The sequence below is a fragment of the Oncorhynchus keta genome, chromosome 31 (assembly GCF_023373465.1).
Source record: "Oncorhynchus keta strain PuntledgeMale-10-30-2019 chromosome 31, Oket_V2, whole genome shotgun sequence".
NCBI classification, from domain to species: domain Eukaryota; kingdom Metazoa; phylum Chordata; class Actinopteri; order Salmoniformes; family Salmonidae; genus Oncorhynchus; species Oncorhynchus keta.
The window spans coordinates 7,630,865-7,702,622 of record NC_068451.1 but is presented as its reverse complement, the minus strand read 5'-3'; the positions used below and the strand labels follow the sequence as shown (position 1 = coordinate 7,702,622).

The 71,758-nt window shown below is 43.2% G+C and overlaps 4 protein-coding genes across 5 annotated transcripts; 3 read left to right on the top strand and 1 right to left on the bottom strand.

The window, feature by feature from the left end:
* The first annotated feature begins 2,094 nt into the window (after positions 1-2,094).
* LOC118364297 (serine/arginine-rich splicing factor 10-like) lies at positions 2,095-6,596 on the top strand. Of its 2 annotated transcripts, none has more exons than XM_052489387.1 (6): positions 2,095-2,310; positions 3,799-3,905; positions 4,844-4,945; positions 5,226-5,415; positions 5,537-5,587; positions 5,782-6,596. In XM_052489387.1, exons 1-6 carry the CDS (start codon positions 2,246-2,248, stop codon positions 6,008-6,010), a joined length of 744 nt encoding a protein of 247 aa, XP_052345347.1. In that variant the 5' UTR covers positions 2,095-2,245; the 3' UTR covers positions 6,011-6,596. The 2 variants fall into 2 exon arrangements, with proteins under 2 accessions (XP_052345347.1, XP_052345348.1); XM_052489388.1 differs by lacking the exon at positions 2,095-2,310 and adding an exon at positions 2,317-2,460.
* Positions 6,597-11,443: 4,847 nt separating this feature from the next.
* Positions 11,444-15,832, bottom strand: LOC118364296 (proline-rich nuclear receptor coactivator 2-like). The gene is made up of 3 exons (XM_035745720.2): positions 15,666-15,832; positions 14,818-15,036; positions 11,444-14,405 (listed from the first exon to the last, which is right to left on the bottom strand). The coding sequence occupies exon 3, from the start codon at positions 14,377-14,379 to the stop codon at positions 13,909-13,911; it is 471 nt and encodes a 156-aa protein (XP_035601613.1). The 5' UTR covers positions 14,380-14,405; positions 14,818-15,036; positions 15,666-15,832; the 3' UTR covers positions 11,444-13,908.
* Positions 15,833-27,304: 11,472 nt separating this feature from the next.
* On the top strand, positions 27,305-41,451 carry LOC118364034 (cannabinoid receptor 2-like). The gene is made up of 3 exons (XM_052489385.1): positions 27,305-27,421; positions 35,057-35,171; positions 35,336-41,451. The coding sequence occupies exons 2-3, from the start codon at positions 35,087-35,089 to the stop codon at positions 36,433-36,435; spliced, it is 1,185 nt and encodes a 394-aa protein (XP_052345345.1). The 5' UTR covers positions 27,305-27,421; positions 35,057-35,086; the 3' UTR covers positions 36,436-41,451.
* A 1,830-nt stretch (positions 41,452-43,281) lies between these two features.
* On the top strand, positions 43,282-64,533 carry LOC118364295 (akirin-1-like). The gene is made up of 5 exons (XM_035745719.2): positions 43,282-43,638; positions 61,513-61,656; positions 63,166-63,294; positions 63,879-63,950; positions 64,122-64,533. Exons 1-5 carry the CDS (start codon positions 43,434-43,436, stop codon positions 64,130-64,132), a joined length of 561 nt encoding a protein of 186 aa, XP_035601612.1. The 5' UTR covers positions 43,282-43,433; the 3' UTR covers positions 64,133-64,533.
* Positions 64,534-71,758: the final 7,225 nt, after the last annotated feature.

The window sequence follows — 71,758 nt, the reverse complement described above, 5'->3', positions numbered from 1 at the left end:
GTCAAATTTAGTCAAGATGAACATTAATTGTATTGAGGCTTATTTAATCTAATAGAAGTTTCGTAATCCTTAGGTTGTTATAAGTGTACTGTTGTGTGTTGCACGTGACATCCTGGCAACTTTGAGGAAAAAATACCATCTCGAAATTTGAGGCTAGCATAGCATCTCACTCTCCATTGCATACAGGCAGTTGACATCAATATTTTTTTTAATTCTTCAAATAACAAGGTGTATCCACCAATCCACATTTTGTTACGTTACAGCCTTTTAGTGTTTAGCAAATGGTAGGCTTATCACATACAGTACCTATTTTTCAACATCCAGAAAAGATGCCTTTTCAAAGTCCTGTGGGGAAAAAAATATTTTAAACATGTGGAAAATACTTTTCATCCATTTGTTGGTCTCACTTAGAGCGACAGAACGGCAATCACCAGCCCTGCGAGTAACCAGTTATGTTCAGCACATTGGAATACATCAGGGTGTATATCTCAAGCACACAGGTAAAACACTGGTGTTGCAGTAATGAACATTTACCAACAGATGGCAACAATGTGCCCTTGTACACACATAACAAGGACTGGTCAATTAAAAAAAAATGTATTGCCTGTTGAAGTTGCATTATTTGGCTAATATTAGGTAGTGTCATATGAGTCATCCTGATCTTGCGAGCTTACATTCTGTTTGACTACACGGATATCAGTATAGCGAAACAGACCGTAAGCTCTCGCAAGATCAGAATGGTTTGTACAATGCTAAATAAAATGGTCTGGTGGCTTCAAGGAAATAAATTGTACTGTGTGTTAGAAATGCTAGGGTCGATTTCTAGTCCATCTGCCCCTGCTGCATACCTCCCCAGGCCACTGGATACCAGGGGCCATCACTAGTTAACAGTCACAAAGACAAAAATAACACCTATTTCTACATTTTCTCTTCTTAAAATCTGATTTTAAACCTAACCCTAATCTTGTCCCTCAAAAGCATATTTCTGTTTTCATAAATTTTTTTGGCTGTGTTATCTAGTGGAAACCTATCACCTTTGTGCCAAAAAATATATATTGGATTTTTCCAGTAATTGTCTTCAAAGCTGATTCGTTCCATCACTCACAGCTGAAGATATGAACATTTTAATATTAATCCAATGTCTGCCATGCTTCTGGATGACGTGATGGCATTGTTGATGCTTGCGCTTGCTCCAGTGTGCACTGAGAAGGTGTTACTGACTCTGTAAAGCAGATTGCAGCTACCCCGAAACGGAGTATGCGAATGTGAGTAGATTACGTTGAAAACAACGTTCCAACATGGTCGACTGTCTCCTCAGTGCTCGAGACCCTTCCACACAACTTTCTAAAACTAGGCCTACACCAAACATGCAAAACTCAATTTTTATTTTAAAAAAACCTCCTGGATGTTTTTTATATAAATTATTTCAGCGGTGACCCTAGCTCTCGAGAACCCAAGGGTGCCCAAGGGGAATCTACAGTCGTGCCAGTCTTGGGTTCTCAGTTGATGGTATGGAGGACAACTGGATACGTGAACTATTGACGCTCTGTTTTAACATGTATAAACATTTGTCATTCTCCCTAGCAATATGGTTTTGGAAACTTCAGGAACTTAACTTTCATATGCAGTCTATTCGGAAAGTATTCAGACCCCTTGACTTTTTCACATTTTGTTACGTTACAGCCTTATTCTAAAATGATTTAAATGGTTTTTTCCACTCATCAATCTACACACAATACCCCATAATGACAAAGCAAAAACAGGGTGAGTGGTCAGAACGCTCCGATCAATGTGTGCCTCAGAGTGAAATGCTCTACATTTATTAATGGCCAATCTGACTCTCAGTACTTTGAATTTACAAATGCCCAGAGCACACTCTGAGCGCCTCTGGCACTCCAGATTGAATTTACGAGGTTATGTGAGGTTTTATGTGTGTGTTGGAGGTGCGTCTTGGTCAGTTTAGCTCAGAAAATGCCGCACCCCTCAATGGCCCCCTAATCGTACATAATTAGCGGGCCGGCCGTGGTTACTCATCATTTAACATCTAAATAGCCATTGCCCAAATTGCCAGATGGCCAGGCCACCCCTGGTGGGCAGGGCTAAAATAATGGTATCTGAGCCTGCGCGCTGGCCTCTGTTCGCGGATAGATGAGGCCACCTCGCTGCTTTTTGCTACAGCTAGAACAAGTCGTATAATTTACTGGTATTATATCAGAAATTTCAACCGTAACAACAATATTTTACAATGGCTAGGTACATGAGGCCCCCTAACCCATCACTCTTCATTAGAAACATCTCCGACGAATCCAGGTAGCTATGATTGAATCATTCGGACGTGCGAGGTAGTACGGTAGCTAGCTAACGCTAGCTAACGTATGCTAGCGAGCAACGTTAGCTAGGTGGCTAAACTGTGTTTACTGATTTTTTTTTAAAACTCTCATTTACAATGAAAACTTGTAGGTAAGTGTTGTCGGTTACTAGTTGTTTTTAAGTTTGTATGATGGGAAACGTTAACGTTAGTTGGATAGCTAAGCTGGTTACCTGAACGTTAACTCGCCAAGCTTTGTATCAAAGCTAACGTTAGCATGTCTGTTTGGCTGCACATGAGTTTGCACCAAATATAATGGTTTGCACAAAAACAGGAGAGTTGTTTGAACCAACTGTGAATAACTTAATTATGCTGGCCATCTTTCTACCTGCCAGGTTGGCAGCAGTGGTGGAAAAAGTACCCAATTGTCATACTAGAGTAAAAGTCAAGATACCTTAATAGAAAATGGCTCACGTAAAAGTCACCCAGTATAATCCTACTTGAGTTTACAAGCATTTGGTTTTCAATATACTATTAAGTATCAATGGTAAAAAAAAAAACATTTATATTAAGGAAACCAGAGGACGCGATGTTCTTGTTTATTAAATTGTATTTACTGATAGCAAGGGGCACACTCCAACTCTAAGGCATAATTTACAAACAAAGCATTTCTGTTTAGTGAGTCCACCAGATCCGATGCAGATGAACAGGGATTTTCTCTTTCGGTCGGCGAATTAGACCATTTTCCTGTCCTGATAAGCATTCCAAATGTAACGAGTACTTTTGGGTGTCAGGGAAAATGTATGGAGTAAAAAGTGCATTTTCTTCAGGAATGTAGTGAAGTGAAAGTCGTCAAAAACATATGAAATTAAAGTACAGATGCCTCCAAAAAGTACTTAAGTGGTACTTTAAATTATTTTTACTTAAGTACATTACACCACTGGTTGACTGTTTCTTGCCTTTTGCCAACTCTATTTAATTGGAACTGGCTGAACCAGTACCTGGGCTTAGCTGGCATGTATGGCAAACATGACAATAAGTGACAGGAGTTGGCATGATGGCACAAACAGACTGGCACTTTTTTTTTTTTTTTTACCTTTATTTAACTTGGCAAGTCAGTTAAGAACAAATTCTTATTTTCAATGACGGCCTAGGAACAGTGGGTTGACTGCCTGTTCAGGAGCAGAACGACAGATTTGTACCTTGTCAGCTCGGGGGTTTGAACTTGCAACCTTCCGGTTACTAGTACAACGCTCTAACCACTAGGCTACCCTGCCGCCCCGCAATGCAATATGAAATATCTCTTGTCCAATGTCACATTTTATACCTCCATTTCTATGGTAAGTATTAAGCCAATTTAGTTGAATCTGAAGGTTATTGGCAACAGTTGCAGGTTTGAACTTTGAATCACACTGGTTTAATATTAGCCCAAAAAGGTTGTACTTCGCTGGCCATTAGATTAAATGTCCTGTCATTTCGCAACACTTTAGGCCAGAGGAACTACGCCGTGAATTTGGTCGTTATGGGCCTATTGTAGATGTCTACATTCCACTTGACTTCTCTACACGGCGACCAAGAGGATTTGCTTACATTCAATATCCTTTATACTCATGTAATGTATTAATGAACATTTCTTTCATTCGGTGCATTATTATTATTATTCACAGGTGGGGTATTGACTGTCGCACGTCTTGAGTTAGCCTGCTGTTATTATATATTTATTGTATATTTGTCATAAAAAGTAGGCTATACTGGATTATGGGAGGGGAACATTGAATGTTGTTAAACGCAGTAAAAAAATGTGTACAGACATAAATCAACATCTCTCCTAACTAAAATTGCTTCTGTTACCCTAGAAATGTTAAAGACGTACAGTTCTGGAGAAACCCCAACAAAGAATGTAAAGACTGGTGTAGAGTAGTTTCAAGCCAAAGGGACCATAATGATTTCAGGCGACAGGAAATAGTGGGAGAAGAACACAAAGAGCAAAGTTAAAGCATGAAGATACAAGGAGGAGAAAAGAGGGCACGAAAGGCAGCTGTTTGACTACCAAAGAGAGGAAAATTAAAGGATGTATTGGGCGAAGACAAGCCGGAAATCTCAAGTTCTTCTGCCGAGCAGTTAAAGAGCATAAAGGTCAAGCTGAAGCTTAAAGGTAACAAGCTTAATGTTTTGTATCCTACCAAATAGAACCCTTGCTCTTCACCTCCAAATATTTTGCTCTGTGTGTTCTCTGTACAAAAGGGCAAGACAGTTATAACTTTAATTGTAAGCAAGTTTGCTGAAATACGACTTCAATGTTGCATTTGTGTGGCCTTTGTTCTTGTTTCCTCCGGAAATTTGAACAGAAGTTTCAGCTTCATGTTTTTATTATTTTAGCTTACTATTATTCCATGTTGGCACACAATTGACTTACCAATTTGAAGCTTCCAGCCTCTTTACTGAATTTAAAAAATACTTTCGTAGTTGTATGTGTGCATATGTCTCCCCATTTCCACAAGTGAAAGTAAAGAGCCCTAACAGTCTGTAGCACATTCGAGGACGTGCGAGATGCAGAGGATGCCCTCCACAACCTGGACCACAAGTGGGTGTGTGGTCGACAGATCGAGATCCAGTTTGCACAGGGTGACCGAAAAAGTAAGGATGGGTTTTATTTAGGTGCCCTGTATGAATGCACTATTTACTACCTACCAATCAATTCATTGTGAAAAATTAAGTTTCACCGTCAAGTTTACCCAAGAATCTAAGTAGGAAAAGTCTAACTAGGCCTACAGCTTCACTTTTATTGGTAATATCTTGACTCGGGTCTCTGACTAGTGAAATCATTGCCAACCTGCATGCCAAATTATTTTTTTTAACCCTTCTTGCTCAACTATCCTTGTGCCCAGTATTTCATTTTAATGACTTGTCCCTCCAGCTCCCAACCAGATGAAGACTAAGGAGAGCTCTCCCCGCAGAGGGTCCCGCAGCAGCTCCTTCTCCCGCTACGACGACTACGAACGCGGCGATGGCCGACGCAGACGCTCTCGCAGTCGCAGCTACGAAAGGCGCCGGTCGCGTAGCCCTTCGTGCGACCGCCGTCCTCGGAGGTCAGAGAGCCCTAGAGAGTGAGTTCCTCGGTGACACTGAAACTAAACCACTGTTTCGCTTGTCAAGTAATCCTCCCAATTGCAGACCGAAATGCCTTTGTATACACACTGGTTCTTACTTTCACTTTTCTCTCTACAGCTCTCGATCATATGGCAGGCACAGGCGAAGCAGAAGCCATGAAAATGACAGGTGTATATGTGTATATATATATATACACACACACGACTCATTATTCTGACTTGTCTAACACGACACAGTGGATGAGATTGCATTTATAATGCATAAGCCTATGTGGTTTCAAAACACTACACAGTTGTCAAGTCCGTGTATTTATTAGTGTGTTGACTGATTGTTCTGTTCATATGCCATCCTTTTTTCTACAGGTACAGAGGCCCTCCACGTGAACACCACAGGATGCACCAAGCACCCCCGTCTCGTAACCGCTCTGCATCCCGCTCCCCCTCTCCTCCCAGATCCAGGCCCAAAGACACAAAGTCTCAGTCCAAATCCCCCAGCCCTGTTAAGGACTTCCACCCCTCTACTGGCTCCCAGAAACAGGCCTGTCGACGCTCCTACTCCAGATCTGTGTCCCGATCTCGCTCCAGATCCTAGGACCCCACCACCCTCAAACCCTGTTATTCTGTAGCTAAAGATATTTTTGTTCAACACTACAACATATGAATATGGTATCTAGGGAGTGGTTATTCCACACCCCACCTCGGTTCATTAGTTGAGTTATGATATCTCTGGGCTGATGCCATACAACAGGAGAGCTGGTTGTCCCTACAGATGGATAGTACTTTTTATGTTAGTTCAGTTTCATTCACCTCTGAAAAACATTGTCTGTTTTTAATTTACATTCATATCAGTTTAATTCTATTAATTGAGAACCCAATGGATTTAAGTTCAGCACATAAGAATTGGTCAACTATGAAATGCAAAGGTACAGTTTTGGGCTAATGGGTATTAACCTCTGGCTACAGAAGAGGTTGGGAGTACAAAAACCCATTTATAAGACAAAACAAGTTAAATCTGGAGTTTGCAGTGATATCGAGCCATCAAGTTAACTGATATTATTTTTGTACGTTTGATGTTGCTAAAATCTCCTGCATTTATTTTATTTGATATCAATTGTTATTTTGTGTTCAAATCGAGCAGCAGTGTTTTCTTTTTGTGGATTAAAAATGTTACGTTTTAACTTTTGTTAATCATCTGAGTTGTACAAAGATATCTTTCTCTTGAAGGTACGAGACACCGGACAGTTTGTTATGTTCACCTATCCCTAACAAACTGTCCAGTGTCTCTTACCCCACCCCCCCTAGAACAGCCAGGACCATTCTGCAAGGTGTCAGGTGTGTTCCACAGGGATGTTGGACCATGCTAGTGCAATGGTATCTCGCAGATTGGAGACAACACGCATACATTCATGCTGCGAACAGCCAGTTTGATCTCATTCCAGAGATGCTCTAAGTAAAATGAACTCGCTGTCATGTTCCATGTGTTGTTTTTCCACTCAGTTGTCCAGTGTTGGTGATCGTGTGCCCACTGGAGCTGCTTCAACTTGTTTTTAACTTATAGGAGTGTAACCCGGTGTGGTTGTGTGCTGTAATAGCCCATCAGTGACAAGCATCAACAAGTTGTGCGTTCTGAGATGCTGTTCTGCATCACTTAGGTTACTCGTTTTGTCCATCCTAAGCCACGGTTATGTTACTCACGGTTTGTAGGAGTGATCCATTTTTTTAGTGAGTGGGCCAGTGAGTATTGTTGGGTAGGTTTAATTCTTTCTATATCTGACTTCTTACCTGTAAAGTTTAAAAATGTACCCTATTGATAATTTTTTTGTGTGCTATACACTACATGAACAAAAGTATGTGGCCATCTGCTTGTCGAACATCTCATTCATGGTCATTAATATGGAGTTGGTCACCCCCCCTCGCTGCTAATAACAGCCTCCACTCTTCAGAGAAGACTTTCCACTAGATTTTGGAGGATTGCTGCAGGGACTTCCGTTCAGCTATATGCATTAGTGATGTTGGGCGATTAGGCCTGGCTTGCAGTCGGCGTTCCAATTCATCTCAACTGTTTTTGATGGGGTTGAGGCCAGGGCTCTGCAGGCCAGTCAAATTCTTCCACGCCGATCTCGACAAACCGTTTCTGTATGGATCTTGCTTTGTGCACGGGGCATTGTCATGCTGAAACAAGAAGGGGCCTTCACCAAACTGTTGCCACAGAATCATCTAGAATGTCATTGTATGCTGTAGCGTTAATCTTCCCCTTCACTGGAGTTAAGGGGGCCTAGCCGGAACCATTTATTCCTCCACCAAACCTTACAGTTGGCATTATGCATTCGGGCCGTTAGCATCTGGCATCCGACAAACCCAGATTTGTCCGTCAGACTGCCAGATGGTGAAGTGTGATTCATCACTCCAGAGAACGTGTTTCCACTGCGCCAGAGTCCAATGGTGGCGAGCTTTACACCACTTAAGCAGATACTTTTCATTGTGCATGGTGATCTTATGCTTGTGTGCGGCTGCTCGGCCATGGAAACCCATTTAATGATGCTCCCAACAAACAGTTATTGTGCTGTGGTTGCTTCCAGAGATATTGGAACCGGGGACAGATTTTTACGTGCTTCAGCACACCTAGACGTTTCCACTTCACAATAGCAGCACTTACAGTTGCCCGGGGCAGCTATAGCAGGGCAGAAATTTGATGAGTTGGAATCCTATGATGGTGCCACATTGAAAGTAACTGAGCTTTTCAGTAAGGCAAATATACTGCCAATGTTTGTGTATGGAGATTGCATGGATGTGTACTAGATTTTTATACACCTGTTAAACACTGGGGTGGCTTAAATGGCCAAATCCACTCATTTGAAGGGGTGTCCACATACTTCTCTATATATAGTGTATTTACTGAGAATATTGTTACTAGTGATTGGCACCATTATCAGTTGCATTTTTCCATTTATCGGTTTGTTTAAATACATGGCAAATTTGCAACTGAGCGAACATTAATATTTTCACTTCCACAGCTCTGTGAAGTCCAGACAACTGCTTGTGGATTGCCTTTTGGTGCCAGGTGTGAATGTTCTAGCATACACCTACGTAACCAGTTTAAATACAATGGGAAATCACATCCAGTTGATGGCCCGTCAGCAGGCTGCTAAGAGAAAGTCTGAGGGTTTTGTGCCTGCAGGAACAGTCGTGTGCTTTTTTTGACATAATCGTGAAGAATAACCCGATATTAAAAGGCCTTGCTGGTATCGATAAACAATATAAATATAATTCCAAATGATTAATGATGGTCCAGGCCCATTACTAATTGTTCGGCTGGGACGTCTAAAACACTATCCATGTTAAATTGTTACTAATTATTTAGGTCGAGGACAGACTGATCCGTGGAGAACGGACGCCAAATTAGAATGGATGTTGGTCAATGCACGTGGGTGGGTGCTTAAATGAGTCCTATTTCACACATGTACAAGTCTATATTAATACGCATGTGTAAATTGGAAATGTGTTTTTTGCATATTCCAACTCCCCCCGAAACACCCATGGAGTGTGATTTATAAAATACCCTATTTTCTAATTGGCCGTCGGCCCGTCAAAAGTACATCTCATTTGCATTTTTTGGGCTACGGACTGACTACCAGTGCTATTCTACACATTTTTCCATGAGACAGAACATTTATTTTTAAAGCAAATCATCAGCTTTTCTACACATTTTGCAATGACATGCTTTTGGGGTCTTTCCCGCCTGCCACCGAAAATACTAACAATATGGGTCGTGCTCCCCCTGGTCAGTAATAAGGCCCTGACTACCACTGCTAATACAGACAGGCAAGTGCAAAGGCTATCTGTATATTGATGGAAAATTACTGTCAACCACGTTTCCATGCAGTTTTTATGCGAGTATAGTTTCATTGTAATTTTCTAAACGACGGGAGGCGTATTATTATTATTATTTTTAAATAACTCCGATTGAAGTAAATTTGGAGTCACGCGATGATATGGCGTGTGGTCCTCCCATTATGACTTGGGGAAACCATCCAGTTTATTAGGCTACAGATGAAATAAATGATATACTTCACAGGATGGTGAAGGTTGTTGCTGCTTTCCAATAAATATCGAGGGTCTTATTCTGTGGACATGATCGGTACTTGAATGCCATTTGACAGATAACATTATTCTCGCTCTCATCCATAAACTCATGTAGACCAGGCAACTCCCGCTGTATCTGCAAACCATGCCAAGCCCAGTGTAGGCACATTTGCTATTTAACGCAACAGTTTTTATGACAAAACTATCAGTTGAGTTGAAAATACAATGGGAACACATTGAACTTTAGATGTGTATTCGGTGCATGAAAATTGAAGTGAAAAGTATATTTTGTGCGCACTAGGTCATCACGCACTGATTTTATACGGAACAAGTCCATTTGGTGGAAACATACTACTGGTGGGAAAATTATAGAATAATAGAATGTAGAATAATAATAGTGAAGACATCAAAACTATGAAATAACATGTGGAATCATGTAGTAACCAAAAAAAATACATTTGAGATTCTTCAAAGTAGCCACCCTTTGCCTTTATGACGGCTTTGCAGTAACTAGGTATCCATCCAATTGGTGAAATATTTTAATGCGAATATTTGCTTTATGCCGATTCTATAATATTCGCATTAAAATATTTCACCAATTGGATGGAGTTACTGCAAAGCCGTCAGTCAGCAAGGCAAAGGGTGGCTACTTTGAAGAATCTCAAATGTATTTTTTTGGTTACTACATGATTCCACATGTTATTTCATAGTTTTGATGTCTTCACTATTATTATTCTACATTCTATTATTCTATAATGTAGATAATAGTAAAAATGGAGAATGAAAAACCCTTGAATGAGTAGGTGTCCAAACTTCTGACTGGTACTGTGTGTGTGTGTGTACAGTGCATTCAGAAAGTAATCATACCCCTTGACTTTTCACATTACAGCCTTATTCTAAAGTGGATTAAATAACAAATCCTCATCAATCTACACACAATACCCCATAATGACAAAGTGAAAACAGGTTTTTAGAAATACCTTATTTACGTTAGTATTCAGACCCTTTGCTATTAGACTCAAAATTGAGCTCAGGTGCATCCTGTTTTCATTGATCATCCTTGAGCTGTTTCTACAAGTTGGAGTCCACCTGTGGTAAATTCAATTGATTGGACATGATTTGGAAAGCCACACACCTGTCTATATATGGTTCTACAGTTGACAGTGCATGTCAGAGCAAAAACCAAGCTATGAGGTCGAAGGAATTGTCCGTAGAGCTCCGAGACAACATTGTGTCGAGGCACAGATCTGGGGAAGGGTACCAAAACATTTCTGTAGCATTGAAGGTCCCCAAGAACACAGTGGCCTGCATAATTCTTAAATGGAAGACGTTTGGAACCACCAAGACTCTTCCCGAGAGCTGGCTGCCCGGCCAAACTGAGCAATCGTTGGAGAAGGGCCTTGGTCTTAGAGGTGACCAACAACCCAATGGTCACACTGACACAAGTTCCTTTGTGGAGAAGGACAACCATCTCTGCAGCACTCCACCAATCAGGCCTTTATGGTAGTCTCTTGGTCATAGTTTTGCTTGTTGCATACTGTCACCACCTGGGGATAGCCCATCAGGAAGTCCAGGACCCAGTAGCACAGGGTGGGGTGCAGAACCAGGGCTTAATGATGAGCTTGGAGGGTACCATGGCATTGAAGGATGAGCTGTAGTAAAAAATACATTTACATAGGTGTTCCTCTTGTCCAGATGAATCCATTGGGGCGGTACGCAAATTGTAGTGGGTCTAGGGTGACGTGATCCTTAACTAGCCTGAAAGCACTTCACTATGACAGGAGTGCTAGTTACCTTCACTTACTGAGGATACGAATATTCTATGAGAATGTGTAATCATCAATATAACCATGGGTAACTTTCAAATAAATACAGTAAGCTGTACTAAACATGGGAAATGGTTTGGAATAATGAGCGCATTCAGGAAAAGCCAGACACAAAGTAGGGGGGAAAGGGAAGGGATTTTATTTTTTGGGGGGGTTACTTTGATTAGACCAATTAAAGCAGTGCTTGAGTTTTTTGTTGTTGTCAAATTCAAATCAAGTCTGGACATGTGGCATAATTTCATAAGCATTGGTGACAGTGAACAAATGGGACAAATTAAGAGCCAATTTGTTGAGAAACCCTTCAGTTTCAAATTTAGGATGAAGAGCCTTATACATGTATGAATCATTAGCAGAAACCAACAGGACATCTTTGTTTTAAAAATAAACAGCAATGCATTAAAAACACAGATATCAAAACAAAAGCAGTTGAAAAACAGTTTCACAATAACATAGGGCCAAATTCAATTATCTTCTAGCAGAAGAACAGCAGATAATTGAAGGTGGTTTTTAGATATACATTTTTGGTCAATGAATAACATTACCTAATCAAAAAATATAAGTCCATGTTGGGTTAAAATGTAGGCACAATCAAGTTGACGAACTCAATTCAGGGCACATTTTCCAGACAAATCATAAGTAGTCCTGGATAAAAAAATATATATATTTCAATGGAGACTATCCACTGAAATAGTTGTTTTAATCCAGGTTTGGGGTTAATCTGTCTGGGAAACCAGCCCCCAGTGGCTGTAGCACACCTGGAAACTAAAATAATTTAACAATTCATACATATCGAAGTCAACTCAAAAGGTCAAATGTAAGTTACGTTTTTTTGCACACTGCATTTTTTACCCTACACTGTGCATAATACAAAATAAAAAACATGTGCAAGATTACTGGCAATAATTACACAGTGCAGGGGTATTGACAAATGCTATAGGCAGATTTCTTTTTTACAAAAATATTCAGTATTTGAAGTCAAGACATGTCCTAAGCATGACTTATACATTCAGTGTTATTACTAAAAATACTTTATCAAGCAGGTTTAAAAACACCCTGCTAAATGTACATATGCTACAAGTATTTTTTATACATTTCATTATTTACATGGCTCTTTAACTTATTTCAAGCTCGTGAGCTCTGTTTTGTCGTCTCTAAGATGGCCATTACACAGTTCCCATTCTGCAAAGAAAATAAAAGACTGCCTCCCCTCAAACTAGAACCTAGAGGGAGATAGTCAATTAACCATCCATCAATAAAAAGGGCCTCTCAGCCTGTAACTTCTGAAAACAAATTTGATTGCAGTGCAAGAATAGGGTGCAGGAGGCAGTGAGTATCTGGAGATTGCTGCTGGATACTTTAAATGTAAACAGATCCACACTGGCCTTGCGCCTAACGTCCTCTGTGCCACGTTACGCACTTCTCTCAACTTTGCACTTCCTCGTAAGAAACTGCCACACAGCAAACAGGGCCATGACACAGGAGATCGAGGTTGCGAAACTCACAGTCCCACATCCCTGTTGAATCTGGCCCTCTTCCGCATTGTTTACCGGGTGGGGTTTCAGTAGGGAAGGAGATAGTTTGAAAGTGGCTAATAGCAGTACTGATTGCATTGAAAAAGTGACCCAGAGGACCAATTCCCTGCGCCACTCAAGCCAACGTGGTTGATATGGCACTGGTAACCACGTCAGACATACAAAGGAGAGATGGCGAGAGAGAGAAAAAAAAAAAACACAGCAAAAGACATTGCTTTGGTTAAGACAAAACTAACTCATTAACTACATCACAAATAGACAAAATAATTGTAGGATAGAGCTGCAGGCCTTGGACCAGCACAACTGCCATAGTGCAGTGCGCACAGCGCAATAAAAAAGTACAGGAGTTGAACGTCCAAGGCCTGTGTGCCATGGCCTCTACACTTCAGTTTGAGGTTATTCTTGTGACCTGTACTCACTACTACAGCTGATTCTCGCCTGAAAGAAAGCTCTGGTTTCCCTGCAGAACAGTGGCTTTTACATCCCCCAAAAACAAGATGGAAAATAATAAGTCAAACTAAAAAGAAATGCTACTATTGTAGATTGTGCTTCAGGCAGCACCAGGTTATCAGAGGTGAAATCCTTAATGATTAACAGAACTTAACGTGCCAAAGTAAGAATTACCTGTCCACAGAAATGGACTGTAAATGAGACCGCATGAACATGTGTATACTAATATCCAACCCTACCGTTTGGGAAGAGAAGCCCACAGACTTGCTATAACGGCCAACAAAAAAACAACAAAACAAAAAGAGCAGAGCACGACGGATATCCAGTTCATCGTTAGTGACAGAAACAGACTCCAATGAGAACATTCTCCCTCACCGACAAGGCTGCAGCGCTGTAATATCTGTGGTTTCTCAACAAAAAGGGTGCTAAACATTTGCAGAGAGATGTTCCAGCAAAATGCCTCCCACCCTGCGAAGACCTCAAATCTAAAATAGCTAAAAGTGTATTACAACGCTGGGGCATTCTAGGCAGGCAGGAGTCTTCAGAGGAGCATTCGTTCACACGTTGGCTTTGAAAGACCAGGTCATGGGAGTCCATCTCTAGGCATGCACCTTGAGGAGGCTCTTCAGTTGGAAGGCCATCATCTCCCTGCTGTCACGGGTACCCATGGGGACCCAGTGGCTGGGGGGCTTGGGTAGCACGCTGGGGGAGGGTGGCTCGCTGAACTTGGCCCCTGCATAGCTCGGGCCACCACACTGGGCAGCCAGAAGTGTGTTCAGGTGGGACACAGCGCCCTCCCAATTCTGATCATAGGTGTTGGCAAAACGGACAGGAGCATTTTTCTTCTCAGCCGACGCGGCCAGCCGCGCCTCTGGAAACCAGGGGTAGGCTGCTCCCTTGCGGTGGCCATGTTGGTGAGGACCTCCCGCAGCCCCTGAGGATGCTACTGTTGTCATTCCATTCTGATCGCGGACAACTCTCTGCTTGGCCCGGCCCAACTGATGGTTCTTCTTGGGCAATGGGCGCTCTGGGTGGGACACTGGAATGTTGTACCTCTCTCCACCTCCCATGCTGTACTTTTCACACAGTGTGTCACCTGAAGGAGGAAATCAAAGTTACAAACATTTCTAACATTTACAATTTAGTCATTTTGCAGAAACACTTAGCCAGAACTTCCAAGTGCCTTGCTCAATGGCATACAGATGTTCCACATTGTCAGCTCAGGGATTCGAACCAGCGACCTTTCAGTTACTGGCCCAACACTCTTAATGCTAGGCTACTGTTACATGCTGCCCAAAAATAAATTTAAAAAATGACAATTGTCCCCGGTTGACAAACCCCGTTTTAACAATCAGGTCGAAAATATATATACTTGAAAATAGAAGTAACAGAACTTCTGGAACAAATGTGCATACCTGAATCTACTTCAAAGAGCTCAATTGGCTACGTGCAAAAACTCAGCCCTTCCCCCACCCAACTGGGAAAACAGTGTCGCATCCATTGCCTACCTCTTTGTTGTTAGAAAGTTGAATGTGCAGAGATGTTTCCTTAATTTCTCCTTTCCAATTGGGCTCCAGGTCCTCGAAGTAGTCTTCGATCTACTTCTCGCTGCACTTTTAGGTCCAGCAAGAACTGGAGTTGTCATGTGCCAATGAGCGTCGTTTTCCCGTGAAGCCGAGTAGAACATCAATTCACTTCAGCGCACGAAAATGCTCCAAGGCGGCGAGCTAAACAATAAAATGTTTTACATTAATAATTCGGGTAAAATAGCACGATACTGCTCGCGCAGCGTTCGATAACAAGCCAAGTGTGTAAACTGTTGATGTTACAAACTGAGAATGGGGACAGCTTTCGTGTGCCAAACATGCATCGTCACAAAGCCAACTAATAAGGTTAGCCAGTGAGCTAACTACATTCTACAAGTAGCAACTGTCATATACATTTCATTTAAACTGGTACTGTAGTAAAATAATGGATATTCGTTGGAATACTGGAAAATAAACAAGGTAGTTAACTAACGTCCATGTTTAGCTATGTAAAGCCACCACGTAAACAGCTAATAATCCTCTTTCACTGGCTTCGAAGAATGCGAACGTCTTCGTCAGCTAGCTTGGTGAACGTTGGCTGCATACATTATTTAAATAGATTTTTAAATACGCATAGATTAACCGTAATGTGGGCTTGTTAACATTACTATACTAAAGTTATGTATTCAGGGTTATCATCATTGTAAGTAAATAGCGAATCATCCAGGTCACAAATCTGGCAACAAAACAAAGAACACCACTCGTATGGCGTCACACATTCTAGCTAAATGAACTTAATCAATTTAGCTAAACACAACACCGGCTCTTACCGACTTCCTCAGGCTTGGTTGGTAAAAGCCGTTTGTCAGATATTTTTTTTATTGAAGTCTGAAATCTCTGGATGGAGAATCTAGAACTGTGTGGAGTTTACACGGTGTAAAAGATATGTATACTTATATTCCCTCTCGACTGTCTGATTTGCAACAAAATGGAAGCTCGAGCAGGTATATGTAACTGCGCTGGCTGAGCTCCCACCAATCACAACAGCTATGTGACATGAAGGACCAATCAGAGAGGCGATACACACGCATTCATGTCTGTTGCCAGACTGTTGACGTCAAAAGACAAACCTCCCGCCCTAAGCTTCCTTTGTTGAGGTTATTTCCATGAAGAACTGGTAAAAACAATGAAACCCACCCTTTACATTCAAATCAAAGTAAACAAATCGACATTTGTCCTTCAAACTTGACATTCAATAGCTGCTGTGTCGGCAAAAACTAATACTGGGGTTCAGAATAAACGATTGACAAAATATTTCATGATACGAGTAATCTACACTAACCAGGTTTCCATCCAACCGTTTTATGCTAGCTGTTGGCTAGAGTGCACGTGCCACGACCAGAGTGGCCACATTCGCTATATAACGGGAAATGTGTTGTGACAAAACCATCAGTAAAGTGGGAATTGAACAGCAAAAGTAATTAATAATTAGTAATTAGTCATTGATATGTACTAGGTCATCACGCACAGCCTTTTATCAACAACAACAAGTCCATCTGATGGAAATAGAACTCGTGGGAAAATCTGAATTTTGTTTATATGTTTTTTTTAAAGAATATTCGTTTGACAATCTGTTGCCAATTGGATGGAAACCTAGTTTGTGAAAGAAAATCTGTCAGAGATAAATTCCTGCTGAGATTATGATATGATTGGCGACTCAATAGTTCAGTAGTTTAGTTTAACTGAGCTAAAGGGTAGAGCTGCACTTTCAGGGAGCAGGACTCTAACAAGGAAGCTTATAAGAAATCCCGCTATGCCCTCCATCAAACAGGCAAAGCGTCAACACAGGACTAAGATCGAATTGTACGACACCGGCACTGATGCTCGTCGGATGTGGTAGGGCTTGCAAACCATTACAGACTACAAAGGGAAGCACAGCCGAGAGCTGCCCAGTGACACGAGCCTACCAGACAGCTAAACTACTTCTATGCTTGCTTCGAGGCAAATAACACTGAAACATGCATGAGAGCACCAACTGTTCCGGAAGACTGATCACACTCTCTGCAGCCGATGTGAGTAAGACCTTTAAATAGGGCACTATTTACAAGGCCGCAGGGCCAAACGGTTTACCAGGACGTGTACTGCGAGCATGCGCTGCCGATTGGTAAGTGTCTTCACTGATATTTTCAACCTCTCCCTGTCCGAGTCTGTAATACCAATATGTTTTAAGCAGACCTCATAGGGCCTGTTCCCACACCTGCCTAAATGACTACCAACCCGTAGCACTCACATCTGTAGCCATGAAGTGCTTTGAAAGGCTGGCTGTGACTCACATCAACACCATTATCCTAGAAACCCTAGACCCACTCCAAATTGCATACCGTCCCAACTGATCCACAGATGATGCAATCTCTATTGCACTCCACACTGCCCTTTCCCACCTGGACAAAAGGAACACCTGTGAGAATGCTATTCATTGACAACAGCTCAGCGTTCAACACCATAGTGCCCTCAAAGCTCATCACAAAGCTAAGGACCCTGGGACTAAACACCTCCCTCTGCAACTGGATCCTGAACATCCTGATGGGCCGCCCCCAGGTGTTAAGGGTAGGTAACAACACATCCCCCATGATGATCCTCAACACGGGCCCCTCAGGGGTGCTTGCTCAGTCCAATTCCTGTACTCCCTGTTCACTCATGACTGCACGGCGTGTGGTGCCAGGTCAGAGACCTGGTCGTGTGGTGCCAGGACAACAGCCTCTCCCTCAACGTGATCAAGACAAAGGAGATGATTGTGGACTACAGGAAAAAGAGGACAGAGCACACCCCCATTCTTATCGACGGGGCTGCAGTGGAGCAGGTTGAGAGCTTCAGGTTCCTTGGTGTCCATATCACCAACAAACTAACATGGTCCAAGCACACCACGACAGTCGTGAAGAGGGCACGACAAAACCTATTCAAGTATTTATTTATTTTCCACCTTTATTTAATCAGGTAAGCTAGTTGAAAACAAGTTTTCATTTGCAACTGCGACCTGGCCAAGATAAAGCATAGCAGTTTGACACATACAACAACACAGAGTTACACATGGAATGAACAAAACATACAGTCAATAATACAGTAGAAAAAAAAGTCTATATACAGTGAGTGCAAATTAGGTCAAATAAGGGAGTCAAGGCAATAAATAGGCCATGGTGGCAAAGTAATTACAATATGGCAATTAAACACTGGAATGATAGATGTGCAAAAGATGGATGTGCAAGTAGAGATACTGTGGTGCAAAAGGAGCAAAATAAATAAATACAGTATGGGGATGAGGTAGATAGATGGGCTGTATACAGATGGACTATGAACAGGTGCAGTGATCTGTGAGCTGCTCTGACAGCTGGTTCTTCAAGATAGTGAGGGAGATGGGAATCTCCAGCTTCAGTGATTTTTGCAGTTCGTTCCAGTCATGGGCAGCAGAGAACTGGAAGGAAAGACGACCAAATGAGGAATTGGCTTTGGGGGTGACCAGTGAGACATACCTGCTGGAGTGCGTGCTACTAGTGGGTGCTGCTATGGTGACCAGCGAGCTGAGATAGGGTGGGGCTTTACCTAGCAGAAACTTGTAGATAACCTGTAGCCAGTGGGTTCGGCGACGAGTATGAAGCGAGGGCCAGCCAACGAGAGCATATAGGTCGCAGTGGTGAGTAGTGTATGGGGCTTTGGTGGCAAAACGGATGGCACTGTGATAGACTACATCCAGTTTGCTGAGTAGAGTGTTGGAGGCTATTTTATAGATGACATCGCCAAAGTCAAGGATCGGTAGGATGGTCAGTTTTACAAGGGTATGTTTGGCAGCATGAGTGAAGGAAGCTTTGTTTTGCGAAATAGGAAGCCAATTCTAGATTTAATTTTTGATTGGAGATGCTTAATGTGAGGTCTGGAAGGAGAGTTTACAGTCTAGCCAGACATCTAGGTATTTGTAGTTATCCACGTATTCTAAGTATTGGTCCAAGAGGATTCTAAAGAGCTTCTACCCCCAAGCCGTAAGACTCCTGAACACCTAATCAAATGGCTACCCAGACTATTTGCATTGCCCCGCTCTTTTACAACGCTGCTACTCTCTGTTGTTATAATCTATGCATAGTCACTTTAATAACTCTACCTTCATGTACATATTACCTCAACTAACCTGTGCCCCCCACACATTGACTCTGTACCGGTACCCCCCTGTATATAGTCTCGCTATTGTTATTTTACTGCTGCTCTTTAATTACTTTTATTTCTCATTCTTATCCATATTCTTATTCTTATCCAACTGCATTGTTGGTTAGGGGCTCGTAAGTAAGCATTTCACTCTAAGGTCGGCACCTGTTCTATTTGGCGCATATGACTAATTTGATTTGATTTGAAAAAGTATTATGTAATCTCAGATGTCATCACAAAACCAACTCAGTAGCAGCCATGATTTGTACATAGTCTATTTCTGAATATAACAGTAAATCTTAAGATATTTATAGTGGCTTGAATTTATTTTTTATTACGGATTTAACATGGTTTCTCGTATTTGAAAAAAGAAACAACATTTAACCGGATTTCCTGTAGCGGTGGGTGGTGATTCATGTGAAAGGAAGAGAGCAGCTGCAACAGGCTTTCTCAAGTCTGGGCAAATGACTATCAGCAGTTACTTGCTAACAAAGGGCCCACGTATCACCATCCCCCTCTGCCCTCCCAAATCCTCAGGTTTCACGCTGTGTGACAATACATAGATCAAAACCTGCAGGCCGAGTTGTTGAAATTGGGGTCAATCTTGAGAACAGCAGGAAGGGTGTCCATTCCTTACCCACCCATGAAACTATGATTGGGGACGGAGCCTGATTGGCCATCACCACATACACGTTGTTGTTTTGGCCATTAGTTTCTCTCTCTGGTCAAAGAGAGTCGCCAGTCTGGGCTTCTTGATTGCTGGCTTGGTTCCTTATGCCTGCGGGGTAATTCACTCCACAGGTGGTTGGGGGAGAAAGGGAAGGCTGTAGTTTGGACAGCTGTTACGTGTTACAATCAACAACTCACACAGTTACAGTGCATGGCTGAAAGGGCCTCTATTCCTAACCCAGGGCTGTAAATTCTCCCGAGTGGCACAGTGGTCTAAGGCACTGCATCTCAGTGCAAGAGGCATCACTACAGTCCCTGGTTCGTATCCAGGCTGTATCACATCCGACTGTGATTGGGAGTCCCATAAGGCGGCGCACAATTGGCCCAGTGTTGGCCAGGGTAGGCCGTCATTGTAAATAAGAACTTGTTCTTAACTGACTTGCCCAGTTAAATAAAATATTACTTTTTTTTTAAAACTTTTTTTTTTGTGAAAAATGTAATTTTTCATCCTACTCACTGGGTTCATTAGAGAGTATTTAGTTTATTGTATGTGCATAGCAGGCCTCTCCAGCCAGTGTCGTTATATGAATAAATTGTGTGCTGTAGATATTTCTCAGGTATTTGCTCAAGATGGTAATAGCTTATTCCCTTTATATGTTTTTTTTGTGGTGTATTTAGGGTTCAGGATTATTGACCATAGATCACAAGTGAAAGACCTTTTACTTGATTGTGTTACATAACCTTGCGCTCTCAATAAATCCCACACCTAACTGGGTCACTGGTGGCCCATATTTAGATAAACATAGCAAAAAAAGAAAGATCCCTTTTTCAGGCCCCGGTCTTTCAAAGATAATTAGTAAAAATCCAAATAACTTCACAGATCTTCATTGTAAATGGTTTAAACACTGTTTCCCATGCGTGTTCAATGAACCATAAACAAGTAATGAACATGCACCTGTGGAACTGTCGTTAAGACACTAACAGATTATAGACGGTAGGTAATTAAGGTCACAGTTATGAAAACTTAGGACACCAAAGAGGCCTTTCTACTGACTCTTAAAAACCAAAAGAAAAATGCCCAGGGTTCCTGCTCATCTGCGTGAACGTGCCTTAGGCATACTGCAAGGAGGCATGAGGACTGCAGATGTGGCCAGGGTAATAAATTGCAATGTCCGTACTGTGAGACGCCTAAGACAGTGCTACAGGGAGACAGGACGGACAGCTGATCATCCTCGCAGTGGCAGATCACGTGTAACAACACCTGCACAGGATCGGTACATCTGAACATCACACCTGCGGGACAGGTACAGAATGGCAACAACAACTGCCCGAGTTACATCAGGAATTCATAAACCCTCCATCAGTGCTCAGACTGTCCGTAATAGGCTGAGAGATGCTGGACTGAGGGCTTGTAGGCCTGTTGTTAGGCAGGTCCTCACCAGACATCACCGGCAACAACGTCACCTATGGGCACAACTGTTGCTGGACCAGACAGGACTGGCAAAAAGTGCTCTTCACTGACGAGTCACGGTTTTGTCTCACCAGGGGGGATGGTCGGATTCACGTTTATCGTCGAAGGAATGAGCATCACACCGAGGCCTGTACTCTGGAACGGGATTGATTTGGAGGAGGAGGGTCCGTCATGGTCTGGGGCAGTGTGTCACAGCATCCTTGGACTGAGCTTGTTGTCATTGCAGGCAATCTCAACGCTGTGTGTTACAAGGAAGACATCCTCCTCCCTCATGTGGTACCCTTCCTGCAGGCTCATCCTGACATGACCCTCCAGCATGACAATGCCACCAGCCATACTGCTCGTTCTGTGCATGATTTCCTGCAAGACAGGAATGTCAGTGTTCTGCCATGACCAGCGAAGAGCCCAGATCTCAATCCCATTGAGCATGTCTGGGTCCTGTTGGATCGGAGGGTGAGGGCTAGGGCCATTCCCCCCAGAAATGTCCGGGAACTTGCAGGTGCCTTGGTGGAAGAGTGGGGTAACATCTCACAGCAAGAACTGGCAAATCTGGTGCAGTCCATGAGGAGGAGATGCACTGCAGTACTTAATGCAGCTGATGGCCACACCAGATACCGACTGTTACTTTTGATTTTGACCATTCCATTTTTGTTAGTCACATGTCTGTGGAACTTTTTCAGTTTATGTCTCAGTTGTTGAATCTTATGTTCATACAAATATTTACACAACTTTGCTGAAAATAAACGCAGTTGACAGTGAGAGGACGTTTCTTTTTTTGCTGAGTTTAGGATTTTTTAGTTTTGGCTCACTATAGTCAGCCACTGTCAAGATGTAGGTCTGTTTATTAACAGTATTTTCTCACTCAGTGTCTGTGTTTCATGTCTCTGTTGTTTGATAAGACACTCAAATGACATGCCCCTAAACCTGACCTAATTTTACCATTGCAAATGTTACCTAATGTTAACTTGGGTGGGAACATAAAACAACAATAGTGCAAGTCTTAACATGCTACACTAGAAACCACAAAGACCGAATTTATAAACCGTTTCCTGCTATCATACCACTAGGTGTAAATGTGCTGCATCCTCTCTGATAATGTACTGTCCATTCGTACACCGTGTCTGGTTCGTTTGAAGTAATTGCATTTACCATTGCCATGGAGCTCTCTCCAAGCCGTCTGACAGTGACGGTTTATTTCAGGACACGTAAGGAGATCTGCCCTCATTTTATACAATTATAGGAGGATATCTTCTGTTTTCAGAGACGAGAGCAGCACCTCAGACCAGACCTCTAGGAGGACAATAAATATGTCTCGCCTGTGTCTGATTTCAGCTTCCATGTTTTATATCAGAGCATGTTTATAATCTGTGGTAATAGTACACCGATGACAGTATTCACTGTGAGTCTGTGACCTTTTATAGAACATACTGTTCTAGATTTTGAAGGCCGGGATTACGTGTTAAATATTTATAGCAGGTACAAGTCTACGGGACAAAACAATTGTATAACGATTACAAGGGATGAATTCCAACTGTGCTCGCCAACGTCTAACACTCATCTGTGTCTCTCACTGTAAAAGAGGGTTGTTGCAACATTTTGCCCGTCTATCAAGCCGTACACCTTGAGTGAGTACCCAGTGTGTACTACACAACCCCATGACAACTCCTTGCAAGGGTTGGGCCTCCTCAGGCCAGAAGCTATGTATGGTATTTAGGTCATTGGGTGGCTCTTCTAGGTCACACGGGAGTATAGAGGAGGTACACACAGGATGACCCACGTTGTCACACTCACCCTATTTTGGGCAAGAGTTTGGGTGTGTTTGTGTAGAATTCATGATGACTACAAATGTATTGTTTAGTGATGGATGCAAAGAGCTGAAAGGAAAGCCAACAGGCTGTTGCAATTGCGTTTTACATTAGGTAATCTGTTGTAAGCAAATGACCAACTGTAATACAATGACTTTGACTATGTTCCATTTATCTGAAAGGAGGGAATAGGACACAGTCAGACTACACTAAGTGAGGGGTCAGTGCCTTTTTTCTCTCTCTTTAAGTGAAGCGGTGGGAGATGGGAAGGAAATGTGATCTCGAGGAGACAGCACTCAACATTATGGCCATAAAAATAGGAAACCTGCCCTGAAGCTCTTCCTCATTGAATGTATAAAGAGAAGATATATTTTTGTATTTGGTTCTGGGTTGTGAGACTGTTTATTTCGCTTATTGTATAACATTTAAAATCATTCAATGAATAACCATAAAAGGTATAGTAGGTGCCAAATGCTGAGCTTGTGCACCTGTTGAGACAATGCCAGAAATGAAAAAGTGGAGGAGCCGAGCTGCCTGCTTGTAATCAGATTTCCTCCCTCTGCCCAGCTTAATTGGTCAGGTCACCTGGAGAGAAGGATAGTATACTGCCTTTACATCAGACATGATAGTATACAGGGCAGTGGAGAGGAGGATAGTATACTGCCTTTACATCAGACATGATAGTATACAGGGCAGTGGAGAGGAGGATAGTATACTGCCTTTACATCAGACATGGTAGTATACAGGGCAGTGGAGAGGAGGATAGTATACTGCCTTTACATCAGACATGATAGTATACAGGGCAGTGGAGAGGAGGATAGTATACTGCCTTTACATCAGACATGATAGTATACAGGACAGTGGAGAGGAGGATAGTATACTGCCTTTACATCAGACATGATAGTATACAGGGCAGTGGAGAGGAGGATAGTATACTGCCTTTACATCAGACATGATAGTATACAGGGCAGTGGAGAGGAGGATAGTATACTGCCTTTACATCAGACATGATAGTATACAGGGCAGTGGAGAGGAGGATAGTATACTGCCTTTACATCAGACATGATAGTATACAGGGCAGTGGAGAGGAGGATAGTATACTGTCTTTACATCAGTCATGATAGTATACAGGGCAGTGGAGAGGAGGATAGTATACTGCCTTTACATCAGACATGATAGTATACAGGGCAGTGGAGAGGAGGATAGTATACTGTCTTTACATCAGTCATGATAGTATACAGGGCAGTGGAGAGGAGGATAGTATACTGCCTTTACATCAGACATGATAGTATACAGGGCAGTGGAGAGGAGGATAGTATACTGCCTTTACATCAGACATGATAGTATACAGGGCAGTGGAGAGGAGGATAGTATACTGCCTTTACATCAGACATGATAGTATACAGGGCAGTGGAGAGGAGGATAGTATACTGCCTTTACATCAGACATGATAGTATACAGGGCAGTGGAGAGGAGGATAGTATACTGCCTTTACATCAGACATGGTAGTATACAGGGCAGTGGAGAGGAGGATAGTATACTGCCTTTACATCAGACATGATAGTATACAGGGCAGTGGAGAGGAGGATAGTATACGGCCTTTACATCAGACATGATAGTATACAGGGCAGTGGAGAGGAGGATAGTATACTGCCTTTACATCAGACATGGTCGACTCTAGTGAGTGGGTCAATGCCGGACCAGGCCATCTTTTTCAGTCCAAATGTGTTCAATATATTGTAAAACATTATTCTATGCGTGTTGCAAAGCTAAAACATAGTAAAACATGAATTTACTTCAGATTGCCTATGGGTAAATTAGTTCTTATAACCTGATTAGAATATATTAACATATTTTTTTGTGTCCTAAATGTCCTAAATGACAGTTTCTTAATTTAGATAGGCTAATAAAGTATTGTAATTTTCGTCCTTGTGGGATTTCTCTCATTTATTATTTCTACGCAACAAACTTCTGCTCAGTTCCTCTACAAACTTTTACCATTCTTGAGTTACTCCAATAGGTATAGCAGTTTTTTCAGATATAGTTTTTCTTCACTCACTGGTTCTTATTGTCGCCCTCTCTTGCTTAAAAACAACATTACATCCTGGTTGTCTCATCGTGCATGGCCATACTTTAGATGAGGTTGTCATAGCAAAAACTCGGTGTCACTGTGAAAATCATTTCTGTATTGAGAAATATGCAGGAAATACAACTTTTTCACAATGAGGGGAATCTTGACACAATCATGCCAAAAGGGAAGAGAATAAAGAACAGATCATATTCAATTGGGGTTTCGAGCTCTCAGTTGTATAAAAAAACAACAATGGTACCATACTGAATAAAGGCTGCAGTACTTTAGAATCAGTGAAAATGTTATCATTATCAACCCCTGTGGAGTAAACACAGTATTTCATTGCACTTAACAGGCCATTTCTGCATCACTATTGGCTGGTTTATGGGTAGCCAGAGGTCACAGTCTCGGTCTCTTCTGTTCTTTAACTTTGTTTCTTCACACATCCTGAAACACAGCCCACTCTCACAGTGAGTGCTCTGTCTCCTCCCAATGCCCAATTTGAACTCTTAATGTGCAAATGGAATTGACAAAAGGCAGAAAGCATGGACATGTTAACGGTCTCTTTTACTGCACATTGGGGAAATGAATAAATTTATAAATATATAGGTGAAATGGAAAGGTGAGGCTGTAGAGATGGGGATTAGCCAACCTCTTCATTCATGAGTATTACATGTGTTAGGACATTAATTAGAACATTACAGAGTGATGGCCCGCCCTGAAATAAATAATCTCTTATGACCTTTAATCATCACCTGGACGACTTCAGAACCTGTAGTATTTGTAAATGTAAAACTGGATAGCAAAATGTAATGCTCAGCTCCTAAATGTATAGTCTCACTCAGGTGACATAAATGTATGGCTTCCCTTTCTTTTTTTAACTTCATCCTTCCCCAAGCAGTTTCAGTATATTCTCATGGTAGACCAGTGTCTCACTCTCACTCACTCACTGACTGGTTCTGGGGAGTGGAGATAGGTGGAACTCACTGGCGCTGCTGTGGCTGATGTAGCTGTCATCAGTTTGGTCCATCTTCCTCCTACAACACAGCAGAACTGACAGAAAATAATCCACACTTGCCTTTATTATTTCCGACTATGATGAGTCCTTTCCCAACAATACAGAGTTACCGGGATCGGACCCCCTTTTTTTCCCCTTCAAATTTCGCCTAAAATTACATACCCAAATCGAACTGCCTATAGATCTGAAGCAAGGATATGCAAATTCTTGATACCTTTGGAAAGGAAACACTTTGAAGTTTGTGGAAATGTGAAATTAATGTAGGAGAATTTAACACATTAGATCTGGTAAAAGATAAGATACTGGGGTGAAGGTTCACCTTCCCTAAGCACACAGACAAGACAACACAGGAGTGGCTTCGGGACAAGTCTCTGAATGTCCTTGAGTGGCCCAGCCAGAACCCAGACTTGAAACCGATCAAACATCTCTGGAGAGACCTGAAAATAGCTGTGCAGTGACGCTACCCATCCAATGAGCTTGAGAGGATCTGCAGAGAAGAATGGGAGAAACTCCCCAAATACAGATGTGCCAAGCTTTTAGTGTCATACCCAAGAAGATTTGAGGCTCTAATCACTGCCGAATGTGCTTCAACAAAGTACTGAGTACTAATGTAAATGTGATATTTCACTTTTTTACTTTTAATACATTTGCAAAAATGTCTAAAAACCTATTTTTGCTTTGTCATTATGGGGTATTGTGTATAGATTAGCGAGGGAAAAAAACTATTTAATCCATTTTAGAATAAGGCTGTAACGTAACAAAATGTGGAAAAAGTCAAGGGGTCTAAAAACTTTCCGTATGCACTGTATGTGAGGGTTAGAATTTTTAGTCTGTGACCCATATGTTATTTTTTTAATAGCATTTATGAATTGGTACCTCGTTGCATGTTTTAACGTGACTGTTTATAACGTATAGGTCTGTGAAAGTTGTATTGCCTTGTTGCAGTGTCACAACTTAATTGGCACAGTATGTTTCAACATTTGTGCAGACACTTATGCCAATGTCTCTGTGCGCCAGTAGAGGCTGGCGGGAGGAGCTATAGGAGGACGGGCTGGTATGGAATAAATAGAATGGAGTCTAACGTGTGTTTTCCATATGTTTGATACCGTTCCATTGATTCCATTCCAGCCATTACAATGAGCCCAAAACGCAGAAAGCGTGAACATGTTAGTACTTCAGGGACTGCAAATGGTCAGACATCAGTCTCTGTCTCTGTCTCTGTCTCTGTCTCTCTCTCTCTCTCTGACTGGTTCTGGGGAGTGGAGTTAGATGGAACTCGGTGGCGCTGTAGCTGAGGTCATCAGTTTGGTCTGTCTTCTTCCTACACCACAACAGAACTGACAGAAAAGCATCCACACAAGGTAAGCACTCTGCCCTTATTATTGTACTATTTTATACCACGACACAGTCCACCCCATACAGGGCAGAAACATTACCTTCTGGTTTCTGAGCATCATAGAGCAAATCATTATTTGCACAATCTGTTTGAAACCTGTTACGAGGGAAATGCTGAGCATGAGAGCATGATTGTTAGGTTCTGAAGCACAAAGCATGCTCTCCTTAGGATTTTGCATGCATTTAGATGTTAGATGATGCTGTCTGATTTTCAGTCTGGGACCCAGATCAGTCTGTGACCCATGTGTTCTTTTGTTAATAGCATTTATGAATTGATACCTCATTGCATGTTTTAAAGTGACTGTTTAAAACGCATCCGTCTGTGACAGTCTTCTTGCCTTGTTGCAGTATCACAACTCAGTTGACACAGTATGTTTCAACATTTGTTAAAATGTCTCTGTGGTCATACTGTAAATCTAAGATATTTCCCATGAGTCCTTACTCAGTAATAGGTTTGTGTACTTTGCATTAATTAAGACATGTATGAGTGGTCCAACTACCTTCGAGGGACAGAAAAGTAGCCTACTGTGACCTGTCAATCAAAAAATATTTCAGGTCCACACAAAGGAGAGGAAAGCCTGAGGTGGTGTAATAAGTGCATATACACTGCCGTCATCTCCCCCAAGAAGATTTAGAAATATTGTCACTAAAGTCAATAAGGGTCTCTGTGAAAAGTAATTTACTTCCTATTTCTCCAGCCCTCATATTCCAAAATATACTTTCATAAAGCAGGATATTTGTGATGAAAAAATAATAATGATGATCATTCAGAACCGGATCAAATGAAAACAAAATGTAAGCAAAAAGTGGGGCACTGGTGCAATGCTGAAAAAAGTGACCTATTTGTCTGGCTATGAATGTCCTATTTCTATAGAGACAGCACGCACGGCTGTAAATAGAGTTTGAGTTTTAGTGAGGTCCTTTTTGAAAGTTGAAGCTCATTGACTGCATTTCTATACAATTTAAATTTTCAAATGCTATTTGGAGAACAGAAAAAAAACAAATAAATGAAACCCAGCCATTATCACCTTGGCTGCTGTAGGTTCAGTCACCTAAGTCGAAAGACAAAAAACACAAATCCAACATTTACCTAGAGCTAACTCTGCAAATAGCACGGCTAGGTGATTTGATGAGTCATAGACAATCGATCAATAACATAATAATATTCTTAGCAAAGGTGATTATCTTTAATGTATAATCTGTGGAAAATATGAGAATAGAAAGGTTCATAACTGTTATGAAACATTGTAAAAATATATGGCAGCTAGAAATCAAAAGTGGATGGTCTTCAGAGATGGGAGGGGTCGAGGGTAGCTGAAGGCTGGGACTAAAAACAAACAAAAGATAACTGATGTAAAATATACTGTCTGTGAAATGTATGTAGTATGTATAAACTGGAAGTGGAAGCTTAAGTATTGTTGTCCATTAGTTTACTCCGGTTAGGGGAGGGGTGGTAGGGTTAGGGGGGTATTTCTGTTTTAAAATGTTATAAATTTGCACCATTTTTTTTCTTCTCTTAGTCATTACGGGGTATTGTGTGTAGATTAATGAGGGAAAAAGATAATTGAAATACATTTTAGAATAAGGCTGGAACGTAACAAAATGTGGAAAAGGTGAAGGGGCCTGAATACTTTCCGAATGCACTGTAATGGGGGATTGGAAATGATTCAGACAATTATATTGATAGAAGTCACAGTCTATCTGTAACATTAAAGCTGATCTACCCGATAACATAAAAAAACGATACAACCCCCCACATAGCCTATTACCTATGCAATTGTAATGTTATACCCCTAAAATGAGGAAAATATAAGAAATGATTTACACTGATACGTAGCATCAGCGATGAAGGAAAAAGTATTACATATTTAAAACTGTATTGTTGGCATTTTGATTGCATTCTAATGTATGACTAGGCCTATGAGGGAAGATAGACCATGTGGAGATGTTCATATTGAAACATCTTGTTTTTTTTCCAGTTCCTAACTTGTTTGAGAAGATTAGTACAGATTTTCTCAGGGGACCCCACATGGGGACCGACCCCAAGTTTGGGAACAACCGTACTAACCACTTTCTCTGCTTCCGTCCTGCATGCATTGCAGCCTGACTCAACCTCACCACTGAGCGCCACATCACTGGCTGTCTCAGTAGCCTACTCTCTGTAAAGCAACGTTATTATGAGAACTTAGTAGTGTATTTTTTAGTAAAATTAGTAGTTCGAACTGTTTGGGTATGGACGTGGAAAGTATGACGTGGAAAGTATGACATGACTTTGCAGGCTATCTCTGCAGTAGACTGCAACTCCTCCCCCTTTGGCAGTTCTATCTTGACGGAAGATGTTATAGTTGGGTATGGAAATCTCTGAATTTTTGGTGGCCTTCCTGAGCCAGGAGTCAGACACGGCAAGGACATCAGGGTTAGCAGAGTGTGCTAAAGCAGTGAGTAAAACAAACTTAGGGAGGAGGCTTCTGATGTTGACATGCATGAAACCAAGGCTTTTTCGATCACAGAAGTCAACAAATGAGGGTGCCTGGGGACATGCAGGGCCTGGGTTTACCTCCACATCACCCGCGGAACAGAGAAGGAGTAGTATGAGGGTGCGGCTAAAGGCTATCAAAACTGGTCGCCTAGAGCGTTGGGGACAAAGAATAAGAGGAGCAGGTTTCTGGGCATGGTAGAATATATTCAGGGCATAATGCGCAGACAGGGGTATGGTGGGGTGCGGGTACAGCGGAGGTAAGCCCAGGCACTGGGTGATGATGAGAGAGGTTGTATCTCTGGACATGCTGGTTGTAATGGGTGAGGTTACTGCATATGTGGGAGGTGGGACAAAGGAGGTATCAGGGGTATGAGGAGTGGGACTAGGGGCTCCATTGTGAACTAAAACAATGATAACTAACCTGAGCAACAGTATACAAGGCATATTGACATTTGAGAGAGACATACAGCGAGGCATACAGTAATCACAGGTGTTGAATTGGGAAAGCTAGCTAAAACAGTAGGTGAGACAACAGCTAATCAGCTAGCACAACAACAGCAGGTAAAATGGCGTTGACTAGGCAACGGGGCCGACAGATAAAACAAACAAGCAGAATGGAGTACCGTGATTAATGGACAGTCCAGCGTGCATCAGCTATGTAGCCAAGTGATCAGTGTCCAGGGGGCAGCGGTGGATGGGGCAGGGGAGCTGGACAGGCGAGTGTTATCCAGGTTAAAAAACTAACAATGACTAAATAGCTTGTAGCTAGTTAGCTGGTTAGCTTCTGGAGGTTCTTGAGTGAGTTCTGGGCTAAACAAGCTAGCAGTTAGCAGGCCGAATTAGCAAGCAAGGAGATAGCAAGGGCTAGAGAGTTAGCCTTTGGGGGACGTCGCGATGGGGTGAGTCTGTTTATTCCTCTTCATGCGGTGACATCGATAGACCGGTCGTGGGTCCGGGTATTGTAGCCCAGGAGTATGCTACGGTGGTAGCACAGGGGCTCTGGCCGGGCTAGCTTCAAGCTAAGTGGGTGGAAACGCTAGCCAGGAGTAATCAACCAGGGTTGCGGTTTAGCTTGATAGCTAGTTGTGAAGATCCAGCTGAAAAATTTTCCGTTTGCGGTGGGAATCCGGGGATAAAAAATAAATAGGTCCGTTATGCTCTGGTTAGCGTCGCGTTGTTCGAACTGGCGAGAACTGGCGAGAGCTTTCCGAGCTAAAGGTTAGCTGATGACCGGTTAGCTGAAGACCGCTAGCACCGCTAGCATAGCTGGTGGTTAGCTGGCTAGCTTCAGTTGAGGGGTTCCGGTTCCGGTTCCTCACATTGGGTGAGGCGGGTTGCAGGAGAGTATTTGGAAGCTTAGGTTTAGCAAAATGTTTTTAAAGATATGCGAAGAAAAATATGTAAAACGAAAAAGAGACAATATATATAGGTATATACAGGGGACACGATACGACAGGACGACTTACTGCTACGCCATCTTGGAATATGGAGTTGGTCCCCCCTTTGCTGCTATAACAGCCTCCACTTTTCTGTGAAGGCTTTCCACTAGATGTTGGAACATTGCTGCGGGGACTTGCTTCCATTCACCCACAAGGGCATAAGTGAGGTCGGGCACTGATTTTGGGTGATTAGGCTTGTCTTGCAGACGGCGTTCCAATTCATCCCAAAGGCGTTCGATGGGGTTGAGGTCAGGGCTCTTTGCAGGCCAGTCAAATTCTTCCACACTGATTTCGACAAACCATTTCTTTATTGATCTCGCTTTGTGCATGGGGGCATTGTCATGTTGAAACAGGAAAGGGCCTTCCCCAAACTGTTGCCACAAAGTTGGAAGCACAGAATTATCTAGAATGTCATTGTATGCTGTAGCTTTAAGCTTTCCCTTCACTGGAACTTTGGGGCCTAGCCCAAAACATGAAAAACAGCTCCAACCATTATTCCTCCTTCACCAAACTTTACATTTGGCACTATACATTGGGGCAGGTAGCGTTCTCCTAGCATCCGCCAAACCCAGATTTGTCGACGCTTGACATTGCGCATGGGGATCTTAGGCTTGTGTGCAGCTGCTTGGCCATGGAATCCAAATTCATGAAGCTCCCGACGAACAGTCCTTGTGCTGACGTTGCTTCCAGAGGCAGTTTAGAACTTGGTAGTGAGTGTTGCAACCGAGGACAGATGATTTTTACGCGCTACAAGCTTCAGCACTCGGCGGTACCTTTTTTTTGTGCATGTGTGGCCTACCACTTCACAGCTAAACTGTTGTTGCTCCTAGATGTTTCCACTTCACAATAACAGCACTTACACTTGACCGGGGCAGCTCTAGCAGGGCAGAAATTTGACGAACTGACTTGTTGGAAAGGTGGCATCCTATGACAGTGCCTCTTTGAAAGTCACTGAGCTCTTCAGTAAGGCCATTCTACTGCCATTGTTTGTTTATGGAGATTGCATGGGTGACTGCTTGATTTTATATACCTGTCAGCTACTGGTGTGGCTGATATAGTGGAATCCACTAATTTAAAGGGGTGTCCAAATACTTTTGTATATAGAATGCGTTCGGAAAGTATTCAGATCCCTTGACTTTTTCGACATTTTGTTACATTACAGCCTTATTCTAAAATGGATTAAATAAAAACATTCCTTATCAATCTACACACAATACACTTTAATGACAAAGCAAAAACTGTTTTTTAGAATTGTTTGTTCATGTATTAAAAATGAAAACAGAAATACCTTGTTTACAGAAGTATTCAGCCCCTTTGCTATGCGATTCAAAATTGAGCTCATCTGCATCCTGATTCCATTGATATGTTTCGACAATTAAACTAAATGTAATTGATTGGACATGATTTGGAAATGCACACACCTGTCTATTTAAAGGTCCCACAGTTGACAGTGCATGTCAGAGCAAAAACCAATCCATGAGGTCGAAGGTATTGTCCGTGGAACTCCGAGACAGGATTGTGACAAGGAACAAATCTGGGGAAGGGTACCAAAACATTTCTGCAGCATTGAAGGTCCCCAAGAACACAGTGGCCTCCGTCAGTTTGGAACCACCAAGACTCTTCCTAGAGCTGGCCTCCCGGCCAAACAGAGTAATTGGGGGAGAACGGCCATGGTCAGGGAGGTGACCAAGAACCTGATGGTCACTCTGACAGAGCTCCTGAGTTCCTTTGTGGAGATGGGACTACCTTCCAGAAAGACAACCATCTCTGCAGCACTCCACCAATCTGGCCTTTATGGTAGAGTGGCCAGATGGAAACCACTCCTCAGTAAAAAGCACATGACAGCCCGCTTGGAGTGTGCCAAAAGGCAGCTAAAGACTCTCAGACCATGAGAAACGAGATTCTTTGGTCTAATGAAACCAAGATTGAACTCTTTGGTGTGAATGCCAAGCGTCATGTCTGGAGGAAACGTGGCCCACATCTCTACAGTGAAACATGGTGGTGACAGCATCATGCTGTGGGGATGTTTTTCAGTGGCAGGGAATAGGAGATTAGTTAGGATCGAGGGAAAGATGAACAGAGCAAAGTGCAGAGAGATTCTTGATGAATACCTTCTTCAGAGCGCTCAGGACCTCAGACTGAGGTGAAGGTTTACCTTCCAACAAGTACAACGACCCAAAGCACACAGCCAAGACAACACAGGAGTGAACATCTCTGGAGAGACCTGAAAATAGCTGTGCAGCGACAATAAGAATGGGAGAAACTCCACAGATACAGGTTTGCCAAGCTAGTAGCGTCGTACCTAAGAAGGCTGTAATCGCTGCCAAAGGTGCTTCAACAAAGTACTGATCAATTAATCTGAATACTTATGTAAATGTGATAGATTTTGTATTATAAATTAGCAAAAATGTCTTAACTTGTATTTGCTTTGTTATTTATGGGGTATTGTGTGTAGATTGATTTAGGGAAAATCAATTAATCAATTTTAGTGTAAGGCAGTAACGTAGCGTGGAAAAAGTCATGGGTTCTGAATACTTTCCGAATGAACTGTATAGTGCATCTATAAGTGCGTATTTACCAGTTGTGCGCTCATTCCTCAAGAGTCGGTTTTTGTTTGTAGACATGGCAGTAGTAGCGGGAGGGTCAAATTGACAAAATTGCCTTTTGTCCGGGGTCTCGCAAACAGCGTTTTCTTCCTCGTGTGGTTTTCTGGCAGACTAGATGCTGTGTTGAGAATTGCTGCCTTTCGCAGGTCGGAGTGTGGATTGCACACTTAAATTACACCCCCATCTAACCCTGCACCTATACACTATCCCCAAAAGCCATCCCACTGCTTTCTCCCTAAATGATCATACACCAGGACATTGGCCTGGGAGGCTGGAACCCCTTCTCTCAAAACCTCCTGTAGATCTTCTGCACGAAAACCTTTCACCCAAATATTTCTCTGCTGCTGTAACGACCAGATCTATCTTCATCAGCTCAGTGCAGTTGATCACCATGGCTATAAACACAATAAATCCAACCTTACTCATCCTCTCTGGATCCCTCTCTTTAGGCCTACTCACTGGGGGGCTCCCAGTCGGGTCACTCACCTTTGGGCTATCCTCTACTCTCTTCACTGCCACAGCATAGGAAACTTTCTGTCCCATTGTAACTCTGGCAATCTCAACCCGTCTCTCTTACACAGGGCACTTTGGATCACCTGCGGCATGGACACCCCCACAGTTGTCACACATTGTTTTCTCTATCCCAACTGTACACTTCCTCTGACTATGTCCTCCTAAACATTTCTCACATTGTGGGAACTCCCTTCTACACACGGCTGCAACATGTCCAAATTATTGGCACCTAAATCACTGTAGCGGGTTTGTAACATAGGCCCTCACAGAATAGCAAATATAACTTAACCTCTTTGTCAAAGCTCAACAAGACAGACAAGGTATTCTCAGTCTCGCCAAAAGGCGGGTGTCACAAACGGAAAAAGGAACGGCCATGCGAAAAGTCAAGGAAGTACAATTTGAGATGCACCATTCAGTTAATTCTGTTTAAGCAATCAGAGATAATGTCTCCATCCAGTGGTCACATTTGGTACTGTCTGATGACTTGTGACCCATCTGCATTTCTATGGGTATGTACAGTATGAGAACAATGTTCATACATTTCCCCTCTGCACCTCTAAGTAGATCTCAGAGCTAACCCCTGACCTGAAAGAGATGGATGGATGGGACAAACCTGTAGGGTCCTCTGTAGGGGCCATGATGTCCAAAGACAATGGCAGCACCCCCACATCTCCTCTGGGTATGTATATTAGAATATTATGTCATTATATTTTAAATAGAATAACTTTGTAATAGAGGCGTGTGAAATATAAGGATGATAATGATCGGTAATGTGAGTTGACATTGGCTGCCATACAACATAAGCCAATCACTGATGTCTGAATTGTGTTCCTGTGTCAACAGTCAACCGGTCCTGTGCGGACCTGAAGTGCTATATGGTTCTGTTCGAGGCGGAGAAGACAGCCATCGGCTCCATCTGTTTCCTGGCCGGACCCTTCACTTTCCTGGAGAATGCTTTGGTCCTGGGTGTGATTGCCGCCACGGCCTCCCTGCGCCAGCGCCCCTCCTACCTCTTCATCGCCAGCCTGGCCCTGGCCGACGTCTTTGCCAGCTGCTTCTTCACCACCAGCTTCCTGGACTTCCACCTGTTCCACCGCCTTGATGGCCCCATCGCCTACCTCTTCAAGCTGGGCGGGGTGACGATGGCGTTCACCGGCTCGGTGGGAAGTCTTCTGTTGACTGCTCTGGACCGCTATCTGTGTATACATCAGGCGTCGAGTTATAAAGTGGTGTTGACGCGCCGCAGGGCCCTGTTGGCTATCCTTGCCCTGTGGAGCGCCACCATCCTCATCTCCTTCCTCCCTCTGATGGGCTGGAGGTGCCCCACAGGGCTCAGCCCACCCTGCTCGCGCCTCTTCCCATACATCGACCACCGCTACCTGGCCTGCTGGGTCAGCTTCATCCTGGTGCTGCTGTCACTCATCCTGAGTGCCTACGCCCTGATCCTGTGGAGGGCCAATCGGCATGAGGCCTCCATGACGGGCCTCCAGGGGGCGCCTACCGGTGGTCAGGCCCGCATGCGGCTGGACATCCGATTGGCACGTACCCTGGGCCTGATTCTGCTCATAATGGTGGGCTGTTGGCTGCCGACCCTCTCCTTCATGCTGGCAGATATCTCGGTGCAGCTCACACACACCCAGCAGAGGGCCTTTGCTTTCTGCAGCACCATGTGCCTGGTCAACTCTGCCGTCAACCCACTGCTGTATGCCCTGCGCTGCCGGGAGCTGAGGGTGGCACTGATGCGGCTGTTGGGGGGCCTGAGTGAGGGGCTGGGGTGCTGCCAGAGGCACGTAGGGGGAGACTCGACAACTACCCTTCCCTTAGGCGAGGGCAACAGCTGCAGCGCGCACTCCGAGAGTGAGGCGCCCAGACTCGTTAGCTGCCGACCGAACACAGTCTCAGAAATGGTTGGCAAGCAGCAGCTGGACATGACTGGAAAATGAGAAGGGGTGAGAGGCTTACTGTATATCAGGGTTATTGTAGTGGAGTGTTGTGAACTTGTGTTTCTTCTGTTGTGTTCATAGCGATGAGGAGGTAATGTCTCTAAAATGAACTGTGATAACAGGGACTAAAACAAAGATATAGACCATGTTACCATAAATTGTGTTGACCCACCTACAAGCCAAGTCACTACGAGATAATATTATTTTATTATTTGTCCAAGGGACAAATGTTTTTTTACATGGTTTTTACAAACCAGTAGAAATTAGGGGAATTATCCCAAATGAACACCTTTGGGAAAACAACAGCATTGTTAATGTTGGCAGTGCAAATGTAGATAGCTATGTGTATCCTATGCTTGTTTTAGCTTGAGTGTTTGTCCTTTAGCGTCCAGAAGAGGATCCTGCCGTGTTCCCATCTGCACATATACACCTGTCCTGAACAGAGGCCCTATGGATTGCAAACAATGTTCTCCACATGTGACTGCGAGCAGTGTCGAGATCAGAGGTGTAGGCAAGGCAGAGCCTGAGTGGGTCCACTAAGGGAAAAAAAAGAGGTCCACTCAGATTTTGATTTATTATTATTTTTTATTTTTTTTAAATGTAATGCTCTTTACTTGTCAGTGTTCCAAATGGGATATTATGTATTTTACCTGAATATGCAAACATAGCAAGCAGTGCACTGGGTTAGTCAGATTTGATTAAATATAACAAAACAGATGACCTGGAATGACATCACTTGCCAAAAAGAACTAACTGAAAGCCATACCCCCAATGAGCAACGAATATGACTGCATTGAGGCATATGTCACTGTGCTTCTATGGCTACATGCACCATGCCACTACCTATTTCATTTGTTCATTTAGCAAACAAGACAGCTCAAAATCCAGCGCCTTTATCACATTCTACACACATATATTTTAGTTTGAATTTAAAATTAAAAATCCTACATTTTCTCTCAGCCTCATGGCAAAATGTGTAGAATAGCATTAGATGAGCTGAAAAAACGGCACATAAACCTCTAAACCCTATGGCAAAATGTGTAAAATAAAATTGGGGGCCCAGACAAATTTCTACAGGCCCAACCCACAACATATTTCTGGCAACGCCACTGGTCGAGATGAGTGGGGCACAGGTCAGAAAGATAGCGAGTCACACAACACAGAGACTAGAACACTCTTTTCTATAGAACACTATAAATAGAAACTATAGTTCACAAGTCATTTTAGTAGATCAATAGCAAAACAATCAAACACAAAGGTAGATGTTTTGTCTTGTTATCAAAATAACATTTTTATTTGTCACATGCTTCTTAAACAACAGGTGTAGACTAACAGTGAAATGCTTACCCATGGGTCCTTTTCCAACAATGCAGAGTTAAAGATAAAAATAGAAATAGTGATATGAGGAATAAATACACAGTGAATAATGAATAACAATAACAAGTTAAAACTCTAAGCCAAACTGCACTAAGACAATTTGGTGTTTACTCTGCAGCATTTGAAACAAAGTGTTGTGTGTTTATAGTCCCCCCCACCCCCCCTCCCTCAAGAGGACAATCCTTCTGAACACAGATGACAGCCTGAAGACAGGGAGTCTGCCATTTCAGGTCAGAAAATAGTGGGGGAAAAAGGACAGACAGCATGGTTTATGTGAGGGGGTGAGATGGCAGAGACTAGATAGAGAGACAGTCATTTCTGGGTAACAATTAAGTACCTTACTGTGATTGTTTTCAATTAAAATAGTCTAAAATAAACAAAAATAGCTTCTTAGCTAAGAGCAATTTCTCAAGCAAGACTTTTGCTACGACTGTCTGGGAGTGGTCTGAATGGGGAGGGGGAAACTGAAAACTAGCTCTGGTTGGCAGAGAGGTTTGGCACTCTATTTCTTATAAACTCAGCAAAAAACAAATGTCCCTTTTTCAGGACCCTGTCTTTCAAAGATAATTTGGAAAAATCCAAATAACTTCACATCTTCATTGTAAAGGGTTTAAACACAGTTTCCCATGCTTGTTCAATGAAACAAACAATTAATAAACATGCACCTGTGGAACGGTCGATAAGACACTAACAGCTTACGGTAGACAATTAAGATCAGAGTTATGAAAACTTAGGACAATAAAGAGGCCTTTCTACTTACTCTGAAAAACACTAAAAGAAAAATGCCCAGGGTCCCTGCTCATCTGCGTGAACGTGCCGTAGGCATGCTGCAAGGAGGCACGAGGACTGCAGATGTGGCCAGGGTAATAAATTGCAATGTCCGTACTGTGAGACGCCTAAGACAGCGCTACAGGGAGACAGGACGGACAGCTGATCATCCTCGCAGTGGCAGACCACGTGTAACAACAGCTGCACAGGATCGGTACATCTGAACATCACACCTGCAGGATAGGTACAGGATGGCAACAACAACTGCCCGAGTTACACCAGGAACGCACAATCCCTCCATCAGTGCTCAGACTTTCCGCAATAGGTTGGATCGGAGGGTGAGGGCTAGAGCCATTCCCCCCAGAAATGTCCGGGAACTTGCAGGTGCCTTGGTGGAAGAGTGGGATAACATCTCACAGAAAGAACTGGCAACGTTGGTGCAGTCCATGAGGAGGAAATGCATTGCAGTACTAAATGCAGCTGGTGGCCACACCAGATACTGACTGTTACTTTTGATTTTGACACCCCCTTTGTTCAGGGACACATTATTCAATTTCTGTTAGTCACATGGCTGTGGAACTTGATCAGTTTACATCTCAGTTGTTTAATCTTGTTAGGTTCATACAAATAGTTACACATGTTAAGTTTGCTGAAAATAAAGCAATTGACAGTGGGAGGAAGGTTATTGTTTTGCTGAGTTTAGATGGGTTGTCTGACAATGTCACAAATTACAGTATGTGCAGGCATCGATGTGGCCGGAACGACTCTGTGATCTCACTCTCTGTACCAGAAATGACTGGGTGATCTCACTCTCTGTAGGCCAGATGGAATACCAGGATGCTTACTTAGTGCATGTGCTGACCAGCTAGAAATTGTCTTCACTGACATTTTTAACCTCTGTCTTACCCAGGTTGTAATACCTGCTTGTTTCAAGCAGACCACCATAGTCCTTTTGCCCAAGAATGCCAAGGTAACCTCCCTAAATGACTATCGCCCACGTAGCACTCACAGCTATAGCCATGAAATACGTTAAAAGGCTGGTTTGGCTCACATCAACACCATCATCCCAGATAACTTCAATTTGCATACCACCCCAACAGATCCACAGATGACCAATCTCTATTGCACACTGCCCTCACCCACATGGACAAAAGGAATACCTATGTAAGAATGCTGTTCATTGATTACAGCTCAGCATTCAACACCATAGTCCCCTCCAAGCTCATCACCAAGCTCAGGACCATGGGACGGAACATCTCCCCCTGCAACTGGATCCTGGACTTTCAGACGGGCTGCCCTCAGTCATTGAGGGTAGGCAACAACACATCTGCAAGGCTGACCATCAACATGGGGGCCACTCAAGGGTGTGTGCTTAGTCCCCTCCTGTACTCCCTGTTCACCCACAACTGCGTGTTCACACACGACTCCAACACCATCATCAAGCTTGCTGATGACACGACAGTGGTAGGACTGATCAACAACGACGATGCGGCAGCCTTTACGGAGGAGGTCAGAGACCTGGCAGTGTGGTGCCAAGACAACAACCTCTACCTCAACATCAGCTAGACAAAGGGGCTAATCGTAGACTACAGGAAACAGAGGGGCAAGCACGCCCCCATCCACATTGATGTGGCTGTAGTGAAGCGGGTCGAGAGTGTTCAAGTTCCTCTGTGTCTACATCACTAAGGAATTAACATGGTCTAGACACACCGTTGTGAAGAGGGAACGACATGGCATGGCAACTGCAAGACACCGGACCAAAAGGCGCTACAGAGGGTGGTGAGTACGGCGCAGTACATCACTAGGGGCGAGCTCTCTGCCATTCAGGACCTTTATACCTGGTGGTGTCAGAGGAAAGCCCCCCAAAATTGTCAAAGACTCCAGCCATCCAAGCCACAGACTGTCTGCTAAGCGTTACCATTGCACTAAGACTGGAATCAACAGGACCCCGAACAGCTTCTATCCCCACACCATAAGACTGTTAAACAGGACTGCTAAATAGTTAATCAAATGGCTACCCAGACCACCTGAATTTACCCTTTTTGAACTAAACTATCTTGCACTGATACACACTGGACACTACCTACACACATACTTACACTCACACCCCAACACACATACACACACTAAATATGTCCACGCACAACATGCATACTGATGCCACACACACATACTCACACGTTCACACTCACCACATACGCTGCTACTGATTCACATACGCTGCTACTGATTCACATACGCTGCTACTGATTCACATACGCTGCTACTGATTCACATACGCTGCTACTGATTCACATACGCTGCAGCTACAGCTCAGTCTATTATCAATCCTGTTGCTTAGTCACTTTACCCTTACCTATGTGTACATAGCTACCTCAATTTCCTGGTACCCCTGCACATCGACTCAGTACTGGTACTCCCTGTATATAGCCATGTTATTGTTATTCACTGTGTATTTATTCCTTGTCTCACTATTTCTAGTTTTACTTCTTTATCTTTAACTGCATTGTTGGGAAAAGACCTGTAAGTACGAATTTTACTGTTAGTCGACACCTGTTGTTTACAAAGCATGTGACAAAGAACATTTGATTTGAAGCAGTGTTTTGTTATGATTCTGAACGGTCAGATAGCATGCAACAAAGACAAGAAGCTGCCATGTGTGGAATCGTAGGTTGCTCATTTCAGCTAGATGTATCTTGTTCTTGATACCATGTCTTATTTTGAGGTGTTTTGACTTATTTCATGTCAATGTTAATATGGCTCAAATTTGCCAGCTAGCTAACCAACAACTGTAAAAATGTATTTGAGAGACAATAAGTGCTCATTGTGCAAATGTATTTGTTTTCAATAAACATTTGGCGATGAAATATAGTTTACATGTTGTCAACAATGTAAGCCAACCCCATCTGTTTTGCCCCATCGTTGCACATGTGTCGGTTTTGTTGCTAAACAACCAACCCATCTATTGGTCTATTAACTCATTTATCGCCTGGGGATGTCACCATGCAGGCAGGCCAAAACTTCATCCCGGCAAAAGTGTATTTTCAAACAGCTCTTACACTAAAGGCGCATTATCATAATTTTAATAATTTCACAGTATTATTCCAACCTCAGTGTGGAAATATATATATATATACACCAGGAAATCAAGTTATATATAAAATACATAAAATATAAAATACACCAGGAAATCAAGTTTTTGACTGCACTGAGCCTTTAAGGGAATGTGGCACACAAGATGACCACAAATAATTCATCCATGTCAATACATAAAGCATGTCCTTCCCAGGTACTAGGGACCAGAAACCCAATGGATAACTCACTAATGATTTGACTTCAATGTTTATGTGTAACCATACATTAAATGTTACACTCTGAATAAAAAATATGAGAATAAATTAATCTAGGAGGACACATTCAATTGCTCAGCAGAAAAAGAACACAAAGCCTGCAGATCTACATTGTGCCTGGCCCCATTAACGCTTTGTGGGGGTGAAGTGATAAAATGTCAACTTGATTCATTTAACTGAGAGCCTCCTCAACTGTGCATCACATGAATAAATGTGTCTGGTGTGTGCTTCAGTATCACCCCTTCTATCCACACACAGTGAGCTTGCAGCTACAACATATTGCCTCAGTGTCAGTGACCATTGAGGGTCACTTAGACAACGTGAACTTCTAATAGACAATGGTAGAGATATAAGCCATGGGGAGAGACCTATAATGACATGACATGCTAATAATGTCCATCATGCAAAAATAAATCTCCCCTGTGCAGAGGGCTCTAGGCTACATGGTATGCAATGCAATGCAATGTATCATTTCACCTGTTGTGTCACAATGGACTCAGTATGTCATTAAATGCATCACAATTAGCAAATGTTTATGATGTATTCTTGCAGAGACAGTGACATATTAACATATTAACTAACCTACCTTAGCCAAATCTGTCAATGTGTGGTTCAAAGGTTTTCCCTGTGATATTCTTTGCAATATCGAAAACACATGGATTAAATAATATGAAGGCAAAAAGCAAGAGGGGAGGTGAGATTGCAAAGTAACAAGAACTAATTAAATCAAGCATCTAGACTCTAGAGCTAGCCTGAATGCCAGTCTGTTTTTGCTATCATGATTCATGCCTACTATCACTCATTGTCATGTTTGGCATGGCAATAAACAATGTAGTTGGAAAGAGCACCAACAGATCTGGTGCTCTTGCTTGAGTTGCTCAACCGTCATTTATAAAGACATCATTGATGGGAAGTGAAAGAACATTTGAAATGCCTTTGTTTTTCATTGATGTATGTGAAGAGGGAATACAGTGTTTTGATTTAGTATTTATAAAGAACATGATAGACAACAGATACTGACTGTGGCCTACCTGTTAAAAGGAGCAGAGAATGTACCCTCGTTACCGGATTAGAAAACAATCGAGTGTTCACGTGAACCTCAATTTGAGTTAAACTAAAAACAGTCGTCATAAAAGAAAAGGCGTGGATGACAACAATAAACGTGTAAAATTGTACATTATTGACGAAATTTACCACACATGTATACTGAATAGATAAAATGTCAAATAAAATCTTCATATCACAATTATGCTCTATATACGATACATTATACGTGAATAATTTATTTCCCTAAATCTAAATTCCCCCTCTTTTTGTAGAATGGTACGGCCGTCCATTGTGACGTATTGGAAATTCAGTGGCTAGGCACCGCAGTTAGCTCGTTTACTGTTTCGGCAAACCGCTGTTGTGGATAGAGGGGAACGGAAAGAGAAAGTCGGCTACAGCATTTTTAGAAGATATTTATCTACTGTACATCTTCGTTGTCTATTTTGCTCAGGCACCATGGCGTGTGGAGCTACGTTAAAGCGCTCGATTGAGTTTGAGGCCCTACTCAGTCCTCAGTCTCCTAAGCGCAGAAGGTGCAATGCACTACCGGGGGCTCCAAGCACCCCGTCCCCTCAAAGGTGCAACCTCCGTCCGCCAGTTGACTGCCCATCGCACTCGATGTCTCCCCCGACTATGGGAGGAGAACACAGGCTAACTCCAGGTAAAAAATGGCCAAAAGTTAGATTTAGCTGTATTTCAAGGGAATGACATGGGGGAGGGGGTTAGGGTGGAGTGGAATGGAATGGGTGTTTAGCGAGAATGGGGGTTGGTTTATAAGAAGCTAATGTTAGCTAACGTTAACTTAGCTGGTTAGGTTCCTACAGTAACTAGCCTAACATTTGCTCGGTAATTAAACGCAGTCAGATAGCTAACATACCATTATAGCGGGCTAACTAGTTGGCCGTTGACTAATATATTAGTTTATTTTAATTGCCTGGCATGTTAGCTAGCTAGCACCGTTATCTATGACACAAAGCAAAAAAAAATAATGTTTCGGTGTCAGCTTGCGAAAGATAGCTAACCTGGCTAGGTGCATAACAACCCTAACCCAGCTAGCTAACGTAATGCTTTCTTTGCATGGTCTCCAATCCATGATTGGTCTCGTGTGACTAAATTAAAACATGCGAAGTTAGCAATGACCAGTTGAGTTTGCCTAGTTAGGTACTTAGTGCAAACCCACTTTATTCCATGAGCAGACTTAGTTTTATATAGTAGAACGCTGCATTGAAACGTCCAAGATTTCTTGTTTAGAAGTGTGGGGGTAGTTTTTATTATTTTTGTTATACCTTCTCTGTTTTCCCTGGGCTGAGTTCATTGTTCTAACGCTTTATGCTCCCACCCGCTTGAAAATGTTATCTATCCCCTGTGAGAGTTGAGCTAGTGTGGGGGACTGCAGGGTTGGCAAGATAATTACCTGGATATCTCGACTGCAATCCAACAAAGCTCATTGAATTTGCCGTCACCGGAGTAGAGGCGAGCTATTTGACAGCATCTAATCTTCACAGCTGTCCAAACCATAATTAAAATCCTTCTCCCACTTGGGACAATTTGATGTTATTTCTTTGAGATTTGTGTATAATATTTTAACTGGAGGATTACAATGTTGGGTGGGGGCTGATCTTTCTCTTTTTTGAACCCCTTGTTAATTTCATGCAGATTTTTATTTTATTTTGGTGCACCACAGTAAATCCTTTTCAATTCAAACCCTGCATCCTGCTGCAGTTCAATGAACTGGCAGCTCCTGTCACATCATTTCAATGACGCAAATCTACATTTATTTAACTAGGCAAGTCAGTTAAGAACAAATTCTTATTTTCAATGACGGCCTAGGAACAGTGGGTTAACTACCTGTTCAGAGGCAGAACGACAGCTCGGGGGTTTGAACTTGCAACCTTCCGTTACTAGTCCAATGCTCTAACCACTAGGCTACCCTGCCGCCCCGACTAAAGGTGTATGATGGACTGCCTCCTGGGCCAGAGTTTGTATGGACTGGGCACTCCAGGTCATTTTGTTTGAGGCTCTCCCACCCTTATCATTAGCCAGGCCTGCGTCTTGATGTGAATGCCTCCGCTGTTGAACTGGTTAACCCCCCCTGCTGGTTTGTCTTTGTCTGGCCGATCTGTTTTTAAATGATTTATTTTCTAAATTGACTGCTTTTCCTTCAGCACCTAACCAAGGCATTTACAGAGATGTAAATGTATGAACTATTTTGATATTTGTCATTGTACCCTGAAGACAGCTTGTCTGTTGAAATGTTGGTTATAAAGTCATGGCGTCTGAGCTCCCAGTGTGCAGCTCTCCTTTTCTACTCCGCTAGCCAGCAACTCGCCTAAACAGGTGTTTTTATTTCTCCTCCAGATTGATCTCAAAATAGGTCATCCATGTGAATCGTGTAGATCTGTGAGGTTGGGTTTGACCAAGTTTGCAGGCTCAGACCCATTTCGCTATAAAATAGGTATAAAGTAGTGATCACACTGGGGGAAGATCTGTTTATCTCTCAATGTCTGCGTACAGAATGCATCTCGAAGTGTCCTTTAACTAGAATATCATAGTTTAGAGTGTGATGCCAGATATGTCATATCAGAATGAGTCTTTCATCCAATATCACGTGTGGCAGCTGTGAGCAGCTGTGAGCAGCCAGCCGCATCCCCAAACCAGCCATTAGTCTACTCAGCTGCTTTTCTTCATCTGTTATTTAGCTGGGGTGTGCAGGCAGTGCTTTATTTTCTGTTACATTTGTTTAATACTGGTGCAGCTCGCATCACATCTTTTCATTTTGCCCTTGACATGCAGGCCAGTCTGACTAGGCTTCGCTCCCACGCAGCCTCAGTGTCACTGCCATAGAGGAAAAGCGGACCACAGTGACCATCATGCTTGTGCCTTTACGTCACTGAAAACCGCTGAAGTTATGCCCCATATTACCGAAGTTACCTTATCCTGCGACAAACTGTCTTGTATTGTCATAGGCTATGATAGTGGACGTGAAAGGGGAACTGTGACTGGCGACCCAGTTCTGGACAAAGCCAAACAAAGGCAGTTGACCTGGTCCTGTCTAGTCCATCGTACCAAACCAGATTGTGCAACTGACATGTAGACTAGTCCTGAGCCTGTTTTGTTTGTACAATGACTTGTTTCATAGCTACATTTTTTTTCTCTTTTGTCAGGGGACATCTGTGTATCCAGAATTTATCTGCCATTGAAATCGTTGGGCGGGCTGCCTAAGTGTCTTTTCGGGAAGCCTATGTCCAAACAGGGTGTATTCATTTTCTGGATGGGGATTAACACTTTCTGTGTAAAATTAAACTGAAACCAGATATAAAGTATGTTCAAAATATGATAGATATCTACAATCATTGAAATAAACCTAGACAGTGGATTGAAAATTCCATAACAGTACATTTATTCATTGTATTGTTTGAGCAAAATAAAACTGCATTAGCCATGGCAAAATGCAGGAAGTTAGCTTTAAAAAAGCTATTCTCTCTCGGCTCCATAGCAGAATGTGTAGAATCATAGGGAATTTGGTTTAAACTGAAAAAACAACTTCTCTGCTCCTTTACAAAATGTTTTCGAATTCCATGAAGTTAGCTTTTGTGGAATTGTAAGAAATTGGCTTAAATGCTACACTGTCAAGAGGGGTCTCTAAAAATCTTAATTCGGCTGTGCCAACGGACCCACCACATCCCCCACCTAAGCCACCTTTTGATCCAGAAAACTCTTATCCATCACAAGCTAAGGCTGATGGCACTTTTGACCCAAAAAGCAAAAAATCAGAAAGGGGTTTTGGCTTGTTCACACGCATGCAGGTTTCAACAGCTGAAGAAGCTTGTGTAACGGGCAGATGGCGGAAGAGGTGTCTTGTCTGCCTTCCTGTGTGCAATGGATTTGTCTTGCGGCTGTTTACCCTTCGCCTCTTTCCCTTGATTTGCTGTGTTTTCTTTCACCACTTTAATGGCATTTTACTCAGTATCCGCCTCGCTTGCTGAATTCCATACTGCATAGCAGCTGCAGAGGGGAAAGGAATGTAAGATGTTGGTGTGTCTGCAGACATTGGGCCCCGATACCTGATCTTATGCTCACCTTTACCCTGCGAGAGGCCACACTGTAGCTCTTTGCAAGCTAGCTTCTCCGCTGTGGGTTTTCCAGTGAATTCAGTTTCTGTTCAGCCCCCCACAAGCCAATCGGGTTTCCTTTGTTGTCTGTCCCAGGGCACATGGACAGGTTCTCCTCCCCCTTCAGCCCACTTGATTGGTATTATTATTAACTGATCTATGAGACTTTAATGAGGACCAGTCAACCTTTTTCATTCAGGATGCATTGGTGAGTATTAAAACTGTCACCTGTGAAAGTGAAGGGTGCCATGGTAGAAGGCATCCAAAGGTTTACGTTTAGTGTCTGCTGCTCCAATCTGGTGTCACCATAGTCCAGAACTGGCAGGGAAGTTGACTGTACAATCTGCTTTCTATTTAGGGAGAGCCCAGATCTATTGAAAAAGACTCCTTTACATCTTGGAATCTTAACTAGCTCATCCATGTTTTTTTAAACATTTTAGTCTTTGTGCATCCAAATGTCCAGATATTTATATGCGGCAACCTAATCGATGGGAGAACCATCTAATGAATAAATATATAGTTCACCTGAAATGTTTTTGCAAGAATTAGAAAACAGCAAACTTAGTCTTGCCTGCCTTACATATGTCAGTATCCCTGCTGCACAAATAGCTTGTTAGTTAGGGATGTGAGAAATGTTAACTGATAAAATGCATTTTAAACATTTTATTTTAAAATTCCACGCAAATTCACAATGTCGAGGCCAGCAACGGTTTGGGTCTCATAGTGCATTTCTTTCTCATTTAATTTTTCAAAGTATTGCCTGCCATACAGTACTTCACTCCTGTCGCTTGCCTTTCTCTGCCATTTTTTTAACAAAGTTAGTGACTATGATGTAGTGGTGGAGAGTGAATTCCTTGAGTCTTTCCACGTCGACTCCCATTTCTTTGCTCAAATATTTTTTTATTGAACACACAGCAATGGTGTATAGGTAGTTTGTAGAGAAGACAAATGAGAAATTCTTATACAAACATAAAAGAGCAGGCCCAGAGTTAAAAAGACCCAGAGTTCTAGGTAAAATAAAAAAATCTGAACAAGGACCCCCCTATTGCTAGGATAACGCTGCAAGCACATGTTGCCCCAGGGTAGATGGAAAGATCACAGGTGAGAGTGCATTGAAATGTACAATTTCATAGCCCGGAATGGTTGAAATAAGTGGCGAGGTTGCCAGATTTGCTCAAATTTGGGTTAATCATTGCTCAAAATTATATCATGTTTTCCTAAGTGTTTGCCAAATCACTGAGCCATAATTTGGTAGAGGGAACTTCCTCCTTTTTCCAAAACAATTTTTAAAAATGTATTTTTTCCCCAAAATGAGACAAATTTGTTGGTGTTGGGGCTTGGTTAATCTGTGTAGGGTTTATGAGACTCCCAGGATGATCAGCAGTAGATCTGGTCAGTCAGTCTCCAGAACTTCAGAGAATCCCAAAAATTCCACACCAATAATCATGCAGGTTAGAGCATAGCGCAAAGCAGTGGAGTAGTGTACCTTCCACAGCATGACATTTATCATACATCCCCCTATATTATATGCACCTCTAATTTTTGGAAGAGTGTAATCTGTAAGATCTTGGATGTCTGGAGTTAATTTAGGATGTGTGGTTATACTCCCAAGATATCTTCCCAGTCTGGTACAGAAATGTCAGTCCCTAGCTCTTCCTCCCATTTTGCCTTGCTGGCATCTGTAGAGGGTGCGCTAACAGTTTGAAAGCGTCATATAGACGAGATATCAGTTTGCCTGAAGTGGGACAAATTGACGCGACTGTAAAACATGGAAGGTTTAGCCTTTCCAGATGTAGGAAGATGTTCTAGAACTTGGTCTCTAATCTGTAGGTATCTGAATAAGTTACTTCTGGGAAGATTATAGGTTTCCCTCAGCAAATGAAAGGAGGCAAAGGTCCCTTCTATATATAGATCCCTTATGGTATTGATCCCTAGCTCTCCCCATCGCTCATGTTATCAAGGTTAGAGGGGGCAAAAAAGGGATTCCTCACTATAGGTAGCAGACCCATATCATTCCTAAGGCAGGCCTGAGCAATTATTTTCCATGGAGGGCCACATTAGAATATATTTTTGCAATTGAGGGCCAGATACATTATATACATGTATATGACTGGCAGATATGTCTACTATAAATCACTCCCAGATATGCTACTTATTTTACTTAACAATGCGATGAACTACGCAGGGAAAAGTACACTGCATTCGGCACCACGGACAGAACTCTTGTGAACGGGTATGCACAAAAACACAGAGCTCAACATTACATTTAAACTACTCAGTGTGAGGAGTGAAGTCTCTGAGCATTGACTAGAGCAGTGAAGTCAGGTATATTTTCTGTCGCTATGCGCAGGATTGCTGAGAGTCAGTCAGAGATGATCTGTGCCTTGACTTATCATTTAATCACTGAAAATGTCTGTTCACATATAGGTTGGCCCAAATAGTACAAACATGTTCTGCGCATGACTCCTAATCTTTGGGAAGTTCTTTTGTTTGAGAGATGTATAGAACCCCGTCAGTGCTATTGTTTTGGATAGTTTCCAATCTCTGCATCAGACTGAAAATCGATAAGCTCAAGTTGCAGGTCAGTGGGAGCGTTATCCACGTTGAAGGTGAAAGAGGAAACCAACAGCATGTCATTTTCCAACACTTTGAAATCCTCAATGATGAACTCACCGTTCAAAGCACGAGGCAGCAATGTGTACTTCTCCCGCTGGTCATCTGATAGGGAACAGACTAGTGTCGGAAGGTGGGTGAAATTGTTGGCTTCTACTTGGAGCATTAGGAGGAGTAATTTTTCCCCTGAAGGCTTTGACAAGGCTGTACATCTGATGTGCAAAAATACCTTTCCCTTGTAGTTTGGAATTCAATTCATTCATGAGTGCAATGATATCCACAGTGAAGGCAAAATCAGCCAACCATTATTTATCTTGCTGTTGAGGGAAATCCACATTTTTCTTAACTTGCAGAAACTCAAATCTGACATCGGGTCCCACACCTTCCCCAAACTCAGCCGTTTCGCGTTTGTGTGGTAGAGATCTGCATGACCCGACTCTTTCTTCGAACAGTGAGACAAACTACCTGTGGTTCAAAGATTTTGAGCTTATGAAGTTAGCCACTAAAGTGGTAATCAACATCGAATCAAACTTTATTTGTCACATACACATGTTCAGCAGATGTTAATGCGAGTATAGCGAAATGCTTGTGCTTCTAGTTCCGACAATACAGTAATAACCAACAAGTAATCTAGCTAACAATTCCAAAACTACTACCTTATAGACACAAGTGTAAGGGGATAAAGAATATGTACATAAAGATATATGAATGAGTGATGGTACAGAGCCATGGGTCATTTTTCAGAACACATTTACAGAGCACCTCCTGATGAATAATGCAATGCAGGAAAATTAATTTTCTCATCTGGTTTCAGCTCAGCTACTTGATCTTGGTTCCTTTCCAAAGGGCCAATGTTTTTTTTCCCCCGTCAAATTTGCGCACCCATCAGTAGTCACACTGCATAACTTTTCAAAACTCAGTCCCAGCTTTGCCACACACTTGTTAAACCCCTCCAATAAATCTTTCCCTGTGGTTGTGCTCTTCATTGACTGCACTGACACAAGCTCCTCTGTAATTTCCAAGTCTGGGGTTATGCCTCGTAAGAATATCAACAACTGCGCCGTCTTGACGGGAACATTTTCAAACTGCTCGTCAGGGCAATGTATTGCTGCAGTCAATTAAACAACCTTGAATGAATTCGCCCTCGGCGAATGGCTTGCGATGTTTAGCAATTAGTTGTGGGACAGTACATAGCTAGCTCTCGCAATTCTGTCGTTTTGCTGATTGCAGTGTTGTGAAAAGTCCTTGCTGCTTTTGCAACTGGAAGAAAGTCTTTCGAAGCACTTGCCCTCTGACATTCCTATATTTCTCTGCAGAAGCTTCGTCTGAACGTCTCGGGACAAGTTGTATTCTTTCAACACAGTGATTATCTCTTTGCACACAGCTTTCACTGATATCTCAATAAATACATATTTCAATGTCCACTCTTGCTGGAACACCCTGTATTCATTGTCTAATTTTATTTGAAACAAATAGTAGCTAGCTAGAAATTTGATGTCTGTCTGTCCTCATGCAGTTAATTATACGTGCCTTCAAAATAATGTCCTACAATCGGTGGGAGTTACATCATTACACAAAGGTGAGTATTCATTGGACTTTTAATTTAAATAAATACGTTTTAAAAAACATTACTATTGCAAATTCTTTGCTCTGAGCATGATTCTGCGGGCAGTATTGAACCAGGTTGTGGGTCACATACGCCCTTAACTACTTGTGACTCTCGAACCCGGATCCGGGAGCGTGATCATAGCCTCAAACTAATTAGCATAACGCAGCGGACATACATCTTCCTATTCATGAAAATCACAAATGAAATATATTGAGACACAGCTTAGCCTTTTGTTAATCACACTGTCAGCTCAGATTTTCAAAATATGCTTTACAGCCAACGCTAGACAAGCATTTGTGTAAGTTTATCATGGCATAATGCTATGCTAGGCTCTGCTACCAGTAGGCAACATTTTCACAAAAATAAGAAAAGCAATCAAATTAAATAATTTACCTTTTTGAAGAACTTCGGATGTTTTCACTCAGACTCCCAGTTAGATAGCAAATGTTCCTTTTTTCCAAAAATATTATTTTTGTAGGCGAAATAGCTCCGTTTGTTCTTCACGTTTGGCTGAGAAATCAACCGCAAAATGCAGTCACTACAGTGCCAAACCTTTTTCCAAATTAGCTCCATAATATCGACAAACAAGGCAAACGTTGTTTAGAATCAATCCTCAAGGTGTTTTTCACATATATATTCGATAAAATATCCACCGGGACAATTGGTTTCTCATAAGAGGCGATTGGAAAAATGGCTACATGTGTACTTTACGCAAGGTTTTCCGCGGGAGCCATCATGTGACCACTTGCTCAATGTGGTCCCTTACGACTATTCTTCAACATAAATGCGTAAAAAGACGTCACAATGCTGTAGACACCTTGGGGAATTCATAGAAAGCGTACGCTCATTCGTAGCCCATTCACAGCCATATAAGGAGTCATTGGCATGAAGCGGTTTCAAGAAATGCAGCACTTCCTGATTGGATTTTTATCTGGGTTTCGCCTGTAACATCAGTTCTGTTGCACTCAGACTATCTTTGCAGTTTTGGAAACATCAGTGTTTTCTATCCAAAGCTGTCAATTATATGCATAGTCGAGCATCTTGTCTTGACAAAATATCTTGTTTAAAACGGGAATTTTTTTAATCCAAAAATGAAAATACTGCCCCTAGAGTCAAGTTTTAATTTGATTCCAGATATGGACAATATGATTAATATAAAGTGACATATCCAACTTGATGGGACATGATCACACCACCAATAAATAAGGGGTGGCAATCGTCTGGCTCCATACTAAGCGAGCAGCCACAACGTAACAGCACGGAGGTTAGCGGCCCAATAGTAAAATATACATTTTGGGAGAGCCAATCCTCCCATCTTGGACTTACAAAAGGTTTTCTTTTTTACCTATCCACTTTTTAAAAAAACATCTTTTTTTTATTTAATTGATTTATAGTTGTCTCGTTATTTGTGAAATCACTTAGATATCAATACTGGGATGTTCTGGAATAGGTAAAGCATTTGCCAGAGGAAGACAATATTGAGGGCATTCATTCTTCTGAGCAGTGAAATTGGGAGTTCTCTAAAATGTGGATGTTTGCCTTGAGTTTTCATCAGAGGGGGGAATTTATCTTCAAATAGTGTGTTTTGGTAACTACAATTCCTAGGTGGGAAATATTTTCAGCACACAACCCTGCCTTGTTCCTCTAAAGGTTAAATTGGGGCGACTGATTGGTTAGTGGGTGTTCCTGCACATGGGTATGTGTATATGCAGTGGGGCGAAAAAAGTATTTAGTCAGCCACCAACTGCAAGTTCTCCCACTTACAAAGATGAGGCCGGTAATTTTCATCATAGGTACACTTCAACTATGACAGACAAAATGAGGGGGGGGGAAATCCAGAAAATCACATTGTAGGATTTTTAAAATGAATTTATTTGCAAATTATGGTGGAAAATAAACTTTTGTTATTGACCAAATACTTATATCAATACTTTTTCATATACCCTTTGTTGGCAATGACAGAGGTCAAACATTTTCTGTAAGTCTTCAAGGTTTTCTCACACTGTTGCTGGTATTTTGGCCCATTCCTCCATGCAGATCTCCTCTAGAGCAGTGGTGTTTTGGGGCACGGACTTTCAACTACCTCCAGAGATTTTCTATGGGGTTGAGATCTGGAGACTGGCTAGGCCACTCCAGGACCTTGAAATGCTTCTTACGAAGCCACTCCTTCGTTGCCTGGGCGTTGTGTTTGAGATCGTTGTCATGCTGAAAGACCCAGCCACGTTTCATCTTCAAATCCCTTGCTGATGGAAGGAGGTTTTCACTCAAAATCTCACGATACATGGCCCCATTCATTCTTTCCTTTACACGGATCAGTCGTCCTGGTCCCTTTGCAGAAAAACAGCCCCAAAGCATGTTTCTACCTCCATGCTTTACAGTAGGTATGGTGTTCTTTGGATGCAACTCAGCATTCTTTGTCCTCCAAACACGACGAGTTGAATTTTTACCAAAAAGTTATATTTTGGTTTCATCTGACCATATGACATTCTCCCAATCTTCTTCTGGATCATCCAAATGGTCTCTAGCAAACTTCAGACGGGCCTGGACATGTACTGGCTAAAGCAGGGGGACACGTCGGGCACTGCAGGACGTGATTCCCTGCCGGCGTAGTGTGTTACTGATGGTAGGCTTTGTTACTTTGGTCCCAGCTCTCTGCAGGTCATTCACTCGGTCCCCCCGTGTGGCTCTGGGACTTTTGCTCACCGTTCTTGGGATCATTTTGACCCCACGGGGTGAGATCTTGCGTGGTGCCCCAGATCGAGGGAGATTATCAGTGGTCTTGTATGTCAACCATTTCCTAATAATTGCTCCCACAGTTGATTTCTTCAAACCAAGCTGCTTACATATTGCAGATTCAGTCTTCCCAGACTGGTGCAGGTCTACAATTTTGTTTCCGGTGTCCTTTGACAGCTCTTTGGTCTTGGCCATAGTGGAGTTTGGAGTGTGACTGTTTGAGGTTGTGGACAGGTGCCATTAATTAATACAGGTAATGAGTAGAGGACAGAGGAGCCTCTTAAAGATGAAGTTACAGGTCTGTGAGAGCCAGAAATCTTGCTTGTTTGTAGGTGATCAAATACTTATTTTCCACCATAATTTGCAAATAAATTCATAAAAAATCCTACAATTTGATTTTCTGGATTTTTTTTCCTTCATTTTGTCTGTCATAGTTGAAGTGTACCTATGATGATAAATTACAGGCCTCATCTTTTTAAGTGGGAGAACTTGCACAATTGGTGGTTGACTAAATATTTTTCGCCCCACTGTAGATGCTGGATCCATTTTATGAACCCGTCTCCAATATTACATTTCTGTAGAACCACTCTACTTGGTCTAAGGCTTTATCAGCATCGAGATTTAACGGCAAGGTCATCGTTGGGTAACCTGAGAAATACAATGTTGAAGAGGCGCCTGAGATTGAGGAATGAGTTTCTGTTGGCATAACGCCGGTCTGGTCCGACTGGACCAATTTGCCCACTAAAGTGCTAAGCATTTTAGACAGAGTTTTTGCAAAGATCTTCTGGTCTGTATTGGACTGTGTGACCGTACTTCCAGAGCTTTCCCTTTCATGTATAACTGTAACAACTGCCTAATTCAAAGTAGGTGGGAGAGCTCTATCGTCTTTGGCCTGAACAATCAGTTTGTGCAGGTAGGGAGAGAATATTGTTGAATGTTTTATAGAATCCATCTGGGCCCAGGGTCTTATCACTCTTTAGATATTTAATTGTTTCTCAGATTTCCTTATTCTGGAAGTTAGAATCTTCCTGGTTCAGGGCAGGGAGATTAAGTCTCCAAAAAGTTGTGCATGATTAAAGGGTTAATATCGGCTTTAGATGGGAATCTGTCATTGATGTCCTTGGGAGAAGAGTGTAATTTCCCTAGTTACACAACTTTGAATCATTGTCATTCTGTATTTCAAAGATGTCTGGCCAGTAATTTGTATGGTTTGTCACCGAACTCAAAATATTTTTATTTTTGTATAGAGGAAAGATCAAACAATTTTTATGAGAACCAGATTTGTATATTCTAAAGCGTATAATTGAATTTGTTTCTCTATAGATGGATGACTATTGTCCCCGTCCAGTAAGTCGACTCCCATTTCTCAGTATCAAGATTTGGAATCGACTCCTAAGATTCAGTGTTTTTGGAATGGAGGGGACTGATTTAGTTGCCGTACTTCTGAGAACACACAACTCTTTCCTATCGAGGGACATAGTATAGGCAGCCAGTCAGAACTGTGCACTAGGCCCATCTATTGGCACTCAAAAGCTGCATCTCGCATTGGAACGCTATATCTTGCATTTCTTGGCTCGCAACTTCAGAAAAGTAGGGCCTATCATCAATGAATAGGCTAGAATATTCTACAAATAGACTGAACACGTTCACATCCCTACTTGTAATACATGTGCTGTATTGTCATGACAGATGGCATCAGCTCAGATGTCTTCAGTGGGTAACTTAGTTGATTTGGATCTACGTGCAGAATTTCTTAAGATTACCTTCCAGGTTCTTACCTTAATGGGCAATAAATTAATCTGACCTACTTTTGTGCTAATGTTCAACACAGCGTTAGTTAGCCTAGTACTTCTCGCCAGAATTTTCCTTCAATTCATTATACCTTAACTTCAGTTGGTAAGCCCTGTGGCCAGTTGTCACCCATAGTCATGCTCTAGTAGCAACCAATTATGTCCATACTTTAAGAGGGTCTTTGCTACATCAATTTGGCCTGACTCACAATACAGCCTTCTTCCTGGCGGCTTTGGAGTCCGTAAGTCCCCCCACTATACTTCAGAAATGGAGGGTGAAATGAGTCAGACGGCCTGTTTTTCCTCTTCACCGCCACCCGTCGTCCCCACGTACAACTTATCTGGCCTATCTCTTGCCTTGTACACTGTTTTTGTTTGTTCTCTCCCTGAGCTTTTTAGCTGAGGCTTTTCCCTCTCGCAGGAAGTCTGTGATTGATTGCTGTGGCAGGGTCATTGTTGCTAGGCAACACTCCAAGATCGGTATTCTGGTGGTTGGCGGTAGGGGAGGGAGTTCACTTGTCACTCAAAAGGTTACGCTGGAGCTCTGAGATCATTCAGCACAGCACACCCAGGTGCAGATATACCCTGGTTCGGAAAAGGATGTCTCTTGTCAACTAAATGCATTTGATCAAATCAGGGGTGAAAGTAAAACGGTCCAGTATGGTGTCCCAGCCAAATAAATAGCGGAGGTACGCCATACTTGTGTAACATCATCAGCATATCACAATAATTGAAACAAAATGTAATAAACTAGGCTTTTTACACCCTTATTTGTCATTAGCCAACTATGTCACAGGCATGAAAAATGACCAAATGGACTTGAAAATGGGTGATATAGCTTTTGTTCCAAAAATGCAATGTGGTTCGATGAGAATACTGACATTTTGCCAAGGCTGAGATGAATGGCCGATGTGTGTGGACAGCAGTGGATGCATGAATTCTGGCCTAATGACAATCGACAAAATGTCATTACACTTGGTGGTGTATTGTCTAACTGGTGTCTATTTCCTTTCAACAGTTTTTGGATGCTGGAAATATGTTGCAAGGAGATGAATGTGTGTGGGTTGCACATTTTGGGGAATATTCAAAGATGGAACCTTTCCATGGGAATTCATGGAAATATATGCAAATTATTACCATTTTAAATGTGATTTTTGCATTGGATATATTTACCATATATTGAGACAAACATTTTACCTTATAAGTAGACATTGCAAATTATTAAATCCTTCCAATAGGGAAAAAAACTATTTAGTTACTAATTGAACTTTAATTAAATTGTTGACTCTTCACATGGGATGATTTCCCTGAAAAACAAATAGGGAATATTGAATGACCCATCGCATTTCCCCAAAAAATTTTTCAACATACATTTGAGAAACATCTGTGAAATGATAACAAAAGCTTGTGTTTCTAGACTGTCTTCCTCTCAGGCTTCCATGTCTTCTCCCTGGACCTCCTCAATGTCCACCTCTTGAACATCAGACTCTGAAGCCTTATCTTCACTGTCACTTTCCAACCTTGTTGAGAATGGCTTGTTGTCAGGCTTAAAAAGCCTCAAATTTGCCTGTATGGCCACCAATTTTTCAACCCTTGTATTGGTCAGCCTGAGTGCTTTGGTGTGTGTTCAAACAAGGACAGCGCTGTTGAGGCGGCTGATGTTGGTGGTATTTGGAGGATGATAATGGCAACCTGGGAAAGAGCCTCCGATCCACAAAGTTGATTAGATATGTTGGCACGACTTCTATATTGCATCTCCACCCCAAAGCCCTTGCTTGGAAGTGTATTTCGCTAGACTGCCAAGAACCTTGCCCTTATCCAGGCCAAGGTGGTGAGACACTGTAGTGATGACACCATAGGCCTTGTTGAGCTCTGCACCAGGCAGGATGCTCTTGCCAGCATACTTGGGGTCCAACATGTACGCTGCTGCTTGTATGGGATTCAGGCAGAATCCTAGTCTTCACGCTTTTTGATGTATTTCAGAACTGCAGTTTCCTCTGCATAGAGCAGCAGTGAAAGCAGTACGGAATTCTTCTCTTACATCTGAAAGCAGAGTCTGAACATCAGAAAGGTATGGCATTGTCTCCCTCAATCTGTGCAATGGCTACTGCTATAGGTTTCAGGTTGCTTACCACGCTCTCCCAAAATACATCATCCAGGAGGATCCTCTTGATGGGGCTGTCCATATTGGCAGACTGTGATATGACCATTTCTTGGAGAGACTTCTTCCCCTCAAGGAGACTGTCAAACATGACAACACCACCCCAATGGGTGTTGCTGAGCAGCTTCAATGTGGTGCTCTTATTCTTCTCACTTTGTGCTTTGTGAGGTAGATTGCTGCTATAACTTGATGACCCTTCACATACCTAACCATTTCCTTGGTTCTATTGTAGAGTGTATCCATTGTTTTTAGTGCCATAATATCCTTGAGGAGCAGATTCAATGCATGAGCATTACAGCCAATGGCTGTGATGTCAGGGTAGACCAAGCAGTCTTCACGTTCGCAGCATTGTTGTCACTAGTACAAATACCTTCTGTGGTCCAAGGTCATTGACTGCCTTCAGCTCATCTGCAATGTAGAGACCGGTGTGTCTGTCCCTTGTCTGTGCTCATGTAGAATACTAGTTGAGGGGTGGAGATGTAGTTAATTATTCCTTGCCTACAAACATTCAATCACCCATCAGAGATGATTGCAATAGTCTGCTTTCTCTATGATTTGCTTGACCTTCACTTGACCTCTGTTGATCTCTGCATCCAGCAAATGAGTAGACAAAGCATGTCTGGTTGGAGGGGTGTATGCTGAGCGCAGAACAGATCTCTTCCAGCTAACTTTTTTTTGATGAATTTAATCCAAATTCCTGGGCCGAACTTCCCACGGAAATTTACCGGAACGTTTATGACCCTTTGCAACCCTTATAGCTTAGTAAAGGAGCCCTTTGTCAAACAAACCACTTTTTTTTTTTTTTAATCAGATGCAAATATCATTACTTGTTTATGCTACATTAAAGGTAATGCATTTCAAAACTTAAATGATAAATCTTTTACGACGAGGCCCACAGAGATCTGATTAGAATGACATTTTCCCTATTAATTCAATTATTTTATTTAATGCACACATAGGAGGTCCCATACCGGGTTGAAATGAAATCTACTTTCACCCCTGTATCAAATGAAGTGTTTCAAAATGTAGCCTACAGGAATTGAGATGCCGGTGACTTTTGCAGTCATGGCACTGACATAAAGAACCAAACCTTTTGACAACTTCATTTTAAGGAGTGATTTATGACTTGGGCTTAAGCCTCATTGTAGGTAAGCTATTTAGATAAACAACGTGATGCTCAAGCTAATAGATCATTGCACCAATCTATTTGGGGTAGCATTGGCAGACAATCTCACACAGTGGCCTTTCAACGAGTATGTTCATGCAGCATTGTGTAACATTTGAGTCATGCCTCCTAACAACTGTTCAAAGGGGAAGCAAGCCCCTTTCATATACTCTCTGGGGTAAGTACAGCTTTTATTAAGTTAACGTTTAGCAGTGGCTAAATAAACACTGCTTGTCAGATTCTCGCTGCATTGTTAACACAGGAAGGCTTCAGCTCATCAACTCCCTTGCTGCTCCTGTCCTGCTCTTCTTGTGATTGTGTACTCTGCAAATTTGAAGCCTCCAGCTTGATAATACATGGCCGGCCAGTCAGTCACATGTCTAGCTACCTCCCTCTCGAAATGGCATCTGAGAAAAGCTAGTTTAGTTTGTCTTGCCTAGATTCCGCTCTCTCCTTGCCTCAGAGCGCATTGGACGCAAATATTCAATATGTCTCTCCCCTCAGACTACTGCGTACAATGCATTTTGAGGAGGTGAAGAAATATGAATTGAGAATGCTGGCTTGCTTCTCCCTGAGAATAGCTCACAGAGCCATGCATGTTTGCTCTTAACTTGATATGGCTGCTGCTCTCTCAACCCAAGATAAGTGAGGCAGGCCTCCCTAGATGGGCCCTTCGCCCTTTGAGGTGGAATAAGGATGTTATGTCACACTCTGGCTATCAACACTGGTCAGGGGAACGGCATAGCCTAAACATGTTTTTTTCTTGTTTTCGTTCCTAATATATCTTTGAACTTTACACCCAATCTGTGAAATTTCAGTTTAGCACCAGGTTGATAGGTTTTAGTTTTGTATTGTATGTTGGCTAATGTTCTTAGCCTAGTCAAAACCCTATGCAAGTGAGGTGCCAGGTCTTAGTGGATCTGATTTTAAATGGTTTCCAGTGGGATATGGACTCTTGCCGAGAAAAGTCTTCACTGATTAGGGTCTACCTACTTCCTCCAGGGTTGTTTGCTGAATACTGGAATTGGCCCTGAAGTTAAGTCAAGGCTTTAGTTGTCGTCTCACTGCTTAGGCTAAAAAGAGCACTGCTTGAGCACATGTAGGGCCTAGCTCTGTCCAGATCTCTAGGCTCGTCCCTAGGCTTAGCGTTGCCAACATCCGGTTTTCAGGGCTAATGCTAATTCAACCTAGCTACCTTTTCTGCTGAAAATTGGATGTGGTGTTTTTCCTTTACGCCTGCTATGTTAGATTACCTCATCCCAAATGGCACTCTAATCCCTTCATAGCATAGTGCCCTAACTTTTTGATCAGAACCCTACATGGAGAATAGGGTGCCATAGGGATGTAGCCTGGCTGAGGCCCAGCTATGCAGTGATCAAAGACCTTGGAGGATGAAACCCAACCCAGTTTCTCTGGAAAGGAGGCTGTAGCATGGCAGGCCGGTGCCCTGTTTCATGCTCCTTCCTGCCCTCTATTGCAGTCAGATGTCACCAAGATCTATTTAAATGAATCACTCTGCTTTGTGCTTGTTGCTCCTGCTTGTCAACAAAGTTCTCCAGCTTTAGCACCACTGCCAAGTAGACCTGTGCGTCAAGTATTAGAGTAGTTTTCTTGCTGTGTTATTGCCGGACATGCTGGTACAAGATAAGCGGTCTACTATTTCGGTCTTGGCTTATTTAGCCTCTCAGACATGAAGACCTGTTAAGCCTGACTTGTCTCCTAGTCAGCTAGGGATTCGTCACAATTCCTGAAAGATTTGAAGGAAGAAGTGAAACTGAAACGGACTCCTTTGCCCCTTCTTGCCAGTCACGGGATCTCAGAAGGGGTGGATTATTTTTGAGGAAGTGTGCTGTGGGGGTTGACACAGCTGGTGTGTGTGTCGCTGATGTTAGTCTCACCCAGCTTTAAAGCGCTCCTTCCTGTTAGTGCGTTTTGTTTTGAAAACCACATCAGCTGAACACTGCAGCTCACACAGGATGTGTGCATAGCTGTGGGCCTTCATTTAGGCTTGAGGGAAAACATTCTGCTCTCATTGAACACTACGCCTACTAGGCCTATAGCATGATTGTAGCTTGTAGTGATCAACAACATGCAATTTTGGAACACATTGGCATTCTCAGAAGCTGAATGTTTCTAGCTTTCTGACATGGCTGGTTTGCTATGATCAAAGACCATCTAAAATAAACCGGTCACCTCTTATGTTTGTGCTTTCAAGGCAGGCTGTGGCTTGTCTTCTAAAATCAACTAGACGGGCACCATTTTCATATTGGTGGTCCTGGCATTATTTGTCCTGAGTGCTGGTTGTTCACGGCCCTGTTTATGACTGTCCCCTGTGTTCTGTCCCCTCTACAGAGCAGATCTTCCAGAACATCCGTCAGGAGTACAGCCGCTACCAGAGGCGACGGCAGCTGGAGGGGGCCTTCAACCAGAGTGAGGCTGCCTGTAGCTCCACCGATGCCCCCAGTTCCGCCCTCACCGCCCCCAGCTCCCCACCAGGTGAGACCCTGCGAGAGAGAGGGGGGGGGAGAGAAAAACAACTGAGTCCCCTGCCAAACCCCATCACCACTCATGGTGTTCAGTGTGAGCACGCAGCGATAATCCAAACCCCCAAAGTTTCAGCCACAGGCGTTGCATAATGATGCTTGGAGTCGGTATACGTTTTTATAGACACCATTGGCTCAAGTCGGTGCCCTCTTCTTTTTGATGTCTCCAAACACATAGACAATTAATTTGAACTTTTAACTAGGTAAGTCTGTTAAGAACAAATTCTTATTTACAGTGACTGCCTAGCCCGGGCAAACCCTCCCCTAACTTGAACGACTCTGGGCAAATTGTGCGCCGCTCTATGGGACTCCCGATCACGGCCAGTTGTGATAGAGCCCGGGATCGAACCAGGATCTGCAGTGACTCCTCTTTAGATCTCTGCATCACTCGGGGAAACCATCGACTTAAATGCGATTTTCTGCCACTCCGTTCTAGTAATTATAGTTCTCTCCTAGTTCGGAGACTATTGCCTGGAATTTAGCTTATGAAAGCTTTGGTCAGATTCGAAATGGGTCAAAGTACACTTAAAAGCCCAGGGTATGAATCATTCAGCCTTCCCCTGGATCCAGCTCCAAAGTCACGGAACTTTGGCAACGGGGCCTCGTTCGTGCCATGTGACCCTCCTTGATGGAATATTAAATTCTGCGGCACACCTAATGTCCATATTCATTTATTTAGAGCTGATGACCTCTCATATGAGTCACTCTGCAAACCATCTCTTTTCTGTGACAAATGTTTTATTATAATAATAATATAGGGTTTATTTGAAATATTTTGATAGTTCCTTACTCGTTATGGTTAAGTTGTTTGTACCCCTTAGGAGCGTCCCAATAATCTGCGCAAGAAATAAGAAAATTAAGCTCTATGGTTTTTTACGATGTTTCTTTTGGGCTGAAGTTGCGACCACGGACACCGTCATGTTTGTTTCTATAGCAGAGGCTCTGGTATAGCTAACCAAAGCCATGTGTGTGTGTGTATATACAAATTAAAGCCTAATCAGACTTGCCTGAGCTAATGGTTTTCACAGACTAAGTAAAATGATACAAATTCCTTTTGCTCGTGACACGTGCCCCTCAAGTGATACAAATGTAACAGCATGAGCGCACTAGACTTAAAACAAGATACAGATGCAACCAGGTGCCATTTTCATGTTTGAGACCAGCCACCTTGGAAAGCTGAAACTGGGGAGTATTTCTGTCTAATAAAGCCCTCTTGTGGGTAGAAACTCAAATCTGATTGGCAGGTCCTGGCTCCCCAGTAGGTGGGCCTATGCCCACCCATGGCTGAACACCTGAGTTCAAGGCACGCAGCACACCGGTTGGGAACCAGTGCTCTAGGCTGCTGCTGAGTTGAAGGCGACAAACGTCTGCACAACAATTTCTTGCTTGCCATCTATTCCTAGAGAGGACATGTCAGTGGACATGACAATGTCAGCCTATTTAAAATCTCACTGTGTCCCAGGTGCCTCGAAGAAGGACCAGCCGTCGTTCACACTGAGGCAGGTGAGCTACCTGTGCGAGCGCTTGCTCAAAGACCACGAGGAGAAGATCCGGGAGGAGTATGAACAGATCCTCAACACAAAACTTGCAGGTACAGACCGCACATTGCATATCACCATCCTTAAACCTCAGTCAAAAGGGCTTTTCACATTACTTAGCCAAGCTGAAAAACAAGCTGAGCTGGCATGGTTACGCATCAACTGTAGATGCTGGATCCATGCTAAAAATGTCAGCTAGCGGAGTGGTTCGGGTCAACACGATAGTGTGAAAATGGCTTTAGTTTGTTCCTTCTGTCTTAAGAAAAATCTTAAATGTTATGGCACCCTGTGTGCAATAGGAGAGGCCTATTGGCTGCTCCCCCAGAACACATTTAATGCCTTTATCTAATGTCCTGCTGATTTTGTTTTTGTTTAATTAAGGGCTGCTCTTGGCAGATATGAATTTATAGACGAGACACTACTAGCCAAGACTGCTAATATTTACAGAATATAAATCTGCTCTGACTGGAATGATCAACTGTTTCGCTGATGTTTAGTGAAGGCTGAAGCACCAAGTATTGTTTTTTGCATCACATGTAGAAAGGACACCAATATGTGTAGATCTATATCTGGTACTTTAATCTGTACCTTCACAGTTTTGTACTAATCCAACAGCCATTTTGATCTTCTGTTACAGAACAATACGAATCTTTTGTGAAATTCACACAAGACCAGATCATGCGAAGATACGGCGCAAGGCCTGCTAGTTGTAAGTATCTTCACATTTTACCCATGCACAATTTTGCTTCTAAAGAGTAAACAAAGCAATCCCTACAGCCACATAAAATAGATTTCTCTGTTCAGAGTTCTAATGCATTATGTTGTCATCTCATTTCTGTCTTCATGCTGTTTTCATCCATTATTCATCCCTCTGTTTCAGATGTCTCTTGAATTCCCCATCGACGAGGTACCAGCTTTTCTCACAAGATGGCTGCTCTTCTACTGCCCCTTCCTCAACTAGATTTGTGTTTTTTTAATGCTTTTTTGGGTGCCATGGTTTATCCATTTTTATTATTTTTTATTTTTTTGTCAAACTGTCTGCTGGCCAAAGCGCTATAGTTATTATTATATGCTATTGCTCTGGATTTTTGACGAAAGCAGCTCTGTCGTTCTCCCCAGTGCTGTAGTGGCTTTTCTGATCCTTCTGTATTATAACCTGCCAGCGCTGCCCCCTCTGCAGAAGCTGTATTACTAAAGCCCCCTGGCCTCATCCAACCAGGTTCTTTTTCTTTTCCAACTCTTTACCTGAGGATGTGGAATTCTTTTGAAAATAAAATTTCTGTGATTTAAAATGGTTTCCCTCAGACTTTTTTGTTATGCTTTGTTGAACAAACTGTTTTGGTCTTTTTTAATTATAAAGTAAATGACTAAGTTAGTGTTTTGTCAAAGGAAGGTTTATTTGTGCAGTGCATGTGTTTTAAGGTTGCATAATCAGTTTAAGACCATTACAGTGCATTCGGAAAGATTTCAGACCCCTTCACTTTTTCCACATTTTGTTACGACAGCCTTGTTCTAAAATTAGGTAAATACATATTTTTTTTTTTACACATTTATTAAAGCTTAATAGACCTTATTCATACCTTTTGCAGTACCAATACCATTCTTGGACAGGCAGTACCAATACCATTCTACGGTGAAGCGTGGTGGCAGCAGCTTGCTATGGGGATGTTTTTAAGCGGCAGGGATGAGGAGTCTAGTCAGGATCGAGGGAAAGATGAACAGAGTAAAGTACAAACAGCCAAAAGTTGACAATTATTCATTTTCACAACGTCTGCTGCCTCAGTGTCTAGATATTTTTGTCAGATGTTACACTGAGGTATAATTAAAAGCATTTCATAAGTGTCAGGCTTTTATTGACAATTACATGAAGTTGATGCAGAGTCAATATTTGCAGTGTTGACCCTTCAAGATCTCTGCAATCTGCCCTGGCATGCTGTCAATGCAGCCCATTCTTGCATAATCAATGCTTGGAGCTTGTGAGTTTTTGTTTGTCCACCCGCCTCTTGAGGATTGACCACAAGTTCTCAATGGGAATAAGGCCTGGGAGTGTCCTGGCCATGGACCCAAAATATCAATATTTTGTTCTCCGAGCCACTTAGTTATCACTTTTGCCTTATGGCAAGGTGCTCCATCATGCTAAAGGAATTGTTTGTCACCAAACTGTTTCTGGATGGTTGGGAGAAGTTGCTCTCGGAGGTGTTGGTACCATTCTTTATTCATGGCTGTGTTCTTAGGCAACATTGTGAGTCCAGTCCCTTGGCTGAGAAGCAACCTCGCACATGAATGGTCTCAGGATGCTTTACTGTTGGCATGTCACAGTACTGATGGTAGCGCTCACCTTGTCTTCTCCGGACAAGCTTTTTTCCAGATGCCACAAACAATCAGAAAGGGGATTCATCAGAGAAAATGACTTTACCCCAGTCCTCAGTAGTCCAATCCCTGTACCTTTTGCAGAATATCAGTCTGTCCCTGATGTTTTTCCTGGAGAGAAGTGGCTTTTTTTGCTGCCCTTCTTGACACCAGGCCATCCTCCAAAAGTCTTCACCTCACTGTGCGTGCAGATGCGCTCACACCTGCCTGCTGCCATTCCTGAGCAAGCTCTGTACTGGTGGTGCCCCGATCCCGCAGCTGAATCAACTTTAGGAGACGGTCCTGGCGCTTGCTGGACTTTCTTGGGCACCCTGAAGCCTTCTTCACAACAATTGAACCACTCTCCTTGAAGTTCTTGATGATCTGATAAATGGTTGATTTAGTTGCAATCTTACTGGCAGCAATACCCTTGCCTGTGAAGCCCTTTTTGTGCAAAGCAATGATGACGGCACATGTTTCCTTGTAGGTAACCATGGTTGACAGAGGAAGAACAATGATTCCAAGTACCACCCTCCTTTTGAAGGTTCCAGTCTGTTATTCGAACTCAATCAGCATGACAGAGTGATCGCCAGCCTTGTCCTCGTCAACACTCACACCTGTGCTAAATGACTTAAATGTAAATGTAAACGAGAGAATCACTGACATGATGTTAGTTGGTCCTTTTGCGGCAGGGATGAAACGCAGTGGAAATGTTTTTTGGGGATTCAGTTCATTTGCATGGCAAAGAGGGACTTTGCAATTAATTGCAATTCATCTGATCACTCTTCATATCATTCTGGAGGCAGCAGACTTTGTGAAAATTAATATTTGGCCACGACTGTACATGCCACCATTGACTGAGGCTGGCACTAAAACCACACTCAATGAGCTGTATTCCGCCGTAAGCAAACAGGAAAACGCTCATCCAGTGGCGGCGCTCCTAGTGGCCGGGGACTTAAATCAGTTTTACTTAATTTCTGTCAGCATCTTAAATGTGCAACCAGAGGGAAAACATTTCTAGACCACCTTTACTCCACATGTACAAAGCTCTCCCTCGCCCTCCATTTGGCAAATCTGACCATAACTCTATCCTCCTGATTCCTGCTTACAAGCACAAATTAAAGCAGGAAGCACCAGTGACTCGGTCTATAAAAGAAATGGTCAGATGAAGCAGATGCTAAACTACAGGACTGTTTTGCTAGCAGAGACTGGAATATGTTCCGGGATTCTTCCGATGGCATTGAGGAGTACACCTCATCAGTCACTGGCTTTATCAATAAGTGCATCGAGGACGTAGTCCCCACTGTGACGGTACGTACATACCCCAACCAGAAGCCATGGATTACAGGCAACATTTGCACTGAGCTAAAGGGTAGAGCTGCCGCTTTCAAGGAGCGGGACTCTAACCCGAAAGCTCATAAGAAATCCCGCTATGCCCCCTGACGAACCATCAAACAGGCACAGCGTCAATACAGGACTAAGATCAAATCGTCCTACACTGGCTCCGACACTCGTGGCAGGGCTTGCATACTATTACAGACAGGGAACGGCACCTCAGTACCTCCAGGCCCTGATCAGGCCCTACACCCAAACAAGGGCACTGCGTTCATCCACCTCTGGCCTGCTCGCCTCCCTACCACTGAGGAAGTACAGTTCCCGCTCAGCCCAGTCAAAACTGTTCGCTGCTCTGGCCCCCCAATGGTGGAACAAACTCCCTCACGACGCCAGGACAGCGGAGTCAATCACCACCTTCCGGAGACACCTGAAACCCCACCTCTTCAAGGAATACCTAGGATAGGGTAAGTAAGGGTAAGTAATCCTTCTCACTCCCCCCAACAAGAGTTAGATGCAAGTGGCTGTTCCACTGGTTGTCATAGGTGTTTGCATCAATTTGTAAGTCGCTCTGGATAAGAGCGTCTGCTAAATGACTTAAATGTAAATGTAAATGTACAAACGGAATCACAGCCGAGAGCTGCCCAGTGACACGAGCCTACCAGACGAGCTAAATAACTTCTATGCTCGCCTCGAGGCAAGTAACACTGAAACATGCATGAGAGCATCAGCTGTTCCGGACGACTGTGTAATCACGCTCTCCGCAGCTGATGTGAGTAAGACCTTTAAACAGGACATCATTCACAAGCCCGCTGGGCCAGACTGATTACCAGGACGTGTACTTCGAGCATGTGCTGACCAACTGGCTGAGTCTGTAATACCAACATGTTTCAAGCAGACCACCATAGTCCCTGTGCTCAATATACACTAAGGTAACCTGCCGACCCGACTAAAGTGACTACCGACCTGAAGCACTCACGTCTGTAGCCATGAAGTGCTTTGAAAGGCTGGCTCACATCAACACCATTATCCCAGAAACCCTAGCCTAGACACACTCCAAATAGCATACCGCACCAACAGATCCACAGATGATGCAATCTCTATTTTTATCTCTTACTTTTTTAGGGATTTTCTTCTAAGTATGATTTTAGCCTTCTAAGTGAGATAATGGCGTTTCATATAAACCTGGGCCCAGTCAGTAACCATGCCCACGTGAGCCCAGACATTGTGTTGGCGTGATGGAACGCCCCAAAGACCAGAGTGCTTAAAAGGACTTGCTAACGAAGTTTACATTAGACCAAAACATGCCGGGTTGCTGCCGGCGTGCAAAGTGATCCTAGCTGTACCCTGAATAATCAACCATTGAGACCAGAGAACGTGAGGCCGAGGTCCACACATTGAAATGGTTAGAACCTTTGTAAACCAGACCAAAACATGAAACTTTGTAAGTAAAGTAGCCTAGGACATTCAACCAAAGATGAGAGGGAAGGACAGATCCCTCTGAACACCATGTGGTACACCTGAAGTATCCATTCTACAGAACACTCCAGAACAGAAAGCCTACAACTAGGAAGGACATTGTGACCTCTGGTGGACAACCAGAGACTTACATTGAAGCACTTCCCATAGACAGATCGAGTGGTTTCAACAGACGACAGAGAAGGACATCTACGTGTAAATATATATTGCATTTCTTTTTCCGAATGGAGTGGTCGTTCATGTGCAACGTATTCATATTTCTTTCCGTGAGCGTAGCTTCTAAAGGTGTGTGAGAAGTTGGCTCTTTGTCTCTCCCTCTCCTTGCATACCCCTCCCCTTTCCATTGTGTAACCAATCGGTCATGCTTTTGTTAGTCCCCTAGGGACCTGTTTTCATTGTATTATGTATGTAATCAATAACCTATGCTGTGTGTGTTTACATATTCTGTGTGATTTAGTTAGTTAGTTAGTTAGTTAGTTAGTTAGTTAGTTAATAAATAATTAAGCCAAGTTGTGTATCGTTGATCCGTCACTTAGGTTAGGGTTATGCAGATATCCAAGGATTAGGCAACGTTCAGAATGAGACTGGTGGGGTAATAATTTATAATTGACTGTTATTTATGGAAGAGATCTTTAGAGTTTAAGTCGGGAGATAGTAACTTGGTTGACAACTGTTCCTGTGATGCCCCAAATTCCTAATGAGTTCATTGTTACATGATTAATTTAAACATGGTATGTAATTATTCGATAAAAAGCAGTCATCACATTAATGATAGTCACGTCAACAGACAGGTGTGCCTATACAAATAATGTCCAATCAATCAATTGTATTTACCAGAGGTGGACTCCAATAAAGTTGTAGAAACATCTCAAGGATGAGATCAATGGAAACAGGATGCACCTGAGCTCAATTTTGAGTCTCATAGCAAAGGGTCTGAATACTTATGTAAATAAGTTTTATTTTAATGCGTGCTAATTATTGACTCATGAGCCAATGCACTTTGCGTCTAAAGGTCTATACCCAGAAAGCAACTAGCCAATAACAGCCCTGACTGACAGTTTGACTACCTTTCTAAAAGGGACATTTAGATCAAAGTTTTGACCTTCTAACAGTTGTGGGCTCCGGTTACCTTTTGGCCCAAACAGCTTATACCAGTGTTTCTCAAACTACTCTTTAGAGTACATCCAACTGTTCCAGTTAATAGTCCACTGACAGCAGTGGGATTCAAACCCACGCCCCCGAAGAGATTGGTGCCTTGATCCAGCGACTTAGACCGCTCGCCTGTCACACCCCCTAGGGATCTCTCCCCCTCCCTCTCTCTGCCTCCCTCTCTTTGCGCCTCTGCCTCTCTGCCTCTCTGCACCTCTGCATCTCTGCCTCTCTGCACCTCTGCCTCTCTGCACCTCTGCCTCTCTGTCTCTCTGCCTCTCTGCACCTCTGCACCTCTGCACCTCTGCCTCTCTGCACCTCTGCCTCTCTGCCTCTCTGCCTCTCTGCCTCTCTGCACCTCTGCACCTCTGCCTCTCTGCACCTCTGCACCTCTGCCTCTCTGCCTCTCTGCCTCTCTGCACCTCTGCACCTCTGCCTCTCTGCACCTCTGCACCTCTGCCTCTCTGCACCTCTGCCTCTCTGCACCTCTGCCTCTCTGCCTCTCTGCACCTCTGCACCTCTGCACCTCTGCCTCTCTGCACCTCTGCACCTCTGCCTCTCTGCATCTCTGCCTCTCTGCCTCTCTGCACCTCTGCCTCTCTGCCTCTCTGCATCTCTGCACCTCTGCCTCTCTGCCTCTCTGCACCTCTGCACCTCTGCACCTCTGCCTCTCTGCACCTCTGCACCTCTGCCTCTCTGCATCTCTGCACCTCTGCCTCTCTGCCTCTCTGCACCTCTGCCTCTCTGCATCTCTGCACCTCTGCCTCTCTGCCTCTCTGCACCTCTGCACCTCTGCCTCTCTGCATCTCTGCACCTCTGCCTCTCTGCACCTCTGCACCTCTGCCTCTCTGCACCTCTGCCTCTCTGCACCTCTGCCTCTCTGCACCTCTGCCTCTCTGCACCTCTGCACCTCTGCCTCTCTGCACCTCTGCCTCTCTGCACCTCTGCCTCTCTGCCTCTCTGCCTCTCTGCACCTCTGCCTCTCTGCACCTCTGCCCTCTGCCTCTCTGCACCTCTGCACCTCTGCCTCTCTGCACCTCTGCACCTCTGCCTCTCTGCACCTCTGCCTCTCTGCACCTCTGCCTCTCTGCACCTCTGCCTCTCTGCACCTCTGCCTCTCTGCACCTCTGCACCTCTGCCTCTCTGCCTCTCTGCACCTCTGCACCTCTGCACCTCTGCCTCTCTGCACCTCTGCACCTCTGCCTCTCTGCACCTCTGCCTCTCTGCCTCTCTGCACCTCTGCCTCTCTGCACCTCTGCCTCTCTGCCTCTCTGCACCTCTGCACCTCTGCACCTCTGCCTCTCTGCCTCTCTGCACCTCTGCACCTCTGCCTCTCTGCACCTCTGCCTCTCTGCACCTCTGCCTCTCTGCCTCTCTGCACCTCTGCCTCTCTGCCTCTCTGCACCTCTGCCTCTCTGCACCTCTGCACCTCTGCCTCTCTGCACCTCTGCCTCTCTGCACCTCTGCCTCTCTGCACCTCTGCCTCTCTGCACCTCTGCCTCTCTGCACCTCTGCACCTCTGCACCTCTGCCTCTCTGCACCTCTGCCTCTCTGCCTCTCTGCACCTCTGCCTCTCTGCCTCTCTGCCCTCTGCACCTCTGCACCTCTGCCTCTCTGCACCTCTGCCTCTCTGCCTCTCTGCCTCTCTGCACCTCTGCCTCTCTGCACCTCTGCACCTCTGCACCTCTGCCTCTCTGCGCCTCTGCCTCTCTGCACCTCTGCCTCTCTGCACCTCTGCACCTCTGCCTCTCTGCACCTCTGCCTCTCTGCACCTCTGCCTCTCTGCACCTCTGCCCTCTCTGCACCTCTGCCTCTCTGCACCTCTGCCTCTCTGCACCTCTGCACCTCTGCCTCTCTGCACCTCTGCATCTCTGCACCTCTGCCTCTCTGCGCCTCTGCCTCTCTGCACCTCTGCACCTCTGCCTCTCTGCCTCTCTGCCTCTCTGCACCTCTGCCTCTCTGCACCTCTGCCTCTCTGCCTCTCTGCCTCTCTGCACCTCTGCCTCTCTGCCTCTCTGCCTCTCTGCACCTCTGCACCTCTGCCTCTCTGCCTCTCTGCACCTCTGCCTCTCTGCCTCTCTGCACCTCTGCCTCTCTGCCTCTCTGCCTCTCTGCACCTCTGCACCTCTGCACCTCTGCACCTCTGCCTCTCTGCACCTCTGCCTCTCTGCACCTCTGCCTCTCTGCACCTCTGCCTCTCTGCGCCTC

Coding starts and splice junctions, on each gene's coding strand:
- LOC118364296 (XM_035745720.2), bottom strand. CDS start 14,379: ATGGGAGGTGGAGAGAGGTACAACATTCCAGTGTCCCACCCAGAGCGC.
- LOC118364034 (XM_052489385.1), top strand. CDS start 35,087: ATGGATGGATGGGACAAACCTGTAGGGTCCTCTGTAGGGGCCATGATG. Junction 35,172..35,335: donor CACCCCCACATCTCCTCTGG/GTATGTATATTA, acceptor CTGTGTCAACAG/TCAACCGGTCCTGTGCGGAC.
- LOC118364295 (XM_035745719.2), top strand. CDS start 43,434: ATGGCGTGTGGAGCTACGTTAAAGCGCTCGATTGAGTTTGAGGCCCTA. Junction 43,639..61,512: donor AGAACACAGGCTAACTCCAG/GTAAAAAATGGC, acceptor TCCCCTCTACAG/AGCAGATCTTCCAGAACATC. Junction 63,295..63,878: donor CCTCAACACAAAACTTGCAG/GTACAGACCGCA, acceptor CTTCTGTTACAG/AACAATACGAATCTTTTGTG.
- LOC118364297 (XM_052489387.1), top strand. CDS start 2,246: ATGGCTAGGTACATGAGGCCCCCTAACCCATCACTCTTCATTAGAAAC. Junction 4,946..5,225: donor TGCACAGGGTGACCGAAAAA/GTAAGGATGGGT, acceptor TTGTCCCTCCAG/CTCCCAACCAGATGAAGACT. Junction 5,588..5,781: donor AGAAGCCATGAAAATGACAG/GTGTATATGTGT, acceptor TTTTTTCTACAG/GTACAGAGGCCCTCCACGTG.